The sequence below is a fragment of the Mustela erminea genome, chromosome 6 (genome assembly GCF_009829155.1).
Source record: "Mustela erminea isolate mMusErm1 chromosome 6, mMusErm1.Pri, whole genome shotgun sequence".
Taxonomy (NCBI): Eukaryota; Metazoa; Chordata; class Mammalia; order Carnivora; family Mustelidae; genus Mustela; species Mustela erminea.
In genome coordinates this window covers 30,317,858-30,389,946 of record NC_045619.1, presented here as the reverse complement: position 1 = coordinate 30,389,946, position 72,089 = coordinate 30,317,858, and the positions used below count along the sequence as shown (strand labels likewise).

General features: G+C 41.3%; 1 long non-coding RNA gene across 1 annotated transcript; it reads right to left on the bottom strand.

Moving 5' to 3' along the window:
• Positions 1-39,070: 39,070 nt before the first annotated feature.
• LOC116592556 lies at positions 39,071-51,844 on the bottom strand. Its single transcript, XR_004286519.1, has 3 exons — positions 51,756-51,844; positions 43,644-43,693; positions 39,071-39,386 (listed from the first exon to the last, which is right to left on the bottom strand). It is a non-coding gene; the product is annotated as an uncharacterized LOC116592556 (long non-coding RNA).
• Between the last annotated feature and the right edge of the window lie 20,245 nt (positions 51,845-72,089).

Below are 72,089 nucleotides of genomic sequence, written 5' to 3'. Positions count from 1 at the left end.
TACAGCCTCTTGCATATACTTCCTTCTGTCTGAACTAATGGTTTAGCTTTTTTCATGTGCTACTTGTAAAGGCACTGATCTTTAAGACACAAATACACACAGACAACCACAAACACACACACATACACACAGAGATATTTTTATGGAACTCTGAAGTTAATTCTGTTTAAAAATAAGTGTGTTTACCAAGTCAGTTCAGTCACAGATAAGCGTTTCCCTTAATCACTTACAACTATAATTTTTCTCAAACTGGGAGTCAGACCAGATTTGCTAAGCTGTGATAACATGATTTCTTTAGGCACATGGATATTCTAATACAGCAAGAATTCACAGGAGTATTTAAAAGTTCAAAACACCTGGAGTGCAATTTTGCATTTCCTTTACAGGAACATTACATTTTTGAAAACCGGTCCACAAGTTTGATGTGTAAAAGACAAAAAAGATTTGCATCTTTTAAAAGCTTCTATCAAGGGGCACCTGGGTGGCTCAGTGGGTTACGCCCCTGCCTTCGGCTCAGGTCATGGTCCCAGGGCCCTGGGATCGAGCCCTGAGTCGGGCTCTCTACTCAGCAGAGAGCCTGCTTCCCTTCCTCTCTCTCTGCCTGCCTCTCTGCCTACTTGTGATCTCTCTCTGTGTCAAATAAATAAATTCTTTAAAAAAAAAAAAAAAAAGCTTCTATCAAGCCTCTCAGAAGAACTTGTGAGATCCCTTTCAGAGTGATGGGGAGTGCTTCCTGGGGCAGACAAGATAGTCAACCTTCTGTGGTGTGGGGAACACTAAATTCTCATTCCCTGCAGAGAGCCACAGAGGAGAAAATATACAATGTCACCATCACACTCTTTAGCACACACACTAAGCAACTGCACAGGTCAACACTCTCTCCATCCCCGCTCTCTTACTCAGGGACTGTTTCTCAAGATGAAAGCACACACAGTCCTTCCAAAACCCCAGGTGAATAGAATCAGCTCTCCTGATAGGAACAAAGGAGAAGATTGACATTTATCAATCGACTTGACATTAGATGGCACCACGCAAAGCATGGCTTTCTAATTTAAGACAAATCTGTAAGGTGATTTTTATTGTTCTCCTACTAAAAATAAGTTACCTGAGGTTTACTGAAGTCCGCTGACTTGCCTAAGCCCAGCAGCTAGTGAGTGGTGAACCGGTGTTTTTCAAAGTGTAGTCCCCAGGACCCTCAGACTAGCTCACAGAGAGCATCTTCAAACAACAGATCCCTCCTACACCCAAACCTGCTAAATCAGAAAGAAGGCTGGCAAAGGAGCAGAAGCTGCATTTTATTTTTATTTTTTTTTTAAGATTTTATCTATTTATTTGAGAGAGAGACAGTGAGAGAGAGCATGAGCAAGGAGAAAGTCAGAGGGAGAAGCAGACTCCCCGGGGAGCTGGGAGCCCAATGCGGGACTCGATCCTGGGACTCGGGGATCATGACCTGAGCCGAAGGCAGTCGTCCAAACAACTGAGCCACCCAGGGGTCCCAGAAGCTGCATTTTAAAACAAGCACAAAAGGATCAATTCTGATCCTTTTTAGTCAATCACTGCGGTGGACAGGGTCTCTGAAAAACAAACGTAGGAAAAATGACCATTCTCAGATCCATAGGTAATTTTCTTTTCTTCTGTTGAAATAATTTGTTTTACTTTGCATTAAACATGAGCTTTAGCCCCATTTGTCAGATAGTCTCATACATGTCTTCATCTTAAAATCAAGGCTAATGCTATACCATTCCTAGGTATTTACCCGAAAGAATTAAAAGCGGAACCTAAACAAGTACATGGACACTCATGTTCACAGCAGCGAGATTCACAGTTGCCAAAAGGTGGAAACAGCCCAGATGTCCATCAACAGATGAATGGATAAACAAACAGTGGTATATATATATAGAAAGGAATAAAGTACTGAAAGACACCATGATGTTGATGAACCTCGAAAACATTAAGAAGCCAAACAAAAGAAGCCGAACACGAAATGTCACATGCTCGATGAGTCCATATGTTGGAAATAGCCAAAATAGACAAATTCATAAAGACAGAATTCAGGTTGGTGGCTTCCACGGGTTCTAAGGGAACGGGTAACAGGGGAAAACTGCTTAATGAGTAATGGGTTTTGCTTATGAGAGATGAAAATGTTTGGGGACTAAATAGAGGGGTGTTTGCACACCATGGAGAATGTACAAAATGCCCCTGAATTGCTCACTTTAAAATGGTTCATGTTATGTTATGTGAATTTCACCTCAAATTCTTTTTTTAAAAATCTTAGATAATCAGGTTAGCTCCTAATTTCCTCTCATATTGGTCCAAGTTTGCCGCTAAGAGCATTGTCTTTTTTGGAGAAAGCCATAGTGATGATAAACTTTATAATACTACTCCTGTTTTACATTCCTAGATCTCTACGGCCAACAGATGGCGCTCCAGCTTCAGTCATGACAAAAGTTCTCTCTGCAGCTCACACAAAAGGCCGGTTCCCTTAATGACAAGGAAATAAACACATGTGCTCAAACTCTAATGTAGCTAGAAAAACTGACTAATGTTTCCTAATTTCCTTTAGAAATTACTTTCAACCTAATCATAAAGTGCATATAACAAGAAAAGAAGAAGAAGAAGAAGAATATAAAACAACAACTTTGAGTACAGAATGAGAAATTTTTAAAACCAAAAGCAGTGATGGGTAGAAACCAGCAGTTTTCCAAGCAGATAGATCTAAATTCTAACTCAGATCTTGCCATTTGCCAATCATGTACCCTTGTTTAAACACATTGCTTAGTCTCTTAGAATCTCAGTTCTCTCCTGCAAAATATTGATAACTCATACTTCCAAAGTTAGTTGTAACAATTAGGAATAATGTATTTGTCAAGTGATTTGCAAAACATTTAGTATATAGTAGGTATTCAGTAAGATTTAGCTGTTCTGATTAGTGACAGATTTTGTGTGTGTGTGTGTGTGTGTGTGTGTGTGTGTGTACAGGATTTCTCTGCCTTGGATCATATGTATTTAAATTAAATGCAGTCCAATACTATTACTTTCATATTAAGAGCAGGGAGTTAGACACACCAGAGATCTATTTGTAAATTGTCAGAGTCCACTGAAAGTCTTAATTAAATACTTGTGCTTTCTCTAAATCAAACATGGAAGTGACATTATACTGATACAAACAGAAAGTTCTTCATATATTTTTAGGTGAAGAGAGAAAACAGATTGCAAAATGTTACTAGAGTGTAGTCTCAATTTTGTTTAAAAACTGTATATATCCAGGGCACCTGGGTGGCTCAGTTGTTAAGCATCTGCCTTTGGCTCAGGCCAAGATCCCAGGGTCCTGGGGTAGAACCTTGTGTCGAGCTCACTGCCCAGTGGGAAACCTGCTTCTCCCTCTCCCACTTCCTCCTGCTCCTGTTCCTTCTCTCGCTGTGTTTCTGTCAAATAAATAAGTAAAATCTTAAAAAACAAAACAAAACAAAAAAACACACTGTATATATCTGGTAAGATATACATCAACATATTAATGTTGGTTATCTCTGGGTCATAAAATTAGCTATTTCGATGTTCTTAATAACTTTATGTACATTTTTAATATTTTCTATAATGGGTATGTATTAATTTCTAGTTACAGAAAAAAAAAAACCTTTTCCACGTACTACTATCAAGCTAGAAATATATCAGATATGGACACTGCAAGGTTTCCTCCAAGAATCAGCTGGGTCCATAGAGGAGCCACTCTCAGAGCTCGGATATAGTGCCCTGGGACCTCCCTCCTACTCAGAATTCTCTGTAGGGGAAGAAAGAAATGGAAAAAAACAAACCCAGCTGTGTTTCTCTTTGCCAGTTTTTCAGCCAGCATACATAAACAGTATCTGTGAGATGTTCAAACAACTGATTGGAAAGTAGAAAATTCAGCTGGCCTCATAATTTGGAATAAGGTCAAACACCCTCGTAAATGTAAACAGATATACCAATGTCAAAATTTCTTACTAACCTTAACTCATAAGATAAAGTTTTTGTATTCATAATAATTTGGGAATATTCATCAAAAATTTTGAGTACACATATATTTTTGACTCGACATATGCCTTTTCTGGGATTCTGTCCTATAGAAAGGCATATACATGGACCAAGATTCATGGTCAAGGATTATACAGGAAAGTATTGCTTATCAGAACAAAAATTTCCACTAATGGAATGATTTTTACATTATGAGGCGTTCATACTACAGAATGCTATGCAGCTATTAAATAGAATGCTATAGATTTCTCAATATGGTCAGGAATGATCTCCCACACACATTAAGTGGAAGGAGAAAGAGTAAGAGAGCTATAACAAAAATAAGATATCATTTATGTTAAAAAAAAACACTCTGTGTGTGTATGTGCTTAATGTTTATGCATGCATATTTAAACATGTAAATACATAGAAATATTGAAAAGGCCTGAGAAGGTAAATACCTGATTACTAACAATGATTACGTCTAAGGACGGTGTTTTTTTTTTTTTAATTTTGTTTTTTCTAAGTTGTTTTAATTCTCTCTCTCTCTCTCTGCCATCCCCCCCACCACACACCCAGGCACCGTACATACACATGGGCTAGGTTCTGATAAATGTCAAGGATATAGTAGCAATGCACAGCAGAAAGAACCCATTCGTATGAGAGCTCTCAATGTAGAGGGTTATCCCTGGGGCTTTTCACAGACTACTGGTTCTATGGTCCAGTCAGACAATGAGTAATTGTTTCTGCAGGCCGATCAGACAACTTGTGCTCTAGGGCCCTCTCTCTCTCTTCTCAATAAGGGAAAAAGACAATGAAAAAACAAGCCCAGATTGAAATATAAGAAATAAAACTTCGAAATGTTTGGAAGAAAATATAAAAGATTATACTTGAGGTTTTCTTTTAAAAAAAATATACCCCAAATCATGAATCATAAAGGAAAGCATTGATTAATTTGACCATATTAAAATTCAAAATATATCAAAAGTATTGGGGGAAAAAAGGAAATGTCATAAACTTGAAGTAGGTATTTTAAATATACAGAATCAATGAGAGAATAGAAGCCAGAATGTGTTTTAAAACGCCTGTAAGAAATACGAAAAAAGACTATGAGGAAAAAAATGGGGAAAAGTCATAAAGACGTTGTTTATGGATAGGAATCACAAATCCCAAATACACATGAGAAAAGACATTCAACTTTATTAGTAATCACAGTAATGAAAACTAAGACCACAACGAGATGCATTTTATAACCACGAAGTGTACAAACATATAGCTCTGACATTGACAAATATAGGTAAGGATTTGAATCAAGGGATATTCATATACTGCTGGTAAAAATGTAAACTGATTTCATCACTTTGGAAACAGATTTGACACCTCCGTATTAAGTTAAATATTCTATCCTCCCAAACCAAGCACTTCCTCTTTTGTTTATTTATTTTTAAAGATTTTATTTATTTATTTGAAAGACAGAGATCACAAGTAGGCAGAGAGGCAGGCAGAGAGAGCGGAGGGGAAGCAGGCTCCCTGCTGAGCAGAGAGCCCGATGCGGGGCTCAATCCCAGGACCCTTGCATCATGACCCAAGCCGAAGGCAGAGGCTTTAACCCACTGAGCCATCCAGGCGCCCAAGCACTTCCTCTTTTAAATATCCTCCCTAGAAAAATTCTTATACATGTACACAAGAGAAAGGAGTAAGAATGTTTATGACATTATTATTCACATATGCAAAAACATGGGGGGAAAACCCTCAAAGTTGCAAGGACAAGAGTGACTAACTGATTATAGAAGTCACAGGATGGAATATGAAACGGACTAAAAGTGAATGAACTGTATGTAGCCCCTTGGAAACATATGAATACATTGTAGAAATGTAATGTGAAATGAAATAAGCAAGTCATAGGAGATTACCTGTAATTCATAATGTTCAAATTCAAGAAGTATCAAACCATGTATTGCTAGGGAAATTAAAAATTTTAAAAATTAGACTACTTTTTTAAAAAATGGAATGGAATGATTTCAGGAAAGTAGTAATCTCTAAGGAGGAGGATGTCTCTGCTATATGTGGTCTGCTACAAGCTTTAATCAAATTCTAGTTCTTAAGGTCAGTGGCAGATTCACAAGTATTCAGTTTATTACAATGCTATTACCTTATATAAATGTTACTGTGACATTTCATGTTTCAATTGTTACATCTTTTAAATAATTTAAACAGGGCGCCTGGGTGGCTCAGTCGGTTAAGCGTCTGCCTTCAGCTCAGGTCATGATCCCAGGGTCCTGGGATGAAGTGCCACATTGGGCACCCTGCTGGGTGGGGAGTCTGCTTCTCCCTCTCCCCCTGCCCCTCCACCTGTTCATGCTCTCTCCCTCTCACTCTCTTTCTCAGATAAATAAACAAAATCTTTTAAACAATTTTATTTATTTATTTTTAGATTTTATTTATTTGTTAGAGAGAGAGAGCAAGAGAGTGAGCACAAGCAGGGAGAACATCAGGCAGAGGGCAGAAGCAGGCTCCCTGCTGAGTGAGGAGTCTGATGTGGGACTCAAACCCAGGACCGTGGGATCATGACCTGAGCCAAAGGCAGATGCCCAACCAACTGAGCCACCCAGGTGTCCCTCTTCTAAACAATTTTTAAAATATCTTTTAAAAAATTTAGACAGCTCTAATTTTATTTAATAAAATCCAGGGTGCCTAGTTGGTGAAGTTGGTTAAGCACTGGCCACTTGGTAGAGCCCTGCATGGGGTTCTAGACTCAGCACAGACTCTGCTTAAGTTTCTACTTCCTGCTTCCTCTGCCCCTCCCCTCTTGTGCACAGGCACGTGTTTTCTCTCTCTTTCTCTCCTCCAAATAAATAAGAAAATTCAAAGATTAATTAGAGTATGTATTCAGGCATATTTCACAGTTTTTCACCTATATTCAATGTTCTTTGCTTAAGTACTTTTTTTTTTTTTAAAGGTTTTATTTATTTATTTGACAGAGAGAGAGAGCTCAAGTAGAAAGAGTGGCAGGCAGAGGGAGAGGAAAACAGACTTCCCTCTGAGCAGGGGAGCCCCATGAGGGACTGGACCCCAGGACCCTGGGATCATGACCTGAGCCAAAAACAGATGCTTAACCAACTGAACCACCCAGGCGCCCAGCACTGTCTTAAATATACGCATTTTAGACCTCATGCTCTTCAGATTATTTTTCGTAGAACAGCATTTTGTCAAGAAGGACAGGAGTAGAAGAGAAAAAGAAGAGAAAAACCAAAGAACACTTCCAGGAAGCATAATGGACCCGAAAGACAACTTTTAATCTGTTACTAGATGGTAAATTAATTTTACTTTGATTGGAAAACAGTCATAGGTTCTAGTGGTTCAATCTAGCCTGCTATTATGAGGTTAAGCTATCAGGTCCTGTCAGTTCTGAAATTTTAGGTTGAAACAGGAGATCTTGGCTAGCCTTCAGAAGATTATGGTAGATTTAAACATTATGAGGGAGTTTGCATCTGAATTTTCTACTCCTGGGGATTAACAACACTCACTTAAAATGATTAAAGATTCAAACAAAATATGTTTATATCTTTGCATAATACAAGGTTTAAATGCCAATTTTATTTTTGGTGCTTAGCAGAGTCACTTTTCATATCTGACACTTTGGGCTCTTCCAATTTATGCAAAGACCTCTGTAAATTTGGATCAAGAGCAATTCAGCTAACTCTGTGTTTCGGTATAATATCCTTCTCAGCCAGCCATATTTGATCTATTTCTTACATCACCTTTACCCTGCATGTCAGACATCTTCAGTAGATGCCGAAGACTAACAGTTTGGGAGAAAGAACACAGAATTTAGAGTATTAGTACATGAGTTCAAGTCTGATTTACTTAGTAACTAGGTCAAGTTACATAACTATTCTAAGCTTCACTTTACTCATCTGGACAATGGAGAAAATGACTGCATTTAGTCAGGCTGCTTTGTCCGCAATTCACATTTTCAAACTCAACTCAAGATAGCTCAAAGAGCAAATTCAGGCACTTCACATTCTGAAAATTCTGGATTCAACACAATGGGATTCAGAATGTCATAAGCCTCTTTCCCTATCCTTTTCTATTTCTTTCCAAAGACTCACTCTCTTACACAAACAAACCATCATTTGATAGGAAAAACTATTTCCGATTAACCCTGAGCCACATTTCTCTGGTTTAGCTAGCACAGAAGGCAAAAAAGGGGGAAGGAGACAAGTCTATCACCCAACACCAGATTTGTCGTTCTTAGGGCATATGCTCACTCCTAAGCCAATCACTGCTCCTGGAAGCACCGGCTGTTATCATTAGTCCACCTGGGGTCACGTGTTCACCCCCGAGAACAAAGGAGAAGATCTAGTGATTGGCAGACTCCCCAGGACCACTGTCACTGGATAATAGCAGTTTTCTGTGGCGCACGGGGCGGGGGTGTCTGGACAAAAATGACAACTCTCCACTGCCATAATAATTCTAGATAGGATCTTATGAAAACTGAAAATTGAGGACAGAGGGCTTTGTATATTGTAAAATACATTAACTCTTGGGTTAAAAGGATTTTTTTGTAAAAAAAAATTTTTTTGTAGAAAAAAAAATCACTTTGAAGAAGTTGAGAGTACCATAAGATTGGACTAGAATGAGGCATCTCTTCAAAAGAAGTTATTTCTTGTGTAGAACTGGGAAAATTGTTATATGTTTTTACAAAGCAAATTACCTACAAGGAAGGAAATAAATATTAGTTTTATGTTTAATATAGATTTTTTTGAGAAATGAAAGCCACAATAAAATCTCCAATGTCTTTATGTGCCCACAATAAATGTCTCATTTTCTAGCAAGAACTAAATGTGCTCAGGGGTGTGAACATGTCATGATCGCTTAGCTTAATGGGTGTGAAGTAAATGCACTCTTTTCTGGAGGGAAAATCTTTTCTAAAGATCATTGCAACATTTACAAAACTAAGCACATTTTTATAAAATTGGACAGTTGGAAGTGACCTGCAAAGTTCATCGAATCTCTGCTGTGGCTTTAGAATGACAATCAAAACACCCCAGGGAAATAACTATCCTGAAATAGATTTTTTAAATGTCTTCCAGGGAGAGTCTCTCTGGAGAAATGATGTTCCTCGCAATAAATCAACATCTACCTTCACCTCTTTCTTCAGGCTGCCAGAAAATAATTGGATTACACCCCAGCTCCCCCAGGCAGTGGTTCCCAAACCTGGTTATTCATCAGAACCTCCTAGGAAACCGTAAAATACAGATTTCTGGGCCCCACTCTAGATGTCACTGAATCAGGGCCCCAGAATCAGTTTTTTGTTTGCTTGTTTTGTTTTGTTTTAAAGCTTCTCAGCCACTTTGATCAATGCACTAGCTTTAGGAAATCACAGAGTTCAGGACTAAGATGATATTTAATCATGACTCGAATGCCATTGCCAAGAGAAATGTGTCTCGCTACTGTTATCAAGCCCCAGAGGAGAAACAGGCAAGGTGTTTTGAGCCTTTGAAGCTCTAACTGTGTGAAGGAAGTTTATGAATCTCTTCCTAATTCTCCTTCTCGAAAACTGATGCTTATCCTCTGAATATTGACAATTAGATCCACTTTGGGAAAACCTCTGGGCAGTAGGTTCCCTAGTGCTAGAAAAAGAAATGACATTATGATAAGGAGAAGAATGAATAAGTAGACAAGCTTCCATCATTTTGTATTAGAGAGTATTTTCTGAATTTATTAATCCATTTTTCCTGAAAAGGTTATCAGTTCACATCCAAATGATGAACTATCATGCAGTTATTAAGGCGTGCTTGTACAGAATTTTAATGAGATCAGACTGTAACAAAGATTTTGCATCCTGACCTTTTCTTTCTGCATTACATCAAACGCATTTTTTCATGCGGTTGTAATTCTTCACATATATGTTGGCAATCACGAGTTAAGTATGAACATGCATATACGTCATCTGTTTATAAATGCTTTCCAGTGGCCTTCACTAATTTTTTCAACAAATACGTTTTAAATGCTTCTGCTAGCACTTACTCGTTAACAGGGGAGAGAAAAGGGGACATCAGGATAAAGATGAGTAACCGTGACAGGCAGATTGGGATGAGAGAGTAGGCCAGCTCAGAGATAGCTCAGCTGTTTAGAAGAGGAAGTAATTAAATGAGGCATATGGATATCTGACAGGAATTTCTGTAGGAGAGGAAATTTAAATTCATCAAAAAGGGGTGGGATTCAGACAGGAACAAAAGGAAAAGAAACTTTCATGCAGGGGGAAGGATTAAGTTAAGATTTGAAATCAGAAATCTGCACACTGTGGTCAGAAAATGAGGAGCGAAGTATAAGGAGAAAAATTTGGAATCTCCAGGAGCGGTCAGACGGACTTCACTTTAATTCTCACTCCATTCTGTTTGTGTTTCATAAATATGAAAGATTTCACATTTATAAAAAAAAAAAAAAAAAAACAAAGAATGGACTGTTAACTAATAGACCTCTGTGTGTGCACCGCAAACCTTGAGCAGCTGTTAAATTTGAAATATGTGCTTGATTCTTGGGCATTTTTTAACGGCATGAGTTTAAGTTTGGTTGGCATAGGCTTACCTTGGGCACCGCAAGCTGGAGGTACTCAACAAGTCGAAGGGGACCAACATGTGATGTTTCTTTAACTCTTTAGAGATTGGGGAGGTAGGAAAAAGAGAAGTATAGTGATTTTCCCAGTAAATAATTTTAAACATTTTAACATTCCTTAATACTGGTATGTTCTGGAGGTAAATAAAAGACCGATGTAAATGTTTAATTAAAATTAAGAAATCAAAGAAAATTTCAGCTGCTGCGTGTACCCAAGGGCCACATCCCCATAGCCCATGCCATGGGTAAGATTCTACTCCCCATGGGGAGACCCATTTCCTCAGCTTTGGCTGTTAGGAATGCTTCTCTAATGAACGTGTCAGATGTTCTCTTCTAGATTATAGAGATCCACTGAAGTTTTGTCTATTATGGGGCTTGACATTCTAAATAATAAAATTATACTGTTTGTAACTTCAATGGACCATTGTCAATTAGCTCATTAAGTAAAAATGAACAGAAACCATGGGACCTTCTGGAGTTTTTATCCATAAGCAAGGAAAGATTGCTTCCATTGAATAAAGTCTAAAAGAATGGAGGAGGATAAAGATTCAAGTTTCTCATGAGTCCTACGTGGTCAGTTTACTAGTTCGTAAAATTTCAAGACAGCAATTGTGACCCCCAGTCTTCTCCCTCCCATAGGTGGGCCCAGTTCTGCAGGATGACATGAGGGACACAGACGGCAAGCTAAGCAAAAAATTGTCCGCATGACTCCAATACTGAGTTAGCTTGCTCCTGGCATCAGATAGATGAGCCTGAGTTTCTAACTTCCCCCTCTCCTGAATATCCTTCAGACCCTACTGTCAACCATGCAAAATAGATTATACAATGAGAAATTAAGTCACATAATTTATTAATGATGGTGCCCTGACCAGAATCAGCAGGAGAAGAATCCCAGAAGTTATCCAACTCTCATACTTTGATTTATAGGGATCATAATGTTATGCTTCGGATTATAGATCTGGAAACTGAGTTCAGGGACCATTTCTGCCACTTACTCTGTGCCTCAACATCTCCTTTGTTAAATGGAACTATTTCATCCTGTAAAGGATTGCTATGAGGATTAGATAACTAAATACACAGAATGTAGTTAGAACAGTGCTTGACATGATGTGCTTAATTCATGCTAATTTTATTATATATTTATATAAAACCAAGACCTCTTCCAGTCTGTCTTTGTTATTTTGAATCCTTTCGTATTCCTGCCCACTATCGCCACCCCCTGGGGTAGTCTTACTACATCGCCTTCTACCATACCCAAACTCGGTCTGTTCCTCCACCTTCCAGTACTCCCAAGTCTTTGTAACATGTTGGGGTGGTCCAATGGTCTAGGCTGTCTTGTTTGATGCCCTTGATTTTCCTTGGTGATAACTCTGACAGTAACTGGTTTTCTCCCAAGTGTGTATAAAATGTATGTGGAAGGTTTATACCTTGAAATATTAGCCTTGCTTCTCTGTGCCTTTTCTCTTACTCTAACACCCCTAGTCAACACTGAGACAGATTTAAATAAGATTTATATAAATTGCCAACCTCAGCACCAGATGCAGTGTTCCTTCTAAGACATGTTGTTTCAGGGCTGGATTTTTACCTGTGGGATGACATTAGGGAGAAGAGAGCAAAGGTGGAGAAGCAACTTTATTTTATTTTATATTTTGGATTTTATTTTATTATCTTTACATTTTTACTTACTTTTAATCCCAGTATACCTAATATACAGTGTTATGTTACTTACAGGTGTACAAAATAGTAATTCAACAATTCTATTCATTACTCAGTGCCCATCATGGTAAGTGTACTCTTAATCCCATTCATCTATTTCACCCATCTCCCCACCCACCTCCCCTCTGGCAACCACCAGTGTGTTCTCTGTATCTAAGACTCTGGTTTTTTGAGGCACCTGGGTGGCTCAGCTGGTTGAGCTCTGACTTCGGTTCAGGTCACGATCATGGAGTCCAGGGATGGAGCCCTGCACTGGGCTTCCGCTCAGTGGGGAGCCTGCTTGCCCCTCTCCCTCCACCCCTCCCCTGCTCATTCTCTCTTTCTCTCTCTCAAGTCAATAAAATCCCTTAAAAAAATAAAAGATTCTGTTTGTTTTTGTTTGTTTGTTTATCTCTTTTTTTTTTTCTTTCTTTCTTTGTTTTGCGGTTGTTTGGTTTCTCACATTCCACATAGAAGTGTTCATATGGTCTTTGTCTTTCTCTGACTGACTTATTTCACTTAGCATTGGGCCTTCTAGATCCATCCATGGTGTTGCAAATGGCGAGAGTTCATTCATTTTTATGGCTCATATATGGCCACATCTTCTTTACTCATTCATCTCCGGATGGACACTTGGGTTGCTTCCATATCTTGGCTATTACATATAACGCTGCAGCAAATGTAGGGTGCATATAGCTTTTCGAATTCGTGTTTTCATTTTCTTTGGGTAAATACCCAGTAGTGGAATTATTGGATCATATGGTAATTTTTTGAGGAACCTCCACACTGTTTTCTAGAGAAGGAGAGTGGCTTGGACAGATGAGGGGGAAAGACCCGCTGCTACGCTGTACAGGGAGCACAGAGGATGCCCTGTCTTATTAGAGCATGGCTCATACTCATGTCCTGTAGCTCTGTCATGTAACTGTCCTAAATACTTTATAAACACCTCCTGACCCTTAACAGAGTAAACCAAAGATAGGGGGGATAGCCTAAAGGGAAACTTTTGCCTCCTGGTAAAAGTAACACAAACCGTATTAGTGGGGATATTTGCTGTGAGAAGACACACTATGCTTCTGAGATTAAATGTATTTTATTTTATTTTCCTTTAAAGATTTTATTTATTTATTTGATAGACAGAGATCACAAGTAGGCAGGGAGGCAGGCAGAGGGAGAGGAGGAAGCAGGCTCTTCGCAGAGCAGAAAGCCTGATGCGGGGCTCGATCCCAGGACCCTGGGATCATGACTGGAGCCGAAGGCAGAGGCTTAACCCACTGAGCCACCCAGGCACCCCTCAAATGTATTTTAAAATGGAAAATCCCAGAGATTTATCTTCCAGTATATCTTAAGGAATCCAGTTAGTGTTGAACTGATCTCTTTGTAAATTTCATCATTGTGTCTATTTTAAAATAGAACAGTTTTTCCCAGAGATCAGGTCTTCTTGTTCAAATCTGAACATACCAATTCCATTGTATTTTACATATCATTATTTTGCTCCCAAATAGAAAGTTCCTATATGTGGCAGAAGGAACAGAAAAGTCAAGGCTGGTGATACAGATTTTGGAATCATCCACATAGAACAAACAACTTGAAGCCATGAAAATAATTGAAATCATGGAAGAAGTAGTAAAAGAGGAAAAGAGCAGGTGGTCAGGGACAGCCTTGGGTACTACCAAATTTACTTGCATGAGAACAAGAAAGAGGAGCTCCCCTGGAAGAGAGAGTAATTAACCGAAGATGTAAAGAACAAGAAAGCACTGAAAGAGGGATATCAAATAAGGAGATTCGTTGACGGAGTTAATTGTTTAAAGCAGGAGGAAAAGTGGGAACTGAGAAAAATCTTCTGGATTTGCCTATTAGGAATCTGCTAGTGATCGACAAAGAAGCATTTTCAACAAAGTACTGGCAGGAGATGCCGGAATGATGGAGAGAAGTTGAGGAGGGTGAACGTATTGCGGTTCCAGAGAGCAATGAGATCGCTCTGGGCCTGGACACATGGGCCCCACTCATGGAGCTTGCCTCCCCCGTTTGCCAAATGTGAGGTACTGAGGTCCTACACCCAGTTCTATTTAGTCCAGCTTTTCCCTTGAGGTAGGCTTCCCTGGGAAATAAGTAAATTGGGATTTTCTGGAGAGGACTTTGCCATTAGTTATGGGGCCGTAAAGCCAGGTATCTGGGCCTCGGCAGCATGTTTGCACCAAGCTACGGCCTCCCCAAACTCCCACCCTTTGGCTCTGAGTGTCCTTCGGCTTGAGCTTTGACTTTAGGATTGGTATCCCCATTGTTCCCACTGATGTTAAACCTGCACTGAGTGCCAGCGCCACCTGTCTGGGGATCTGGCCATCAGACTGACCATCGCAGCACCTTCCTCTGAGTCTGGCTTCTATTCCAAAACTGGTGGGAGTCATGATCCAGACACCATCATCATTAATCATCCTATTGTATACCATATATTAACATAAAAGAAACCTCTCTGCTCCCCCGCCCCACCCTTACTAACACGATCTCTCACCTGTTGTCTTGTTATTCTGATGGACTTCAACTGCTTGGCCTGTGTTCTAGGTTGGCACGTATGCTTCTGAAGGTTTTCCTTTTTTGGAGGTTATTTGGATACTCTGGCTTATAAACTTCACCTTACTTCTGAGGCACATAAAACATACAGACGCACAGATATACACATGTACACACACACAATCTCTGATTTCTGATGAGCCTTTCATTCCTGTGGTTCCTACAGCTTGGGACAGTCATGAATTTACCAAAATTCTGCCTACTATGCTAAACCAGTGATAATCTCCCAACCCTCCTGAAGTTGTGCAGAGGTAATCACACCTAGGTTTAGCCTCTACTAATAGAAATCTATGGTCCAGATAAAAGAAATTAAATATTTCACTGAAATTGGTACTGGGAAAAGACACAACTGAGCACTGAATTCAATTTGAGTACATTTTAACGTTGGTGTTCTCACAAAGTTTTGGTAAAAAAAAAAATTACTAAAGATGAAATAAGACAAGCCTGATGTCTTAATTAGAAAAAAAATCACAAATATCTGTTCCATAATAAGATTATTTTTTTAACTGTGAAGTCTGATTGAGAAGGGGTCGTGGCTAGACATCTTTAAATAGCAATTAGAAAAACCACACTTGAGTAAATTGATCTCTAATGTTCCTTTAAGGTCTTAAATTCTGAGACACGGAAAACATCAAATACTCCTTCCACATCTCTCAAGACTTAATCTTGTTTTAAATCTCCCATATACATTTATTTTTAAAAATATGTAAACCATTCCATTTTCCAAACTCAGGAGTTCGGGATCTAATATTTGGCCTTGCTTCTCCAGAACACTCTGTACCAACTTGATAGTTGTTTATTAAATTTATTCAGATCTCACTTTTGAGAATCAAGAGCTTTGGATTCTGGCAAGTCTTTCCTCAAATCATTGCTCTGTCTTTTACTGACTGTGTACTCTGGGCAAATTAATAAACCTTTCTGAGTCTCAACTTCCTCATCTATAAAACAAACATGCTAACATCAACCTACCTTCATTCATCCAACAAGTATCTTTGTTTGGAAAAAGACTGAAGGAAGTAAGATATTTTATAAAATAATAAAAAAGGTATGGAGGAGACTCCCTTTTTGGTTTTCCAAAGGGTAGCAGGAGGACCAAACAGAAATGTTTGGAAGACTGATTCCAGGGCAAGGAAACTGTGCACCATCTAAAGCCACCTTGCGGTGAGCATGATGTCCTGTCCTAGAAAATATTCCAAAAAGAATCATTGGACCTCAGGTGAGAATATGTGCCAGACAGATTCCTCCACTAGCAACTATTGGAAGAAAAGGAAACTTCCAACTCCTGGGTGATTGCATAAGGTATAAATCTACCCAAAATACATAATAAATAAAAAAATAAAAAACTAAAATAGTTTCGATAATTGAGAATGGAGATTGCTCTCATATTATTTAGAATATGAATTATTTAGAATAGTGACTCTGAGAATCTCCTTCCTACAGGAGAGAAATATCTTTTGAAAGGCAGCAAATGACTAAATTAGTAAAATGATAGGTTAACGAGCTGAGAGTCTTATACAAACAATTTCTGAGTCAGATTAAACATGATGGGGACTTAACAATATTATCATTCCAATCAGGAATCAAATGCTGGGTAATTTAGCAAAAAAAAAAAAAATCATTTTAAGTCAGTCTATTGTTAGTGCTTCCATTATGCTACACATTGTGGTAGGCAGAATAACAGTCCAAGTGTGGTTTTTATCACATCACGTTGGTATATGATGTTAATTTCATGACTCTTTTGGGTGATCTTCGTAAACTAATAGATTCCAGATTTTTCAATATGTCAAAATCACTGAACTTTGGTTCTAGTCGAACTAATAAATCCAATTTAGAAAGAATTAAGGGGGGTAAACATGATGTTCCTTTCCCTACCATGGATGAGGACATTTGTAATGGTTTCTTTGCCTTCCTGAGCCCAAAGAGAAAACTCGTATGAATGCAAAAATTGGATTTAGTCTTCTAAAGTTCCATCTATTACAGAAAGAAGAAAAGATGAACCCCAACCACAATGAATTTCCCCCCCCAAAATGCAGTCATTTCAAATCTATTCCATTTGTATGTGTCTCATCAGATTGCTTGAAATGGAACAGAGAGCCCCCAAAATGCTTGGCAAATTCATTTTTACAGTCATTTTAAAGTACAGTAGAGATTGACCTAAGTCTAGAAGGAACTTCTGTGATTCAGCGCAAACCTGTTCTCTCTAAGTACATGCAATATTATATAAATAAAAGATTTTTTTAAAAGAAAATGACTACTTAACTAGAAATGGGACCATAGATTGTGTTCTTCTTGCAGTGTAAAGATCTGATTATTTGGGGTATCTTTTGCATTCTTATAGTGAAAAATGGTAATAATACATTACTTAAAGTAATGGTGAAGAAAAAGTATATTTTTTACCAAAAATAATTTCTCACACAGATTGTCCCTTCAGATGAGGAGTGCAGAAAGCATTTTATGATGAATCATCAAAACGACTTCTTTCTTAGTCCATGATTTTCTTGTGATGAATTAAAGGAAAACTAGGAATACATGAGTTATTTTAGTTCCTTTAGTGTATGAATCATAACATACAGCTTGTCTGTTCCCCCTAAACATTGGAAATGGTCTATTAAGACAAACACACCGATTATATCTACCAAGCACTTCTCAAGTCCGTGTATTCTCCTGATATATATCCTTACATCCTCATAAGTAGATAAGAAAAGCTCAAAAAGCTACATGACTGAAATGAACATCAAATCAAGGCCTCTCAGAGTTAAATAAAACCTTCGGTCTTCATGGACTGCTCCCCATGGGCATCCTGAAAGCTGTTTTAACTCAGCATGTTCCAAAAGGAACTCAACACCCACCACCTCTTCCCAACTTCCTCCCCCGGTTTTTCCAGTTCCGAATGGTCACAGCCCCACCTCTTCATCTTGGTTGTGAATCTGGAAACTGGCATTTTCTCTTCCCCTCTCTCTTCACAATCAGCAAAGCAGTGCACCTTGACAAGTGACCTCCTAGTTACCCCCAACTCCAGACAGAATAGAAGGCCAGTTCGCAAGTCCAGGATCGCAGCCTGTGTCACCTGGATACTAGAAATGATTTCCCGACCCATCTCCTGCTCTAATTCACTTCTTTCTTCCTCAAGGACACCTTATTTTTTAAATATCACTCATGAGACTTTTGTGTTCAAAACCATGCCATAGAGCCTCACTCCCAGCCAGATGATGGCCACCCTCCTTAGCCCGGCAGAGAATACCCTTCTTGCTTGAATTCTCAGCAGAGAACTTCTCTTTTGTTAGTTGTCCACAGGGCCCTGCACTTAGCAATCCTGAAAACTTGAAGTTGGCCTTCAAGGTAAAAGGAAGATGTTGTGGCATCTTCCCACAGCTCTGCACCTTTACATTGAGTCTCCTCACTAAGTGAGCTCCCTCAAACTATCTGCCAAAAAAAACAAAACAAAACAAAACAAAACAAAAAAAGCCAAAACCAAACCAAACCTAAACAAAAACCCCTTACTTGTCCTTTAAAACGCTTTCATAAAATAATTAAATAAAATAAAAGGTTTTTTTCAGATGTTCTTCCCTCAGAAGCTCCCCCACCACACCCTGCCCTAGACAGGTGTTTTCTCTCCCTGTCCTGAATACATTATATGTATTGTAATTTTACTGTCTGTCTCCGTCATTAGATGATAAGCTCCATAAGGGCTTCCTGTTCATCACAGGGTATGACATATGGTTAAATATTTGATCATTGCTTTCTGAATGAACTTATGAATCTAGGCAAACTTTTTTCCTTGTCAAAGGAGGTAATTTACCTCCAGAAAGATTGAGCAACCTGCCCAAGACCACACAGCTAGATGACATAGATCGTAAACATAGGTACCATGTGCTTTCAGACTGCAACCCAGCAATTACTCCAAATGTCCACCTGCTTTCCTACCTGATGCAATCATGTCCTGTGGCAACACCTTTCCCTGAGTTTCTGTCTGTGTTAAGGAACTTTGGCTTGGGGCTTCGTTTCCTTTTTTAGTACCAATACCTTGCTTTTCTCTTGGAGAACCACCACTTCTATATTCCCAGTGCCTGTAGTTAGAATGAGTATGACCCCAGACCCTGATACCAGAAGAAGGCAAGTGACCCAGGGCTGCCCAGTGAGAGTACTATGTTCCCCTGGGTTAATCAGAGACAACAAGTGACAACCCAGGACTTGATAAAACTATTAAGAAAGACAAGCTCTTTTTCCACCAGGCTTATAAAGCTAAAGTGAGAGAAGCAGCACTTTGAGAAGAAAGTCAGAAGAGAGAAACAGGGCTGAGAGATTTCTGAGGCGTCGTTTGGACCCCTGTGGCCAGCTACTCCTCCTGCCAGTACGGGCATTGGTTGGAGACTGTCAGCTTGGCTGTGTTGTGCTACATCCCCCCGAATCCCCTTCACTATATGTTTTCGGTTAGAGTGGAACATAAAGACATTTGCATGAGTTTCAGACAGTAGGAGTGAAGGCGGCCATATTGGTTTTATGCCTAAAAGTTTCAAGAGGCACCGAATGCTTCTGCAACACAGTACCTATGAGCTCGCCTTTGGTTTTTGTGGGGCACTAGCTGGGCTTACATCTGTTCCCCTTTCCCCCATATTCTCCTACAGCTGCACCAACCGTGGGACCATGTGCAGATTTAACTTCGTAACAAAGGGCACCAGCTTTCCTCCTGCTGGACCATCACAGAAATTCAGCATGGCCTGGAGGTCATGAGAGTCTGACATGGGTCCCTGCCCATTCTCACAGGTTCTGGCTCACGTCCACTGGTGCGGGTTTGGCCTTGCCCTTTCCCACTTGGTGTTTAGCTTCCCCACCTGCCAGCTAGCCCTGAGGTCTTTAAGCACCAGCATCAGAAAGGAAGACAACAGCCTGACAGAAACTGGCTCATCACGCTCTACAATTGCATTGCTCAAATTCTTGCAGTAAGTCCTTTGGTGTGAGGTTCTCTGTGTGTGTGTGTGTGTGTGTGCGCGCACACTTTTCATTGATTGAATTCTTCTGTTTGGACTCTGGCTGATACACAGTACTATCCCTGGATTTTTCATTACATAAATCAAAATGTTCTCTTTCATATTTAAGTCAATGCGAATTTGGTTCCTATCAGTTGCTGCTGAGTAAAACCTAAAATGGGAAATTATTATATTTTAACTCAACAGTGGATTCCTGAGGGCAGGACTTATACTCCTCTCATTCTCGTGTCCCCAGCCTCCAGCAAACTGGCATGTATACAGTAGGCACTTGACAAACATGTGTTGAATGAACCAGCAATGAACAGCTCCAGAATAAAAATGCTCTCCTGGGGACCCAGAGTTAAAGGCTTTCACAATGTGAATCATGTGGAAGATGAAAAGCAGGATGAGAGGGAACTCCCGGACTCTGGATAAAGCCATGAAGATCCCAGGTCTCAGGGACAGCTGAGTCTTCCACCTGGCAGCTGGGGGGAAGGGCAGCACCTGTTAGACAGCTCATGTTCGCTCTCACACAGCAGGTGTTCCAGGGCCAGCCAGCCCTCGCAAGGAAGTGAGCTTCCTGACACTCCTGACCAGGATTCACAACATGAACATAACAGAAGCGGTGCAGGAAGGTATTTTTTAAATAGAAAACTAGAATACATATCAGCTTCCTAGAAAAAAAAGCTTCCAAGAAAGGTGATTTTACAGTAAGAAAACCCATGAATCATCTAAAGAATTTATAACTGAGGTAAAACATAAATTCTAACTATTCCTTGTGCCTGCCTAGGATGCTTTGACAGATCCTACATAAGTAAAGGGTTCATGGGAACTATGGAGACAGAAATTTTTGAGCAGGCGTTTTCTGAATGGTTTGGCTGCTAGTCACCATAAATGAATCAGGCAATGAACCAGTTTATTTCCAAGTACGAAATTTCACAGGCAAAATCTTATGACACATATGGAATTAAAATGGTGGAGGGATAGGAAAGGCTCATAATGGCCCCCCCCCCAAAGATACCTCTATTCTCATCCCGAAACCTGTGACTATTATCTTGTATGGAGAGAATGTCTTTCTAGATATAATCGAGTTAAGGATCTTGAGATGAGAAGAGATTATCCATTTGTGATTTTGCCATCACCAATGTCTTTGTAAGAGGGGGGCAGAAGCAAATTTAACCACAACAGAGAAGTTGATGTGAAGAAGCAGAGAGAAATTTAAAGGTTCCAGCCCTGAAGATAGAGCAAAGGGCCATGAGTCAAGGAATGCAACAGGTACAAGATGAAAGAGATAAGGAAAGGGAATCTCCCCAGAGCCTCCACGGAGAGAACCTCAGTTTTAATCTCATAAAACTGGTTTTGGATTTCTGAGCCCCATAACTCTAAGAGAGTAAATGTGTGCTGTCTTAAGCAATCAGGTTTTTGGTAATTTTACCTCACCTAAGGTAGTCTCCACTTGGGCATCTTGAGTGAAACCCTTTTCCTCAGCTAGCAGAAGCTCAAGCAATATACCAATGAATCATAACAGATGAAAACATTCCAACTTGTGTTCCTTGTCTGACGATCTGAGGGATTAAGAGAGTAGACTTTGATGTCAGATGTCCTGGATTCAAATACAGCTTTGTGTCTATTTTCTACATAGGGCACCATGGAAAAAATTATCTTTCCTCTCTGTGCTTCAGACTGTCAAGTGGGGATCATACTAGTAACAAACTGCCAAGTAGAAAATTGTGGGAAAGAACTGAACACACACTTCACAAGAGAACGTACCCAAATGGTGAAAAAAAAAAGGTGAAAAGTAAAGAATAAATGCTTGACTTATTGATCGTCAATTCAAGCCACAAGAGATGCCACCACACACCCAGAAGAATGGCTAAAATAAAGAGGACTAACAATACCAAGGCTTGATGCAGAAGTGGAAATCCTGGGACACCCAGGCAAGAGGGATCCACTCTTGGAGTTGCATCCCATGAACCCAAGAACATACTCTACCAGAACCCATGTCCTTCCTTTCCTCCCCTGGACAATAGTCCAGACACCCAGGACTTCAGAGTTTCCTGCCTGAATGGGTTTCTTCCTTAAGTCCATTTTTCAGGCAGCTCGCATTCCGGATATGTGCAAGTATTGATCCTAGGGTGGCCCAGGAGAGGCTGTGTTGACAAAGCCTACATATGCGTATTAGGCTTGTTGCAATACAGGACAGAACCAAGGGTGGGTAAGAACAGCAGACTTTGGGCCAAGGGCTAAGGGATAGCTCTCCCCATGCTAAGGATAATCGGCACAATCTGTATGGACGATGGTTTGCCAGTATCTGCTAAAGCTGAACACAAACACACTTTACAACTTAACAATTTCACTCCTAGGGACGTAAGCCAACAGAAAACAACATACTTGTTTATATAGATGAGTTAGATATATAATCTCACATATATACATTGTTAGACAGAAGTGGCATCACCATTCACTAAACCCCAAACGAGAAACAGCTTGATTTTTTTTAATGTTAAGAAGTATGTAAATAAATTGCAGTAAAATCATACAGTGGATTACTGACAACAATGGAAACTAATAAATTACGGCTACATGCATCAATGTGACGCACTCATCAATACGACACTGAGCCACAGAAGCCAGACACAAAGGGCTACAGATTCCTTTATATATAAGAGTATATGATTCTACTTACATAAAGTTTGAAAACAGGAAGAACTGCTTGATGATAACAAGTGAACATAGTGATTAGCTTTGGGGAGGAGGAGGAGAATGACTGGAGATAAGGGTGCCTCTTGAAGGCTACCAATGTTCTACTTCTTTATCTGAGTTACAATTACACAAGCATGTGTAATCAATGAAAATTCATTGAAATGTATACTTGGGATTTATGCCCCTTTCTGTCATATATACATGTATGTTTTTTCTTCAGTTAAAAAAAAAAAAAGTATTTAAAAAAAGAAAAACTGTCACTTACCTCATAGTCTTGTTGTGGAGATGAAATAATTCAATATTCGCCACGCTCCAAGGACAGACTACGTCATGGCAAGTGCCACGTTGTTGCTGTCATCATGACCTAAGATGGCAGTGTTCTCTTTGTGAAACCAACCCCGATTCTTTCACCGAGTGGTTTCAGGCACCTGCCAGTGATCCCCACGTGGTACAGTGGCTGGGCAGATAACTAGCAGGAGCAGTTGATGTGTCCCAACTAGTTGTCAACTACTGTGTTCAGCTTCATGATTGCAATGGTAGTCACATACTCCCATCTCCATAGGAAGGGAGCTCAGGACCTCCAACCCAACTCAACACAGGACATTCACCCTAGAACAACTACCCAGAATCTCTAAGAGTCTTAGAACCTTTCTATGTGCTCCTGTTGCTTTGAACATTCTCTCATAGTGAGTGTTGCCTTTTATAGGTGTCTCCCCAGTAAACCATAGGCTCTGTGAGGGTAAGGACTGCCTCTCTTACTTCTGTCTCCCCAGTGCTTGGCATTGTGTCTGCTACATGAATGATCCTCAACAGCTCTGAATCAAAGAATCCCTGACTTGTGGCAGGCACGTAGTAAGTCTTAATCCCACCTCTCCCCATCCCTTTCTCTCCACCTCTTTTTAAACTCCTTCGATCTTCCGCCAGCTTCTTCCTTCTAGCCAGAGGAACCTCTGAGACAGAGATCTCCGAGTCCTTTCAGACGAGACCCTTTATTAACAGTCCAAACTGAAAAGTCTGAACAATCTACACGGAACCAGGGACCGAGCCTACCTGAAAGTGACTGTGTGCCCCAAGGGTGTACCACGATTTCATTCCGTAATGGGACAGTGTGTCCATAAAAGAAATTCATCACCAACCTGTTGTTTAAGCAACAAAAGCCTGCAGTACACGGAGTCTTTTAAGATGCTGGGGAAAGCTTCCGAAGACTTCCACGCTATGTGAAGTGGAAGATCAAGAAATCAACAGCTGGTAGCAACACCACCTGCTTTATCTGGGGACAAATAGCTACAGCTAATGCGCTTCACAGGCGGCCCCAGATGCCTTACAAAATATTTCCAACAAGGGAAGGAGGATCCGGAAAGAGGACCCAGTATTTGAGGAACACTCGAGAAGGGTGCACAAGTAACTGGTCTACTTTTTTTTTTTTTTTTTGAACACAGTATTTCACTTAAGTAACACAATTATTAAACACCAATGTGCAACTGGCTGTGAACTAAATTAATTTCTAGGGCTCTTTCTGTATAAATACATGTGTGCACCATGATATATGAAAAGAAAGTTCATGGACTAGTTTCGAATATGAAAAATGAGAATCCGTTGAAGTGTTTATTGCTAAGAGTAAACTCAAATTCTGATACCGCCATTGCAGCTGTGAGAATAGGAAGTGCCTCTGTGTGCATTGGCGTGAAAGGATGTCCAAGTTATCCCAGGAGAAGACTGCAGAACAATAGCTAATCTCCATTTACATGGAATTTTAATGCAGAAATATGTTATAAAATGCACAGAAAATCATCCAGAGGGATTCATGCCAGAAGAGTAATAGTGATAACCTCAGAGAGGGAGAATTAGGGAAATCAGAAAGTCGGGGGGTGGGGAGAGCAGAGGATGGCATTTCGCTTTTTCTTATTTATATCTCTGATTTGCTTAAATCTTACACAGTGAGCTTGTATTAGCTGACTATTTTTTAAAACTTCAGGGTATTGGGTTATGTTGGAAACAGGTTTGGAATGGCGCACTGTGTACCTTGGGCACTCATTCCGTCTTTCTCTAGGTCATTTTCCCCAGCTGTAAAAGGATAACAATTGCTGCTTCCTGGCATGGAAGTAGGAGCTGATCTATGTAAAACTTTGAACCCATTGCCTGATACTAATAAAACTGGACTGTAGAAGTCAATCACTGCTGTGCAATAAAGCATGACACGTATCAATGATTTAAAATAAGAACGATTTATTATCACTCATGTAAATACAGCATTGCTATGATAAACCAGGCATGGTGGGGCTGCTCTGCTGAGGTTGGCTCTGCCCCACACATGCCTCATCCTCCTTGGACCAACGGGATAATCAGGACATGTCCTGCTCATGATGATGGCAGAGACACAGACAGCACAAATATGCAATTTCTTAATACCTTAGGCTCAGAACAGACACACTGCCATTTCTACTTCATTCTGTTGGCCAAGCAGTCCCATGACCAAGCTCAAAGTAAAAGGATGAAAATATATACTGGATGAGTAATATCCCAGGTTGCCCAAAACAAAGGGGCTTCCCAAGACATTTTAATGCTGGGACCAGGATAAGTCCTAGGTTAACCAGGACCAACAGGTCACTCAATGTCTCTCTACTCTTCTAGTAGGATGAACTTCAAAGTCATCCAATGAAGGATATGGTATAAGGACGAGGTGAAGACTTGGGACCATTTATGCAGTTTACCAACTCTTAAAAATGTAATCTTACTCAAATACTAGGCAACAGTAGGTGGTCAAAATTATACTTGGTCAATTGGTTTAGGTTGGTTAAACAGAATCAGATCCTCCCAAAGTCTCCATCAACAGAATATTTTCCAGAATATTCTTGTCAGACAAAATTGAAGATGTTTCAGTAGCAACGGGTTATAGCATCAGTGAGGTGATTAGGCTCGATTCTCAAAAAGGCTTAATTCTCTTCCAATTCCGATTCTAATTTCATTTGACAGAGAATAAGATAAGTCTACCTAAGACCAATGAGAATCTCTAACCCAAGCTTCTTTCCTTTTGGAGAGAATGCTTTGCTTCGAACAGACTGTTAGCAGGAACAGTGTGTTTGCATGTGATCATTAATATTTGTGTAACTCCTCAGCTTTACTAATCCTTTTTGAATGTCAAGACCCGTAGTACTGTGGTTGTCTAGAGGAGAAATTCACAGAGACATAGGGAGCTCTGCTCTGCCCGTTGTTTCCTGACACCTGCCACTTCCCTGTTCCCGTCAAGACTGTGTAGTTCTCATCTGAAGTCAGGCCCTTACTGAATAAGATCAATGAGCAGACACAAGCCATAAAGAACGATTTCTCTCTCCTCACAACCCTTTTCATCATCTGAGACACACCAAAGAGGGAAGCCTATTAAAGCCTGCAGGGGTTTAGGTTTTTACATCTTAGAAAAAAAAATTTTTTTAAGGGAAAGCAGGACTCCCGACATTCCTAATAGGAAAGAGCTCTTAAAATGCCTCAGGGTTCATTTTCACATGAACTTGGAGAATAAAACAAGGAAATATTAATATGCGAACTAAAACATGTTCAACTGAGAAGGGCGTCTGGGAGCTGGGAGCTGACTGTCAAAGCATTGGAGGGCCAACACATCAGGCTGTTTTACAACTGCAGGCAAATCAGTTAGGGTCTCAGGGACTCTGGGGCAAGTATTTGGGCCCTAAATGCTTCAGGAATTCAAATCCAGGTGCCAATGCAAGTGAAATCAAATGCTTAGACCACTTTTAATGATCAAGGATGTGCTTCTTTTTTTTTTTTTTTAAGATTTTATTTATTTATTTGAGAGAGAGAGAGAGAGAGAGAGCATAAGGGGGCAGGGATGGAGGGAGAAGCAGAGTCCCCACTGAGCAGGAATCCCCAATGTGGGGCTCCATCCCAGGACCCCGGTTTCATGACCTGAGCCTAAGGCAGACGCTTAAATGACTAAGGCCACCCAGGTGCTCCAAGAATGTATCTCGATAGTTTAGATATAGTGCCTTAAATTATGGTCAATAATTTTAAAACGAGCCAAGCATCCGCTTTATTACACTCTACCGAGATTAAGCAGGGTCAGCTCAAGAATAAAGGGCTTTTAAGCTGCCCACCCTCCTTCAGACACGGGCACTTTCCTCTCCCTGACTCTGACACGAGCCTCTAGCTCTGAACAGACTGCCGGCTCTGAAAGACCCAGAAACAACTGAAAGATTCCAGAGTTTGTTAATCACCGGGGGCTGATAGACACCGACACATCTTTGCCTTGCCTAGATTCCAGCAGAATGGCCAGGCCGTTCCCAGTTTACAAATAGTGAGGGCAAAGAGCACGATGATCCCCGAGATGAGTTTCCGTCTGCTTCTTCTGCTTGTCTGTTGGCCTCAGACGCCATCTATTTTCATTCTTGTTTTAATTTGATGAGGCAGGTGGTCAAGAAGTACATCATTCCAGGGGCGCCTTGGTGGCTCAGTGGGTTAAAGCCTCTGCCTTCGGCTCAGGTCATGATCTCAGGGTCCTGGGATTGAGCCCCACATGGGGTTCTCTGCTCAGCGGGGAGCCTGCTTCCCCCTCTCTCTCTGCCTGCTGCTCTGCCTACTCGTGATCTCTGTCTGTCAAATAAATAAATAAAATCTTTAAAAAAAAAAAAAAGAAGAAGTATATCATTCCAGGAAGATATAAAAAAGCACAGGATAAGTAATAATCGGCAGTGTTGTTACCTTCAGGCTTTTTAAAAATGAGCTCATATGGCATTATGACTATAACCATTAACCAGGATACCGAGCTTGGGGGACAGCTTATCAGTTAAACCCATGACAGTATCGGAGAAGGGTTGAACAACTAATATTTTATTAACGCACACTGGATCATAAACAGGGAAGAGATAAGATGAAGTGATAATGTTCCTTCAGCTTTTTAAATCATGAAAGGAATAAAAAAAAATTGCAAGACAAATATCTACCTTGAACGAAAAGCCACCCAGAGGACAGGAAATAAGAGAGAATCTATTATGCCTTACAACAGGTCTCCAGAGACCCGGGGCAATTTTTTTTTTTTTTCCTACCCTGAGCTGTTGATTAATGACTTGGGAAAAGGAATGTTTAGGGAGTTAGAGACTTGTAATTTTATTTCCTTCTGGGAGGAGAAAGGGCAGAAGGAGGGAGAGCCACCGGAGTAATTAGAATTGGAAGATTTGTGAGTTCAGGGAAAAACAGAGGAAATGAAATTAATTTAAGCAATCATATAGAAAGAGATGGCGGCATGTAAAATAAACTCTTCCCAGAGATGAGAATGCTAACTAGCAGTTACTGAGGGCTTACTCCGTGCCGGAGACTTCTTGTGCTGATTCGACTCTAGAGGGCAGGCACCACCATATATTCCAACAATTCTAAAATGAATACATACACAGATAGATTTCATATATTTAAATTTAGTACACACACATACGCGTATATGTACTATCATAATATCAGTTCTCTCTCTCTCACACACACACACACACATATACACAACATTTTAATACAGGATTGATGTCTCCTTACAATCACCACGAACCAAAGGGCAGACATGGTAGAATTCTCTTACTGTCCACGCATGTGGAAGCTCCTATCACCGTCACATCGCTTGACTGAAGCTCATCATGGGCACTGCGTATGGTTTAATTGCTATTTAAAAATCTTTAATGCTGTGACCTGGTATTTGAGCTAAAGATTATTATACAAGCAGAATGGCATAAAAACCAGGCAAAGAAGTAGCCTAAATGTGCTATTAGTAAAGCAAATGTTCATCTCAGGAAGGAAAGACACTGATTCCAGGGTTCTTTAGAGGACCCTAACAAGTGAAACTACCAACAGATAGGTGAACTTGTGCTTTGTTCCATCACTGAAACATGTGTAAAATAATTGCCTATTACATGTCAAGCAATACAGATGAAGCCAGAACAAATGACCGAATTCTCAAGAATATCTTAGAGACATTTCCAGACTTGGAAAGCCTGGTTTGATGGACTCATGCATGATTAGTAGGGTTGTTTTGTATTTTCTTAGTGGTACGTATAATTATGGTGCACCTCATGCCTTGTCACACTTAGAGTCAATTAACTAGGATATTACCACCTCTTTTCTACAGATAAGAATACAGATACTCGGGCGCCTGGGTGGCTCAGTGGGTTAAGCCGCTGCCTTCGGCTCAGGTCATGATCTCAGGGTCCTGGGATTGAGTCCTGCATCGGGCTCTCTGCTCAGCAGGGAGCCTGCTTCCCTCTATCTCTCTCTCTGCCTGCCTCTCCATCTACTTGTGATCTCTCTCTGTCAAATAAATAAATAAAATCTTTAAAAAAAAAAAAAAGAATACAGATACTTATTCTGTATATATTCTGTATATATCTGTATATATTCTACAGATAAGACTCAGGGAGACAGAGATCCTTTAAAATGAGGTCAGTCTTATTCCAGAATTGATGGTCTTAACCATTACGATAAAGCACTTCTCAAAACAGGGGGAGAAGATTGGCATAGTCTTTGGAAAAGTTAAGTCAGATCAGGGCACTTCTCTTTTTAATACATTCTCATTTCAAAGCAAAGACCAAGAAGGCCTTTTAGAAAGGCCTTCTAGATTTTTGACCATCTATAGTCCTCTCCCTCCCCCACCATTATCTCTCTCTCTCTCTCTTTCACCCTCTCCTACTCCTTAGCTCCAGTTCCACTGACTCTGCTTTTTCCCTACTACACCAGTAAGCTTGCCCCTGCTTCAAATATACTTCTACCTCAGGGCCTTTACACTTGCTGTTCTATCTGGAACACTTTCCCACCAGATCTCCACTTGACTTTCTCTCTTGTTCTTTCCTTGTCTGCTCAGATGTCACCTTATCAGGGAGACTCTAGTTGACCACCCTACATAGAATAGCAGCACCCTCTACTCCATCTGAGATCTTCTCTATAACCTGCAACCTCTTTTACTTTCTTTACAGCATGTTCCTTTGTGAAGTATTAGACATGCTTTTGTTCATTTGCTTATTGCTTGCAACAATGTAAGTAAGCTTCAGTAGGCGGGGGCTTTGTTATATACATGTCTGTATCTGTAGAAAGAATGGGCACTTGATGAATAAAAACACAAATAAATCTCCTTCTGACACTGTCAGTATTCTCTCTTTCCCTTCTGTTTTCTCAAGTCAGAAAATTATCACAAATTACCAGCTGTGGACTGTGATTACTTAGAGCTCAGTAATTCCATTTTGCACTCCACTTGGGGCTTAAGAAGGAGTTATACTTTTGTAGCAAAGGGTTTTCAAATGCAGATTCCAGAGCCAGACTACCTGGATTTTAATGCTGGCTCTACCACTTACCTGTGTGATGTCGCGAAAGCTACTCAGCTCTCCGAGTCTTAGTTTCCTCATCAGTAGAATGAAGAGAATAACAGGACTTACTTCTGAAGAGTCTTACAAGGATGAAATTAAATAATACAGGTGTATGACTGTCTCCTACTAAGTCATAGTCAATGAAATATTTATTTTGATGGGAAAAACTATTTTCAACTTAACCTAAGAGGAATTGTTAAGATATTCTCGTCAGTGGAAATGATTCCCCCCAGAGGACATTGGGCAATGCTGGAGATGTTTTTGGTTATCGCAAGTGGGGATGCTACTAGAATCTAGTAGGTGAGAAGCCACAGATGCTGCTTAATATCCTATAGGGCAGGGAGGGGGAGGGCAGGGGAGGCAGGGTGGGCTGCAACAGGAATTATTGAACTCAAAGTGTTGACAAAGTCACTGATGAAAAACCCTGAGAGAGAACGTTTGTCTCAACATATTATAAACTCCAACATGCCAGAAGTTAAATTAAAAGGGGAAATTTTCTTTTTTTTTTCAAAGCCAACACCACTCCCTCTGTCATGCCTGTAAAATCAGCTTGGAGATCAAAATCCACGCTTGCGTTGCCTGCCTTCTAGACCCCTGGCCTTTGATTGATTCTTTATGTTGCCTTTTAATAATTTAATAATACTTGTTGCCAGGTAGAAGCAAGGGCTGCTGTCCAGACCTCAGAACTGCCGGACAGTTTTCCTTGGATATTCTTGGGTTGACCATTTTAGTTCTGCATCAGACCACTAGAGGGGATAGAAACACTATCAATTATTCAGCTGTTGGCTACCATGAGATTTTCAGTCAAGAAAATCTTCATAAAATGCTAAATTATTTCTGAACCCTAAATTAAAAACCCAAAATATATTTATGAGGCACCTCTGTAGGTACACAGTTTAAAAGGCTGATTCAAGTAATTACTCTAATTGTCCTCACCCCCAAACTGTAAAGTATGGTAGTAACTTAATGTCGTATGTTAAACAGAAATCTAATAAACAACTGTTAGTGCTGTGATTAAAGGGCTGAGGCCGTTACAATGATGCTATTATGATAACATTCAATGACCATATTGACAAAACTCTTTGATGAAGATTTGGTTATGCTGTGAGTTAAATCATATCAAATAGTTACATATGGTCTCGCCCACCAGGAATTAAGCAAAAATTAAGCAGGAACTGGAACCTAAACATGAACTCCAAGTTGGAAGAAATCGTGTTATTTTGCTGAATCCTGAACTAAACGCAAACCAAAATATAAATGATCACTGTCCTAAAATTATTGCCTTAGGATAAACCTGAATGGGAAAAAAATACGAAGGCATCAATAAATATTTAGATACATCTCAATTTCACATTTTCAGGTTTGGAATAGAAACACTGAGGAAAACCTAGAGGGAATTTTGTAGGGGAAGAACTAAAGAATTATTTTAAAGAGCAGAATGTCCAGCTGTTTCTCCTTTCAACTAAAAACAAAATTGTGACTAGAAGCATCGTTCAAGTGATACAACTGGTTCTGGTGGCATCCCCAGTTGTCCCTAATTATCTCTAAAACGATTGCAAAATTCCGTTCAAAAATGATATTCATTTTCTTTAACTTTCATATGCTCACACACATACATATAAACAAAAATGCTGTGTATTTTGACACAGAGCTAAAGAGCTACACGATGCTGTCAAATCTAATAAACGAGGGTAAAGGTTGATGATTCAGAAATGTTTAGATACCACACTAAACGAGATCAGATTTTAGGATTCTACATAGAATAGGGTTAATTGCATAGCTCAGGCCACTTGGTTTGAAAACTGCCTCACCAGGTAATAGTTTTGAAGTTCTGGAAATACTGTTTTAGATGTCAATGCTTCAACTGTAAAATGGCTGGAAATATCATAGCATAGTTTACCTCATTGGGTTGAAGGGGGGATTACACGAGTGAATAAAAGTACAGCACTTAGAATAGTACCTGGCACAAATTCACTCTGTATATGTGTTTTCTATTATAATCATCATTTCCTTTACTAGCTAGACCAACCCAAGCAATATCTATACCTATTCTATTTTCGACTGGACATGTCCCCTCTTCCTAAAGTAGCACTGAAACTTTTCTTTGAAAAAACAAAACAAAACAAAAAAAAACAAAAGAAAAACCAAAACCAAAACCAACGGACTGCACATATTGGGGCTTCATAGGCCTTGAGAAATAGGGAACGTTGGCTCAGTTTCGGAGGCTTCCCACCACAATCATCATAATAGAGGCAGCCCCTCATTCTTTGCTTTTCCTTTCCTCTCTGTCTCCCTCATTATATTCTCACATCACCTTTTTTTTTTTTTTATCAGCCCCGACCTAAGCAAACTGTGCAAATGAGGGAGAGATGTTATTATTTTTTCAAATTTTTATTTTTCCATTTAGTTACCAACCCTCAAGCCAGGCCTGAGGATAATCATACTCTATAACAGAATGAGCCTCTTAAAACCTTTGTGAGGCACCCTTTGAAAAGGTCAAGTGAATTAATGGGAACAACATTTTTTCCTTTTATCGGGTTCTATAAAGTTCCACCCGATGCTGACCTTGTTTCGTCCTCCTGTAACGACTGGTTAACATTAGCTTGTGATAGGACCAGACGCAAGAGGAAGTATATTCAGGAAGTTGAGAACAGAAGGAAGGGAAGAATGAAAGGCAAATCCAGAACCCGAATCTTGCCATCATGTCAGCCCTGCAGCAATCAAGTCCCTGACCTGTTGTCATGGAAACAAGACCTCTGTGTCAGACTCCCGAGGGTTCCAGGGGAAAACGCAGGCATACCTCATTCCGCATTTCATTCAGCTTCAATCAATTTCATTTCATTCAGAAAAATCCTCATTTGGGGAGGTCAGTCCCAAAACCAAAATTGTCAAACTGTCAGATGCTCAATACATGGGGGCATAATGCCATTAAGAAAACGCACTAACCCTATGTTATAATCGGCCTTCTATCATATCAGCGTACCATCAAAGTGAGACCGAGGTGCCCCCACATAAAAATTTTACACATATATAAAACTGAAAATAGGTACCACGATGTATATTTGTTTATTTTTGAAGATTTTATTTATTTATTTGAGAGAGAGAGAACCAGCAGGGTGTGGGTGCGGGGAGTAGCAGAGGGAGAGGGAGAAGCTGGCTCCTGGCTGAGGAGAGATTCCAGACCAGGGCTCGATCCTAGGACCCTGGGATCATGACCTGAGCCACAGGCAGATGCTTAACCGACTGAGCCACCCAGGCCCCCCAGTACCACAATGTTCATATTAATGTCGTTTATTCCCTTTAGATTTCCTTGTCTTGATATCCAGCTCAACAGGACCTCTCTAGTTGAAAATGATTTTAAATACTTCTTTACATGTTCTTTACATCTGCTTTTAGAGCACAGTTGTGAAGTGACTAGACTCTAGGCACAGATGGACTGGGTTTGGATCTCAGCCTTGTCACTTACTACATTACTTTAATCTAACTTCCTAACTCTCTGTGCCTCAGTTTCCTCATGTGTAAAATAAAGACGATAGTAGTTCCTATGTCATAGGGTTCCTTGTGAGAATTAAATGAGTTAATACAAAGAACTGAGTGTCTGGCACATTACTAAAACTATAGAGGTGTTTGTTACAATAAAAATTATTATTTTGTTGTAATTATAATGATCTGATGAAAGTCTTAAATGCTCAGTTTTAATTTTAATTAATTTTCAAAAATCCTTTAATTTATTTAACTAATTTAATTAATTTTCAAAAACTACTTTTCAAAAATTTTCAGGGCTTTAAGCACTAAAACATTACACTTTCATTATATGCAATGGTCAAATGAGTAATCAGAATATTAAAAGAAGGAAATGGTGAATCTACTTGGGAGGATTTTCTATTTTCCTTCATTTCTTGTTTTTGGGGCATTTTCTCACATCCAATCACAGCCTAGGACAACCCCAAATGAATGAATGAATGAATGAATGAATGATGAACAGAACAGTATCCTGCCCACCGAGCAGCCAGGCCCATTCATTCTAATTATGGGACTAGATCGGAAATGACTTTGCAACCCCTTCAATAGTGGTGAATGGTGGGGAAGACGCTGCAGAGCAGTTTCCATCAAGCAGTTTGTAATCAAGCAAACATCATTAAAGACTTTCTCCTGGCCATATTTCCTGAGCTCTGCTTATCTGCAAGTCATCAGAACAAACAGGTCCAATGAAAGAAAACAGGGACGTACTCCTCAGATCATGGATGCTGAGAGACATGTGATCTTAAGGCCCTTGGGAGAATGTTGCACACGTCCTTTGACTCATATGAAGACAGATACAGTATGACATAGTGGAATCCTTCAGGTTGTAAATCTTTACCGGGACATGGGGTTCGTGTCACGTACAAGCGTATTTAATTCCTGGGGAGGGCTGTCACTTGAATATTTCTTTCCTATGCCACCCCGTGACATAGTTCTGACTCAGTTTTACCACCTACGTCTGACCTTCTAAGAGCCTAGGGTCAGAAAGATCTGAGCAAATGAACAAATGAGTTCAGGCTCCCAGTGGCTTTTCTTCGAGATGGTCACAGGTCCACCAGTAAATTTCAACTCCCCTTGAGGCAGGTCATTTCCTCCACACACATTGTAGAGCAACGACTCGGTTTTGGGTAAGGAATACAAAATTAAATACAATGAATTCCATGTTTCTCAGAAGCCTGTTCTCTGCTGAAAAGAAAGCCGTGAGAAAACACGATGACAAAACAGCATGAAATATTTCTAGGGAAGAAGTAGGACATGCTACGTGAGTGTATAATGATAATGGTTGGAATAGTTCACACTTATTTCTAATCAAGCACTGTTCTCCAGCACTGTATGAAAGCTTCCATCCTTACGGCAGTCTTTGCCGTAAGCTGAGGTGCTGAGAGACCAAATCACCTCCTCAGTCACATAGTTAGTGTTACAAGTTGAGGAGAAACGTGCGACCCACCCTGGGACAATTAAGAAGAGAGATTGGAGATGGGAGGTGGAATATGAGATGATCCTTGAGAGATGAATATGAATTCATTAGATAACTGTCTCAGGATGAGTATCCTAGGAGGATGAGGAAAATGTGTGCTAGTCGCCCCTTTCGACCCAAAAAGAGGACCTCTGCTCTGGTGCAACTCCTGACGTGCCGCCCTCTGGAGTCTGTAGCCCCAAGAGGTCACACCCACCCAGAGCCCATTCCCACTCCTTCCAGGTCAAACCATGTGCTAGAAACTACTACCCCAGAAGTCCCTGCCCCAGCGGTTCCTGGTTCCCTTGCAGAACCTACATGGCTTCTTCCAACCCCCCCAGGTGGGTCAACCTGCCTGTGCACTTGCTGCCAGGGAATGGCCATTTGCAGGTGGTGTGGGCACACCTGGAGTTGCAGTCTAGGATGTCCGCATACCCACACGCCAAGCGTGGTGTGGGACAGACCGATCAAGGGGTGTGAAGAGAAGGTGGGTGGGCTGCGATGTTCTGCTGTGGAATTCTGAAGGGTCTGAGCTTTCAAAATCAAATTACTAGCTTTCCAGGTAGTGATGAAGGTATTTTTGTCCAAGATAGGGGATAGAGCGGTTCCTGGTTGGCTCGGTCAGAAGAGCATGTGACTCTTAATCTCAGGATCGTGAGTTCAAACTCCAAGTTGGGTGTAGGGACTCAAAAACAGATTAAATAAATAAATGAATGAATAAATAAATGAGATGGAATATATAATGTATTTCATATAACAGTGTGTTATCTTACATGTTAAAAATTCAGAAATACGGCCTGTACCCTCCATTTGTACTCAAGTCCTGGGCCCTACAAATGATAGAGGCAGATCCACCATGTGTGAGGGATGAAGATGTGAGAAAGCACAGCTTGCTCCGGAGAAGCTTTAAGTAGCTTGGCAAAGCCTGAGCCTAGATTGCGAAGTAAAGGGTTCAGGAAAACATTTGCCTGCCTGGCAGTTTGAACTTAACTCTGAAGGCAGCAGAGATCATTGAGGGTTTTGAGCTGGGGAGTAAGCTGGCAGCGGGTTCGGAGCCCTCATAGGACAGGAACCAGTCTTCTCTGTCCCCCAAAAGAGTATGTGAGGCTTTTTCTATTCTTTCTTCTTCCCTTTGCTCCTATCCAGAAGCAGGAAAGAAAAAGAATGGTGTTATCTGTTATAGCCATAGGCATCCAGAAAGCAAAGCCTGGCACAGTTAGAAAAGCAAACATCTGGGAGAAAAAAATAGCAACCCAACATTCTTATCTGGCCTGCTCAGCTGGACAGAGCCTGAAGTCACAGACCTAGAGAAGCCAGGTGGCCAAGTGCAAGAGCCCACAGACATCAAGGACAGGACATCTGGGAATGGGACAAGAAAATGGGTCAGCCCTAGGTAGGCGATCAAAGAGCTACTGTAAAACAAGAGACACATGGTGTCCTTGGAATGAGCCTTGCTTCTTCATCTCCAAGCCTTGTAACTCTCTCAGGTGCTGCAGAAGCCTCTTGGTGATTGGTTATTTCCCCAAGCAGGACCGGCTGGGCAGGGGGCTCGGATCTACAGGACAGGGCTCTCGTAACATCGATCACGCATGACTGCGTGTAGCCGTAAATCATGGACACTGGACAAGCAGAATCAACCCCCTCCCCCCCCCAGTAGGTCTCTGTAGTAGATACTTATCAAACTTTATTTTGGAATAAACTCAGAAATAACCCCACTTCCTTGTGGGAAGTTAACCTTCCACTACTGTCTGTGATTTGGGGGAAGACAACACAACTCCAACTGAACCTCCCACCAACAGGGCAAATCTCTGGATTACGGTACCCATGGCACTTACAGGCGGGTGGGAGTGATGTGACCTAAGCTCAACCTATCAAACACTCGCCCCCAAGGCCTTCAGCTGTGAGCTGTGGACGGGAGAATGTGAGAACAGTAGGGGTGCCGCAGCAGCCTCTGGGGCACCAAGAAGCAGGGATGGCAGCCACTGCCCCAAGAGAATGACCTTGGAGGAGGGAGGTGCTGCCCACCTTTGCCAAGACCCCTGTGCACTCCCTTCAATCCTGTCAATAAATCCCTAAGCGCTCCCATGTAATCAGTCATGAGTGAGAAGTTCTTGCCCCCTCAGACCGGCAAGTCAGTTTGAAACCCTGGAACTGTTGCCCAGAAGCACTCATGACAACACAGATATTCACATAATCGTGGTTTGAACTGGCGAACCAGTGGCTCCCCCATTTTTGGTTAAGTGTGCTTAGCACAATGCTGCATTCTGTTTCTATGCTCCTTCCACATTTCAGGGTGTGCTAATGGTAACAGAGCCACTTGGCGGATGGCTAACTCTGGGACAGTGGTCTCTAAAGAAAGAGGAGTTATTTTTTATTTCCCTGGGGCCCTATGATTCTGGCTACTATGGTGAAAAGTGAGGGGATGTTGACAGAAAGTCATTTTGCTGAGGCAGAGAGGGAATGCTCCACGGACTGTTCTCTCTGTCCTCGGAAACACTCTGGAGCTTGAGCAGGGAGAGAAGTCAACGCGTTGGGCGGGTGGCCGGGGTGGGTGGTGCTGGGCTGTAGCTACTGGCTACTGATCACATTTGGGCAGATAGATTGCCATTAAAAATGTCATTTTGAAAGTTAGGAAAGCATACACACATATGCAACTCAACAGATGTTCATAACCCTCCTCCTCTTCCTTCTACAGCACTCACAGGAAACACATGTCTGTGTTGTCCTAAGTCCAGTTACTAATTAGCACGTTTCAGTAGCACATTTCACGGAGGATAGGGAGGATTTCAAAGGGATTCCTTCCTTTTAAGTTGAGACAGCTGGTGCTAATTACCAAGCAGGAAAAGAATGTGCAAACAGAACATTGAGAAGCCCTCGGTGGAACAGAAGGCTGAGGGGTCTTTTGGTCCTATTGTAGAACTTTCCTCCAGTGGTTGGAAGGAGCTGCAGATTACCTACATCTTCACCTGACCTCCCCAGGAAACAGCGGTCCGGTTTCATCACCCTGCCAGCAGGTGGGAAACACAGCCCAAGAACATGGACTGGAAGGTCATTTCACAGGGTGCATGTAAATTTCACAGAGATCTAGTGGGAGCTCTTGTAGTAAAGCAGCTTTCTCTCACTCAGAAAAACACAGCAAAATAAAAGTGAAGCATGGCCTCTTCCTTTCTCAGTAACCCAGGGGATCATCGATTGAAAGTTTATCTTTATAATTAAGTGTTGCTATGAAAAGAGAGCAATCCAGACACTCCAGACGATGTGTGGCAGGGAAAAAAGGAATCTTGATTCTAATTCAGTCGTACCTGTAATGGAAAGAACACTAAAGCAAAAATCAAAAGATTTCTGATGCACACTAATTACAAGACTTGGGGAAAGTTATTTAACTTTTCTGAGCCTCAGACTTTCATCTATAAAATGAGAATAATGGGGCCTACCCCCACAGACTTTTTGTGGGAGTTTTAGAGTATGATGGACGTACAAGGCGTATTTATGTGACTCTCTAGATAAAGGTATAATGCGTGTAGATCTTTGGAATGTGATTTCCAACAGAACCCAACCAAAGTACTCTTAGTCCTTTGGAAGTGTATGAGTACCCCATCGTGGGAGTTGTTGTCCTGGGTTTTGAGGCTATCCACAGACTACAGAAAGCTTGCTGGATGACTCGCTGGGTATTAGCAGCTAACTTCACCCTCAGAAACAATTAAACAAAGACAGAGATGCAGAGCAGCTCAAGGTCCACTCTCCACAAGTTCTGAAATTCCACTGCCTCATTTCAAACGCTGCACCACCACTTCCCACCTGTGTGAAGTGGGCAAATCACTTGACCCCAGCCATAAAAGAAGAATAACAGGAATGACACCAACTCCTGGATGGCTTCATGGTGAGGACACGTGGCAGGTAACATAGGTGCGATGGTTGGCAGATTATAATTTTTGTCTCAAAAAATAATAGTTCTGCCATTGCAAAGACCAGGTTAGTATTATTGTGATTACAGAGCCCGAGTGACAAGTTCTTTTTGCTTTATTTATCTCTTAATGATTACTATTGGCCAACACGTATACAAGGCTTACATTATACAACTCTCACGCACGTTCATTCAAGCAACCCTATGAGGTATGCTAGTGAGGAACAGGGTGGGATATAACCCAGGCGGAAGGCTCACTCCTTAATCACTGCACAAATTCATGTGGGCTGGTGATCAAGGCTGGGCAGGGACGGGGCGGGGGTGGGGGGTGGTAAGCGAGGACTGCTTGCTGTAGTGGTAGTTTGTACAGCTGGATTTGAATCTGGAAATATTCCACGTCGTTGCTGGGCTGAGTGTCGCCCCTGCACACCACGAAGGCAAGTGTATTTCGCTGCTTCCGCATGACAGTCCTCGTGCCCCGCCTCCTCAAAGCACCACCATTCCACCATTTGTTGTTCTTCTATCTCCTCTGTTACTTCTACTTTCAGAGACTGAAAACAGTCTGAAAGATCCAGGAGGTGTTCCCCCCGACCCCCGTTCCAAATAGTCTACTCCTAAAGACAAAAATAATAACTCAGAATAATGGCAAGATAAATTCGATGCTTCGAATACCACTGAAAACCCTTTAACACCCACATTCACTGCCTGTCTGAAAAGTTGCAAGTTCTAGCGTTTTCAACCAAGCCCAAAGAGGTCAGTTGGCTCTTTTTGTATCAAAGAGAAAGAAATTTCTGAATCATTATGAGTGCTTTTCATTACACTTAATTTTTAGGAATAGTGCCTAGACTCGTGCCCTCCGGATCAAGGAACTCACTGAAGGGTTGTGGATTGCTCAAGTGCTGATGAACAGTGTCTGGTTGATATTACACGGTACTGCCGTAAGGTGAAAATGTACCAGTTCTTGTGCAGAGACACCTTTGAACCTGGGAAAGCACACTTGGAAGATAATTAGGTAGTGGCTGACCATGCAGCAGTGGATTAAACATAAGCCAGTTGTGTGACACCAGAGGAGAAAACTGTTTCGTGTTCCAGAGGACATACAGAAAGCCTGAGAAGTGACACAAAGAGAGACGGTGACAAACAAGATGACCAAACAATGCCTTCGGTCATTTACAGAACAGAGCCCTCCCTGAGAACTCCAAGGTCATGCCGGTTTGTCCCAAACCTTCCTCTCTCCCCTTCCCTGGCTCTCTGTCAGACATTCCAGTTCTCGTCATTCATGCCCATCGCTTGCCAACCAAGTTGCTACATCCTGCTTCTGGGCTCTTGGTGACGCTTGGCTTCCTCTCCAACTTTCCTTCCGTTCTCTAATAATCGGCATCTTATGATTTGCAGACACCTGACCAAAACTCATGGGCCAACTCCAAGAGTATATAGTTTCAGGGGGTGTTTTATTTATTTATTTTTCTGGCACTCAGTAGACGTCTATACATTGAACCAGTACTCTGTGTGTGTGTGCGTGTGTGTGTATTCCTTGAAATTAAGTTCTTGCTAGTTAATTATTCACCAGGTCTTCCACACTGACAATATTTTTCCACTGAACTGCTTGAGGATAGGAGGGATGATTTCCACATCTTTTCTGTTTGCCAATCAGCGGCTTCTCGTGCCATGTGTCCCCCTCAATAGAGGGTAAATTGTAATCCCACTACCCTCAAGTAGTCTGCCATTGAGATGGCTATAGGAAAGAGGTATAGTTCTTGGTTTTGTGACAACAAAAGGTAGAACCATCAGTAAGTACTGACTCAGCCGAGATCTTCAGAGAACATCCACTTAAATTCTAGAAGCAGGTATAAAGCTTCAGGATCCCAGTTGATGTGCGTAAGGCCAGCTAATGTGGTGGTTATAAGCACGATTTGGGGATTCCAACTCTCCATCCTCTGCCATTTAATAGCTGGTACAGCTAATTAACCTCTTAAACCTCAGCTTTCACTTCTAGGGGATAAAGATAATCATAGTATTCAACTCATAGAGTTTTTTTTTTATAAAGAAGATAATATAGATAGTATAGCACCTGGGACAGAGAAAGCCCTCAATAAATGCATGCTATGAATAGCATGATGGAAATAATTAACCAAGAAGTCAAATACATTTGAAAGACACAACAGACTATTGCTAACGATAATCAGTGTACCCAGTTTTGAAGTTTAACTTTTACAAATACATATATTGAGTAGTTAAGGTATTTATTCATAATTAACAGCCCTAAATGTTAAAAGCTGTGTGGCAGGGGTGCCTGTGTGGCTCAGTGGGTTAAGCCTCTGCCTTCGGCTCAGGTCATGATCTCAGGGTCCTGGGATCCAGTCCCGCATCGGGCTCTCTGCTCAGCAGGGAGCCTGCTTCCTCCTCTCTCTCTCTCTGCCTGCCTCTCTGCCTACTTGTGATCTCTCTCTGTCAAATAAATCAATAAAATCTTTAAAAAAAAAAAAAAAGCTGTGTGGCATCCGGGTATCACTAGGGCTTTATAGTCATACAGATATGGGTAAAAATTCTAATTTTCCACTTACAAGTGAAATGGCACAAGACAAGTTGGATAATGTCTTGAAATTTGTTTCTTCATCTGATATGAGGGAAAAAAGGCAATTCTGACTTTGCAAGATGGTTATAATCTCATATAAATCATCTAGCAGTCAGTGAGTGACCGCTGTCATCATTTCTGAGCTCTTTATATTCCTGATTATTGAAAGGGGCAGAGCTAAGCAATTTTCAGATAAATCTGTAGCAGAACATTTCACAGAGCTCTGCCTCTTCATCTCCCTAGTAGCATTCTCTCAGGATTAAGAGGCGAGTATTTCTTTGGGAATAGACCCATGTGGGAGAGCTTGGAGTAGGCAATTTGCGGACTCATTTTCTATCGTGTTGGCAGAATGTGGGCTGTCATCACAGGCTGGGCATTGTCTTGCTTCCTGCAGTCTTACACTTGCCACACTGTGGCATGGTGTTATTTTCATCTCCACGATGGGCTGATTATAAGGTAAAGCTGTGCTGCCGGACCAGCATGCCAGGTGCCTGCTCTAATAACTCCAAGTGTTATTACTTAAAAAAAAAGAGAGAGGGAGAGAGAGAGAGATGTGGAGGGAAAACAAGGAGGCAACAACCAGCAAGAACCTCAAACCTCACCACAAAGAGACCAGATGTTGCTAGAGGGCATTTTGTTTGGATGAGTTCTGCCTCATCTTCCCTGGGATCAGGTGAGGAATTCCACCAATGCCTTCCCAAGGCAGTAAAACTGACAAGTGTTTAGAAACATCTGGAACCTGGAACCAAGGAGCGTCCCCTTTCCTTTTCTCCACTGAGAAGGCAGTGAAATGGCACAGAGGAGATAGACGCAAAGCTATGAAGGGGCCAAACTAAAGTTATAGGTAATTCAATGCATGCTTTCCCTATATAAGGTATAGGATTGGGGCCATTCACTCATTATTCCAAATCTCACTAGGAACTAAAAATTTCAGGGGATATAATTATGACAAGGACAAACCTACACACAGTGTCCTTGACCTCAGGAGGCTTCTAGTCTAGGGATTTAAAAAACAAAAAAGCAAAAGGCAAGCAAACAAACCACACATAATTACCAACTAAAATAAGCTTTAAAAGGAAAGATGAGAGAGAATCACAAGGGAAGGATACTTACGGCAGGAAAGTCACCTGAAGGAGCAGTCATTTAAGCAGAGATAGAGGGCTTGGATAAGCTGAGGGAAGAGGTTGTGATAGACCCAGAGGCCATTGGGAACTGAATGGGATATCGGGCCTCAAGAAGAGTTAAGTCACGGGGAGAGACACAAAGATGAATGTGGAAAAATAGCTAAGGGCCTGCTCATGGTGACCTTTGAGTCATGATTCATACTGTCAGAACAGAAACCGTTGAATAGCTTTTATTTTATTTTATTTTGTTTTTAAGGTTTTATTTACTTGAGAGAGAGAGAGAGAGGTCATGAGTGAGGGGAAGGACAGAGGAAGAAGGAGAAGCTGACTCCCTCCTGAGTGGGAAGCCTGATATGGCGCTTGATCCCAGGACCCTGAGACCATGACCTGAGCTGAAGGCAGATGCTTAACTGACTGAGCCACCTAGGTACTTCCACTGAATAGCTTTAAGGAGAAAGACATGATGTGATTTAAACCATCTATCATAACAATCAGAGGATAGGCTCATGAGACAGATTACTGAGGTTCAGGTCCTGGCTCGATCATGGATTAACTGGGTGACCTTAAGCAAATTATTTTGTTTCCTTATCTATAGTAAATAATAATAATAATAATAATAATAATAATAATAATAATAATAATGATAATAGTGTTTATTCCCTTGTTTTGAGGCTTAAATGAACAATTTCCTGGGAAACCCACAGCACAGTAGCTAAGACATACTAAGTACTCAAAAAAATTTACATATATAACACTATTTTATACATACAAAATTCCAAATTTTGTATGTTGAAATCTTAACCCCCAATATGATGGTATGAAGTGATGGGACCTTTGGGAAGTAGTTAGGTCATGATGGTGGGCCCCTCACTCATCGGATCAGCACCCGTATCAAAAAGCAGGCTTTCGGCTCAGCAGGGAGTCTGCTTGAGATTTTCTCTCCTCGCTCTGATCTTCCCCCCATTCACATGCATGTTCTCTCTCTCTCTCTCTCTCTCTCAGATAAATAAATATTAAAAAATGTGAGGGGATAGTAGATCAAGGATAGATCGATCTTAGGCTGGTTGCACAAGCTGAAAGGTGGCAACAGTTCTCTCCCCTTTCTACCGTGTGAGCATACAAGGAGAATACAAGGAGAAGGGGGCACTATCAAACCAGAGGAGGATCCTTACCAGAACTTCACCATGTTGGCAGCCGGATCTTGAACTTCCAATCTTCAGAGCTGAAATAAATTTGTGTTGTTTATAAGACACTCATCTATGGTCATTTGTGATAGCAGCCCCAAACTAACTAAGACAATCTACAAAATAATTTTCAGTTTTTAAAGGTCATTGCTTTTGCTGCTGTGTGGACAAAGGATGAAACACAAGAAAAAGTAGAAGCAGGAAGACACACTGAGAGGGTGTGTTTGGTAATACAGGCTGGAAGTACTGAAGGCTGAAATAGGAGAACATAAGTGGAGATGATGAGAGGGAGATGGATATCAAGATATTAGTTTGGGCATGAATAAAGTGGACTTTCTAATACATTGGGTATAAAAATGAGGGGAGGGGCATCTGGGTGGCTCAGTTGGTTAAGTAACTGACTCTTGATTTGGGCTCAGATCAAGGTCTCAGGGTCATGAGATAGAGCCCGGCCTCGGGCTGCAGGCTCAGCAGAGAGTCTGCTTGAAATGTTCTTTCCTCCTCCCTCTGACCTTCCCCCCATGCACACACATGCTTCTCACTCTCTTTCTCTCAAATAAATAAATCTTAACAAAATGTGAGGGGAAAGTAGATCAAGGATATAGCTTAGGCTAGTTACACTAGCTGAAGGGTGGCAACAATTCAAACATCCATCAATGGTTGAATAGACAAATTGTGGTATATACATATGATGGGATATTATCTAGCCATGAAAGGAATGATACACTGAAACACTCTACAATGTCGATGAACCTCCAAACACTATACTAAGTGAAAGAAGGCAGACACAAGAGATCACCTATCGTATGATTACATTTATGTGAAATACCTAGAGTAAGAAAATCCATAAAGACAGAGAACTTATTGTTGACATCCAGAAGCTAGAAGGAGGTGAGGATTGGTAATAACTACTTAATGGGTGCAAGTTTTTCTTTCGGGATGAGGGCAATGTTTTAGAACTAGATAGAGAAACATCACGATTATACTAAATGTTGGCAAGCTGTTTACTTGAAAATGATTAATTTTATGTTATGTGCATTTCACCTCAACCTCTTTCTTTGAAAAGAAAGAATAAATCTTGGGGATCCTGTCTGTCTCAGTCAGAAGAGTATATGACTATTGATCTCAGGGTTCTGAGTTCAAGCCCCATGACAGGTGCAGAGATTATTAAAATAAATAAATAAATACACTTATGAAAAAGAGAAAAATAACACTCTTTAAAGGTCACCTGAGTGGCTCTGTCAGGAAACATCTGACTCTTTGGCTCAGGTCATGATCTCAGGGTTGTGAGATTGAGCCCCGCATCAGGCTATGTGCTGGGGGGAAAGCCTGCTTAAGATTTTCTCTCTCTCCTTCTGCCCCCACCTCTTAAAAACAAACAAACAAATAAATAAATCTTAGATCTTGTCTCATCAACTGGATGAAGAGTTGCTCGAGATCAAGGAGCTCAGTGTTCTGCTCTGGGACATTTGAATATGCAATGTTCATAACTCATATAAAGGTATAAGAAATAAGTTAGCTATTCAGTTCTGGGAATCAGAGGAGATGTCAGAACTCAATGCATAAATTTAAAACAGTGGAAATAGAGGAGATAAGTAAGGAGAGAATTCAGGCAAAAGACAAGATAATAGGATAAGCACTGAGAAATGCCAACACTTCAGAAGAGAACCCAACAAAGGAGATTGAGAATTAGAATAAAATTAAGAAAACAATCCTGAAAGCCGAGAGATGAGCATACTTAAAGAAACTCTAAAAAAAAAAAAAAAAAAAAATAGAGTGTCAGCTTGAACAAATACTGCTAAAAAGCCCAGTTAAGATGAGCAAGGAAGAAGTCCATTGGATTTGAAAACCTGAAGAATGTTGTTGACCTTACCAAAAAGGGTTACAGATAGAAGAAGTATAGACGCACTTGTACTGGGTTGAAGAGTGGAAGAAAGATGAGGGGGTAGAAGCAGTGTGTCTGGATACTCAGGAATAGGGTTATGAAGGGGAACAGAAAAATAGGAAGGGAACTGAAACAGTAAGGTGTGGTTATGTGAAAAAAAAAAGTCTTAGAAGGTGGGGAATACTAGGCTATGTTTATATGATGATGGGAATGATTAAATAATCAAATGTGAATGTCCAGAGAAAGCATGAATGAGTCAAGGAGCAGGTTAGACCTTCGATAACCCAAGAGATAATGGGATCCAAAGTAAAAGTGGAGAAATATCCCTTCTTGGAGGAGGAAGAACACTTCCCTCAATGTGGAGGAAGAAGTATTGGGACACAGATGTACCAAACTGACAGGTTTTGTGGTGGGAAGACGAGTGAGTTCATTTCCAATGACTTCTATTTTCTCAATGAAGTATGAGTCTGGGTCATCAGTAGGAGGAGGATGTGTGGGAGGTTTAAGGGAAAAGGAGATGATATGGCACAGTCATCTCATACAGATGAAGAAATTTAATAGAATTTCTGAGCTGTCCTGCTTGAGGTTTCTGAATTCTGAATCAGTCATCTTGGCTTTGTGATTTGGGTCTTGGGTTTGAGCAAGGGTCAAGCAGGGAAGAGTCCTGCAACCTTAGAATAGCCTTTATGATTCAACCCAGACCCATCATCTTCCATTTCCTGCACATTGGCTAGTGACCACTGAAGGAAGCTCAATAAGCCCATCTGTTAAATATAGAATGAGAGAAGCATCAGCATCAATGCATTTTGTGCCTGGACAGCTGCCAGCAGTATTAATAAGGTTATGTCCAAATCCTTAGTCCAATTAGCCAACACATCCAGTAAGAAACAGACTTTTAGCCATGCGTGCGCTGCTGATTGGGAAGGGTTGCCATGAATATCACCATATTAAAAAGACCAAAGTTGTCTCAGGAGCTAAAGTGAAGGCTCATTAGTTCAGTGTAGCATACGTCTGGGTTAAAGACAAATGACAGAACAAATGTAAGAATGGCAGGTGTGTTTCTTTCCAAATAGACTGTGATCCATCTATGTGAGCCTAAGTTGTGTCAAAATAATTTCCAAATAAGTGGGGTCCAAGTTAATTATCTGTTAAAGGAAAGTGAGAAAAGAAAAAAAGAGCCTATAGAGTCTAGTGAAATCACTAAAATAGAAAGTAGGATAAGAAGAAAGGATGGGTGGGTGCCTGGGTGGCTCAGTGGGTTAAAGCCTCTGCTTTCAGCTCTGGTCATGATCCCAGGGTCCTGGGATCGAGTCCCCCATCAGGCTCTCTGCTCAGCGGGGAGCCTGCCTCCCCCTCTCTCTGCCTGCCTCTCTGCCTACTTGTGATCTCTCTGTCAAATAAATAAATAAAATCTTTTTTTAAAAAAAAGAAGAAAGGATGGGTTTTAATGTCAGAAAAGACTTTTACATGGATTGATTGAACAAGAAAAATTGCAGCAACTGATGCTCTTATTATGGACCAGAGGACTCGTCTGCTCCTCCTTTGGGAGTTTACCTGCCTCTGACTTTCATCACATCATTTAGCAAGGCTCATATGTTGTCCCCTGCTCCTCACCATCTGTCCACACCTACTCCTTCAGGAATCCATTCTATCCTCTCCTCGTGATGCTTCAGGTGTTGATTTAACAAAGTCTCCAGGAAGACCTTCCTATATGCCACTCAGCCTTATTTATGTCCTGCCTTCTATGGAGTATGCTTTCTTGAGAACGCTTATTACTAGTAGAATTATATTTGGGGGAGTGGGTAATTGTTTAATTGCTGCCTAGGTCTGCTAACCGCTGTATTCCCAGTTCTTGGCATACATCCTAATCCACAGAGACCAGGACATAATTGTGGGAGAAAAGAAAGAGAAGAAGGAATTTTTAAAGGGAAGGAAGGAAGAACAACAGAAAGGAATAGACATCCCTCAACCTACAAAGATTTTCTCCTGCCTTTAAATTCATAGGAAATTGTTTCTATGTAATACCTCGATATAGACTATTCTGATACTTCTACTTAGTACCTCCATATATACTACTCCGATACTTCTTCTCATGTATTTTCTAACATGCAAATACTGCATCCACAGAAAATATGTAAATGAATAAGACTTTTACCATTTACAAGTAAGGATGTAAGAAATACCGTTTGCTAAAAGTGGCATCAAACAGAGCCTCAAACGTGCTGATTATTTGTCATGAATCCTTTAGGGTTTTATCTGAAATATTCTTGAACATGGACCTTTCTATGGAATAATGTAATTCTTATATGGTCTGATTCCACATAAAAGTAGCAAGGGCTTCCTTCTTGTAGCAAGGGCTTCCTTCTTAGTTTTCCTCCCTCTGCCATTCCCTCTCTTCATGATTTTAGCTCCAGCAATTCTGAACAACCCATAGTTCTTCAGAGGCTTTTCCGTTCTTCTGACTGCCATGTTTCTTGCTCAGGACCAGTTTTTAGTCACTCTGTCCTACCAGAATCATGGTGTGAGGCCCCCAATCACCGCAAGACTATGTTTTCTGTCATCTCTGTATTCCCAGGGTTTAGTTCACGGATTGAAATCTAGCAGCTACTCAGTAAACACGAATGAGTTATTGTTCATAATGAAGCTATAGCTTTTGGGATTTCACAGGCTTCACTCAGCCTTCCTGAAGGTTCTTTCCAGGTCAATTAATGTAATCTATAAGATGCCCACATTACAAGGGACATAATACCTACCAGAAATAGACTTCACATTAAACCGTTTTTTACTGTAAGTTTTTCTTGATTAAAGGTGACAGAAGGTAGCTAATATACCTGCGGTGAGCACAGCAGTAACATACGGACTCGTCAAATCACTATGTGTACACCTGAAACTAATGTAACATTAGGGGTCAAGTATACTTCAACCAAAAAATAAAATTAATTAAAAAATAAATAACTTTATCTTGATTATACAAGCCTGTGTCAGATATTTTACAGAATCATCCATTCCTACAAAAAACTACATTCAAGAATAGCATGCCAATTTTATTCACAGAAAATGGAATCAGCTTCAACCACCCAGTAAGAAAAAAAAAAAGACATTATCTTGAAGATATCGCATGCTTTAATACAAGGAAGGGTTGACATATTTTATTTCTCACCGCTGTTCTTTCTCTTCCTCACCCCCTTCCTCATGTCCTACCATTTTTCCTTCCTTTGTTCTTTCCCCTTCCTCTTGTGTTCTCTAACTGCCTGAGACACATAGGACTTGCTTAGATCTCCTTAGAGCAACCTCGGGGATGATGTTTACTAAATCCTTTCCTAACATGAGGGCTTAGGCTGCTGGTGCTATAGATTGGAAATGTAAGTTTGTGTTCTTAGGTCCTACATGACCCCAAATCAGAAAAGAACTGCCTTTGTAAGACTGGAGACTTTCTTTATCTTTCAATAACCCCCATACCATTCTTAATATCAAATGCAAAGAACAAAAACAAAAAAAACAAAACAAAACAAAAAACAGACGGAGGAAGAAAGGAAAGGACAAGCTAAACTATAGAATCAAGAGGATTTTCTTCAGGGACGTTATAAATAGCATGGAGGAGTGAATAAAACTTCAGTTGACAACAAAAACCTACAGAGCGAAGGATGGGAAAAGGCAGTTAAGAGCTGTGATAATGTCGACTGAAGACCTAGCAAAAGGGCAGGATGTCCTCCATCCATAGGGAAGGTGCACGCTGAGCCATTGCTAGGGGGAGCCATCCTCGGGGAAACTGACTCAGTGATGCCAGCAATGGTGTGTGGGCTAAGCAAAGAGTTACGGTAAAGAAAATGACTACTCAAACTGTTGTGGTGACAACAGCACTTGCTGGCACCTGTAGTCAGAAAAACTCGCTCATTCACCTTTTCAAGTGTTATTTATGAGGCATCTATTCTACCTAGTCCCTAAATAAGCACTTTTTCCCCAGATTCTCATAACCTTATATTTAGAGTGTTCCCAAATGGTTTTTTCCCCTCTAATCTCTCCCTGTTCCAGTCTGTCCTGCTCATGAAGTCCAGGAAATTCCTCCTCCTACACAAGAGTGGCTATAAGCACAGGCTCTAGAATTAGACTTCTCAGGTTCAGATCCTCACTCCAGAACTTATTATCCTTCAATCTTGGGCAAAGTAGCTCAACTCTCAGAGCCCTCATGCATCAATCAGCCTAGACTAAGGAACAGAAACAAATGTCCCCAAATCTCCATTGATTTAGCAATCACAGCTTGCTTCAGGCTCATGTTCATGTCCATCGTAGGTTTGAGGCTATGCTTTGCAATCATCTTATTCTGTGACTCAGGCTAAAGGTGCAGCTTCATCTAGATCATGTTGGTGGCGGCCAAGGAAAGCCATGCGGTGTTCTGAAAGCTTTTGCAGATTCCTTGCTATGAAATAACTTCATTCTTTCCTCCCTAATGCCATACTCACCATCCCTCACTCATCTACAAACGTTTAGCCCTGCAAAACCAAAGTACCACTTGCTGTCTTCCAACAGTAATTGTTTGAGATTTCAGATACAGTTGGTTTAATTAATATAGAGTATTGAATCTACCCAAGGAAAACAGGGCTTTCTACAAAAAGATGTCTTGCTTGTAAAATAGAACTAAGATACCAAGACCCTATTGTTACCTTAACTTGAACAAGTTACCTCCCACACAGGAATGACATGGAAGAAAAACCACCTAAGCGCCTTCATATTCTCAATGAATATACCCACACATCTTCACAAATCCTCACATTTCCAAATGCCTTTTTTAAAAAAAGACTTTATTTATTCATTTGACAGAGAGAGACACAGTGAGAGAGGGAACACAAGCAGGAGGAGTGGGAGAGGGAGAAGTAGGCTTCCCGCAGAGCGGGGAGCCCAATGTGGGATTTGATCCCAGGACCCTGGGACCATAACCTGAGCTGAAGGCAGACACTTAACGACTGAGCCACCCAGGCGCCCTCCAAACATCTTTGTAGCATATCAGCTATTTCATAAAATCCATCTAAGTATAATGTCATGAAAGGAACAGCACTTGTGACGGTGAATAAAAAACCAGCAACATCTCATAGAAGAATGACAGTCAGTACAGACATTAAGCCCCAAACCCCAAAAGTTCACACAATAAATGTTTATTTCCTGTTCTCATCACCATCTAGTGTGGGTCGGTGGTGGCAAGGGGTGAGAGGGGACTAGGAAATTCTGCTCAACACACTCATTCAGGAGCCCAGACTCCTTCCATTTTGCCACATTATTCTCTCTCTCTCTCTCTCTTTTTTTTTTTTTTTTACAAAGTTGTTTTTTTTTTTTCAGCATAATGGTATTCATTGTTTTTGCACCCCACCCAGTGCCCCAAGCAATCCATGCCCTCCCCAATACCCACCACTTGGTTCCCCCAACCTCCCACCCCCCACCCCTTCAAAACCCTCAGGTTGTTTTTCAGAGTCCATAGTCTCTCATGGTTCACCTCCCCTTCCAATGTCCCTCAACTCCCTTCTCCTCTCCATCTCCCCATGTCCTCCATGCTGTTTGTTATGCTCCACAACATTATTCTCTTGTATCCTTAGAGATCTCTCCATTTAGCTTTGAAAGAGAAGGTGCTTAAGGGACCACATTTGGGACATGTTAAGACCTAGGCTTAAAGGGGTGCTGGGTGGCTCTGTGGGTTAAACATCTGCCTTTGGCTCAGGTCATGATCCAGAGTCCTGGGATCGAGCCCCACATCAGGCTCCTTGCTCAGCAGGGAGCCTGCTTCTCCTTCTCCCAGCTCCTGCACTCTCTGGCTATCTCTGTCTCTCAAATAAATAAATAAAATCTTTAAAAAAAAAAAAAAAAGTCCTAGGCCTGGAAAGAATGTTTTTATCACTTCCCCCACATTCACTGAGCACAACTCTGACACAGAGCTGCGTCCAACTGCAAAGGAGCCTGGGAAACGTTGTCTAGCTGAGTGCCAAAAGGAAGGCAAGGAGGGAAAATAACCAGCCAGACGTATCACAGTGACCTAGGTCTTTCCAGCTAGGTGACCCGAGTCGGTCCACAAGTTTTAAAGTCCATGATTCAAATACATGAATTTACAGAATCAGAAATTACAGCAAGTTCTGTATATTTGTCTTCAAGGGCCATGTAGCTTTGGAAATGGCAAATGTCTGTTTTGCTATTATAAAGCACCATTCTGATACAAATTGCTGAATCATTACCTGAAGCCGAGGAGTCTGATCACCGAATCAAGCTACTTGTAAGGTAACAAGTAGAAGAGAATAGACATTCAAACACTCTCTTGCAGAACAAACACACAGAGACAGAGCACCATCATGCTATACTTTGTGCAAACACAAAAACTCCTCCCACAGAGGTTGACATAATGGAGAAAGGAGGAAAGAAGTGAAAGGATGTGTACACACGGAATTGAACCAAATCAAATATTTTGGGATACGCTTGACTACCAGCCCTGATAAGGAATAAGATGAATTCATGAGATTTTCTTGGCCTCACAGTCAATAATTGCCAGAAAATTGTCAGACCCAAGATGGATGACATCATGCAGGGCAAATGAAGATCATTTCCTTCTACATTGATTGGTGCTTGGGTTTTGTTTATACCCTCGCTGCCTGGGCCATGTAAGTAACCAGATATTGTAGATTTGAAACAGGCTTTCCATTTGCATCACTGGGCAATGAGTGCAGCCAACAGGAAGCCCAGTGATTCAGATAACTTGCTTTAATTGAAATCAATACCAACACAAGCAAAACTGCCTGCAATGGCAGTGCTCTGATGGGATATTTTCATGGCCCCTGCCAATAACAACTGTTATCAAGAATGAACTATTAACTTCAACAGTGACTCATAGTGCTTTCCAGGAGGAAAATTTAAAAAAAAAAAAAAAAAAGTTTTGGGCCAGTGAAAGTTTTCAGTTAGGGGGAAAAAAAAGTGAAATTTTACTTCTTCAGGTCTCTGTTAAGTTTCAGTCATAAACTCAAATTCAATCCCAGCTTGGGCTTCTGTTAAATGGAAAGGGACCATTAGCCACTCTAGTCCCTCTCCGGCCAGCTTTTCTTCATTCTTTCTTTTCCACGCTCACTCTGGTCTGGTGAGAAACAGAATAATTATGATAATATTTATCAATTCTAGGTGCAGGGTGATGTTGTAGTTCAGGGGTCAGCAAAATTTGTCTTTCAAGGGCCAGATAGTAAGTATTTTGGGCTTTGTGAGCCCTACTATCTTGATCGTGACTATCTAGTTCTGCTGAGGTAGTGCAGATACATAGACAGTACATCATGAATGGGTGTCCTTGTGCCCTAATAAAACTTTATTTATAAAACAAGCAATAGGCCAGATTTGGCTTAGAGGCCATAGTTTGTGGACCCTGGTCTAGACTTTATATGCATCTTCACTGAGGAAGGTATTACTATTCTTATTTTAGAGATGAAGTTGACACACCTCAAATCTTCCCCTCTAGTTACGGGCAAGGTTATGCCTCGCACCAAAGCAGCCTACACTTTCCCCACTTTGCCACTCTAGTGCCTGACTACAGAAGGCAGCCAGATAACCTGTGAATGAGCAAAAACTACACTCCTGGGCCTGATTATTTACAAATGCAGCTGCCAGTTTGCAGAGATGTCCAGTTCTTGCCTCTTGGTGATCCAGTGTTGATCTGACCAAATTTTCATGATACAAAATCCATAAGGAGTCAGATGCGACATAAAATAAGCTCTGTAATGTAAACTCCTGAAATAAACTCCTAAAATAAGTTTTCCCTCTGTGGCCCCTGGAAGTTCCCATTCAATATTAAAAAAAAAAAAATCAAGAATTGGGTCAGATTTGAAGGGTACTTGAGAATTAATTGGATATATCACAAGTAACGTATTTAGAACATTCGTGTGTTGAACGCCTATATTCCCAGGACCTTGCCCAGCACCTGACACATGGATGGGAAGTCCTTAAGAAATACTTGTGCCGTGTCTTCATGGAATATTGGTGTAATGAAAGTAAATATTATTCCTGCTCTCTGAAAGCTGATGTTCCAATAGAAAAGACACACACACACACACACACAAACACATCCTGTAGTCTGCCCTGCATTCTTGCTTAGAATGAAGAGAATTTAAAACTGCTATTGTTGTCCAGAAGAGTAAACAGAGTTTAACTCTTATCCACAAGCGTATCATCATCAAAGCTGGCTTTTGAAACTTGAGTAGGATTAGGTAGGTGGAGAGGTTGGAGGAAAGGCATCTCAGGCAAAGGAGACGTCGTGAGCAAAGACAGGGTGAGGGGAAAAGGTGGCACATTGAAGTAGAATAAAAGTTGTGTGCTTTGACTGAAGCATTGAACAGGAGAGGGGGATAGTGAAAGAAAAAGTAGGTTGAGAGAAAGTAGGACTTGAATAATGACAGAAAGATTTTGAGATAAAACCTAATGATGGGTCAAAGTTATTTCCTAACTCAAAAAGAAATCACTAGGAAAAAATGATGCTGAAATTGTAGTAGGACAGAGAACACTGTAGTCTTGTGGTGGAAGAAATGATGTCACTAAACAATTAACTGTAAAATTAGAATATTCGTTATTTCGAATATTCTCGATGTACGAATTTACATCTCTTCTAATTTAACTTATATCTCAGGAGGTAGTATAACCTCAAGAGATGGGAAGTGACTCTGTTTTTCTCACTGTTGTGTTCTCACCACCTAGCACAGTGCCTGGTATGAGCAAATGTTCAATAAATATTTCAGGAAGAAATGTAGGAAGTAATACTGTCCTTCATTTTGATAAAAATAAGGGTTTTTTGTTTGTTTGTTTGTTTATTTCTTCGTGTGGGTAAATATATGTCAACACTTTGAAAGCCAATTAGGAAATTCACTAATACACGTTCTATTTAAACACAAACTGAGACAATAAACATCCCTTAGGTTGAGATCCTTGCCTTGATTTTAGTATTGATTGATAAAAGAATCATTTAAGCCTGGGTTCTTATTTTAAAGCCAAAACCCTTTGAATTTAGCCATTTGTGAGAGGGCCGTATAGTTCATTATTTTCTGATAGCTACAAATAATTTTAACACAGAGAGAATCCTCTGCTTAAATCAAAATAATGATTATCAGCCTTCTAATCATTCTTCCGTCCCCTCCATCACTGCCTGCTCCTGTCTGACCTAACTCTAGAGTCTTCTCCTTCAAGTATGATTGTATTTTAGCACTTTGTAATTCCAGACTAATTGGTCATTTTAAATTAAAATATTTGCCAAATCTTCCTTAGCCATATGCTAGCAAAAATATGACAACAACATAAGGTAAATTATGGTCTGCAGTCTAGAAGGTTTTTGTGGGAATTCCTATGTCTGTCTGAGCTGGTCTTTGGGGTCTAGACTGAGGGAAATCACTGCCTACATTTCCTAATCACTGAAGCTAAAGCAGGATTTCCGTGCCAAGTAGGCAAAGCATAATCCTTAGAGACACTCCTGCTGCAGAGTAAGATGATGAAAGCCCCAGATGGCGGCTTGTTATTTCCATACAGCATCGGCAAGTGTCCAAGGTCGACCAGGAATGAAACCAAGGCATGACAATGGTAAAGAGCAGTACATATTTCGTGATAAATTCAGGAAACTTTTTCTTTTTCTTTTCCTCTTCCTCCTCCTTCTTCTTCCCCTTCTTTCTCTCCTTCCTCTCCTCCTCCTCCTCCTCCTTCTTTCTTCTTCCTCTTCTTCTCCTTTCTCTTACTTGAATCACCTATTGTGTACTTAAGCAAACATTTCTTGGTGGTAATGGTTGCGATGGTGGTGGATGTCATCCCACAGCCCTATAAGCAGGGCTGAGATTATTAAAGTGGCTGTCTGAGCAGTGTGGCTTCCAAACCTGGAGGTGGAAATTAAATGGCATTTATGTAGCAGAGCTGTAGGGATAATTAGTAATTCAACACACAGCCATTCAGGGCAAGGTCAACAGGAGGAGTAACATAGCATCATATGATAACCGTTTAATGGGTGTGTGAAATGAGTGGGTGGTCTAGGCTTGGCTCTGACCAGGTACTGGTTCCCACAGTCCCGGGCTCAGGAGAGGGTCTAGAGTTCAACTGCATACAAAGAGTCACACAGACAGCTCTGGCTGAATACAGTTAGTTGCAAAAGTCCCATTAGACCAGAGGCTGGAGCTCCTTCTGGATAAATAAAGTCATTCAGTGAAGCTACAAATGTGTGACATTTTAAGCACACTGACCTAACTAAATTATACCAGTTAGTATAATTTTTCAACTTGAGTAGTTTTTCCATTTCTATGCCACAATATTGTGAAAAAGGCTGGACAAGTGTTATTCCTAAGGAAAATGAGATGTTTGGCTAGAGGAAGGACAGAAAGTCTTCGTGTTGAAGTTCTGCTAGCAGGAAAAAATAAAAAACAACTGGTAGTTCACGAGAAATGCTCTGGAGTGGCCCGACACCCCAGGAGTTCATGAGACTGTTAGGCAGACCTTGGTCATTTCTAGCTGTGATGTTTTCACCCATCCTTTGCCCCAACTAAATTCATGAAGGTATCCATTTGGTACCCAGGTTAAAATGGGCTGTGCAAAGCTTGAGCAAACAAAGCCAGAAAAGAGAGAAATTACTAAATGCCAATCATGGCATTAAGCATCTTTAAATGGGCTATGCATTCCATCTTTTCAGTGTTTCAAAGCAGATATCGTTAGCCACATATTACAGAAAAGAAAAAAAAAAAAGAAAGAAAACATTTTCCCCAAATTTACACAACTAGTAGCTCTTGGAGTTAGAAGTTGAACCCAGTTTCCTCTAGTACCAAAGCGTGTGGTTTCCTATTACACAATACTGTCCCTTGAGCACAAAAGACCAACATGTTGCTCATCTCAACTCAAGAATTCTCTTACTTCCTCCTAATTTCTTGTATCAATGACATGATCTTATCCTCTGCTCATGGTTCAATCAAATCTTAATCAATATGACCTTGAACAAAACCCAATCCTATGACTGTAATATGCTTCCTCAGGTTCAAGGATACTTGGCCACGGGTAATCCAAGAATAGGGCATATGTCAAAAACATCTCCCTGTCCTTGCTTACTCAATCAAAAAGGCCTAGCTTCCAAATAGTCCATAACTCTCATGTGTTTAACTATAAATCAGGACTGATAGTATAATAATAACAAGCAAAATGGGTAACATTAACTGCAAGTATGCATGCACCAGTGACATCATTCAGAATCCTGTGATAATCTTATGAGAAGGGTACTATTAGATCCTCATTGTATGCAAACTTTCTCTTAAAAAAGCTTAGAACAATTTGCTTTGGATAACCCAATTAGTAGGTAGCTGAGCTGGGATTCAAATTCACATCTTAAATGATTTCTAAATTCAGATCTTAGAAAAAAATCACAAGAATATTTTTCCTGTCGATCAGTGACAAGATGTCCCAATGGGGTAGGTACTATCCTTCCTGTCACAACTCAAGTGCACCCTTGAGCCCCAGGAAAGGACTCTGAGGAAGAGTAAACAGCTGTCTTATTCCAGTCTGCTCACCCTTTCTGCTAGAAGAAATCTTACAGAAATTGGGAGCCAAAAGTAATACCCAAGAAAAGGAGAGGGGACAGGCATTTTTGAGGAAGAAAGAGCTTAGTAACAAAATCCTTTCAAAAATGTTCTCCGAAGGATTTACATGCATGTATACAGTGATCCGAAGTGATCACAAGTAAAATTCAAATATTGTGCTTGTCAGAACCTTTTACTTACATAGAGATAGAATTTGTACAAAACATAACAGATACAAAACCAGAGTTCTTTCCCTCTGTTTTATTTTCCAACAGCCAGCTCTCCAGAGCACCCCATCACAGGTTTACCAATGGTACTAACCCATGACTTTTTACTGAATTTCAGCAAGCCCACAATCTCTACACATTCACCTAAGGCTATGAGGCAAATGACAAACTACATTTTACTTCCAAGTACGAGCATTCCAGTTTCTCTGACATTGTTTAACATGCATTGTCCTTTGAGCCTTTCGTTACAACAGAATACAATGATAATCTCTTTGCCTATGTGGAATCAAGATATAATTCTTAAACAACAAAGACTGTAATTGTATTAGCGGCACAATGAGTCACCCTATCACTTATATCCTGAATAAATGTGAGATGCATCTGTTGAAATGGAATCCGTGGGCTCCCTTTAATGGGCCAAATGTCTCCAAGGACCGAATAGTGGGAGGAAGTGATCCAGCTGCTTAGGCTACAGAGCTTTTGTCCTTGAAAGAAAAAAAATCAGGAAAACATTATATAAAAAATAGATGTACACGCTTTACCTTGGGAAAAGATGAACAAAGCTTAATTAAAACACTGATCATTTGACTGTTTATGTTTCTATTTATTCCTCACAGGGGGTCTGGCAAGAGTGGATTTTCCTCCTTGGAATGTTCCTCAAAACTATGATTTTCAAACTTTTTCACGGTCCCTTCAGGGAGGCAAGAGATATATCATTTACCTGTCCTAACTTTTCTGATTGCTACTGGAAAAAATTACAAAACAGAGCAAAAGTAACCTCATCAAGTGAATGGAAAAAAGAGTATTGTTGCTGATAAGGCACCAAGGGAAGAGATGAACAAAATGCCCCATAGAGTAAAACACTAAAATATAGCATAAAAATTATTGTACGCAGGGGAAACAACTCAGCTACCTAAAACCGCTCAGGGCACACACGAATGGCCTTGGGTGGTCTTACAAATGCCCAAGGACCATGACGGGACTACTTTGCAAAAGGAAAGAGAATTCTCCTCATAAAAAGAAGTTGTCTTAGAAGTTGAGGAAGGGGGGCGGGGGAGTATGTGTTCTAGAAAGGAAATAGTCATTCCAAGTCTCCCGCCGTTGACCACTTCTCTCTACCACGCTCCTTGCCCGCCGGCTCACCGACACAGGGTGAAATGGTCACCATCCATATCTGTGGGAATACCACAGCATTGCTTGCCCTCATCCTCCCACAAATGCCCTGGAGAGAGGGAACCTCAAAGCACAAAGGACACATTAGAAAAGCTCTGCCTCACGGATCACTCACCCTCTCACTCTGAGGGGAGTCAGACTTCATTTTTTTTTTTTTCCATTCTGCCAGAGGCAGTAAAGAAAAGGAAGGTCCCAACCCTGCTGGGGACAGGAGGTGCCGGGCCAGCGCGGAAGAGGACAGAGTAACTCTGGCAAAGGCGGAGGCAACTGATGGGTGGGCTTCGGCGCGGAAAACAACAGCGGGCTTGCTAGCTGCTCGGACAGCAGACATCAGACTGCCAGAGGAGGCAAAGGGGGTGGAGGGAACTCTGACCGACGTGTGTAGCCAACATCTGAGACAGCTCGTTCTCCTTGCTGAGAGGAAAAGACGGGGTGGGACACGACTGCACGGTGAAGTTAGCCACTGAGAAGACTGGGGACCTCTAGGGAGTTTTGTTACCAGGAGGTATCATCAACATCTCGATGAAGATGTCGTAGGTATTTGCTTTGGCCCAGGCATTGTGCTAAACTTTCCGTGTGCATTATCTCTTTAATCCCCGCAACAACAGTGTATGCTAGATCCTACACTTCCCATAATAGCTAGCATGGCTCAATTCCAGATGGGGAAAAGGAGCACCTTGGAAAGTTAAGAATCTTGCTCAAGATGCCACAGCTGGCACGTGGTAGAATGAAGACCGGTCCTTGAGTCTGTTTTCCTTCAAAGTTGGATGCTTTAAATAACGCTCAAGTGTGCCCAGAAACCCTGCAGTGTCTCTCTGCTGAGGTTTTTCATGTGTATTCGTGTTTGTTCATCATTAGTGCAACAAAGACTATGTGCCAGGCCCAGTGCTCAGCGCTGGAGAAACCCTTGGGGACCAAATAAATAAACAAATAAATAAATAAAAATCAGCAGTCTAGTGGATGAGACAGGCATTCATGAAAGAGTTGTACAGATAAATGTAAAATTACAACTGTGATAAATGCCGGTCAGGATTTTAAAGTGGGTAATAGGGGCATTTGCTTGGCCTGAAGCTTCCCTACCAAAGGGACCAGGGGGTTGACAATAGAAAAATGACTAAAAAATAACTAGGCTAAAGCGTGCTGTTGAGCAAAGCACTGCATCTTGTACCGAAGCCAGGGAGGGGAAAGGGAACAGGACCAGTTAAAGAAAAGAATAGAAAAAGGAAGAGGATGTTTTTGCAACTCCAGAAAGAGAGAGATAAAGGGTCTACAGAGGATATTTTTTAAATAGGATAGTCTTGCATGTGTTTCAAGGTTGTTGGAAGAATTCAGTAATAATAATAGTCAATACATATGTTGTTGGTCATATGCAAGACAATGGTCTAAACGCTTTACGTATATTTACTCATTTAATCTTCCTTATAAACCTCTGGGGATGAGCCATTTTTATTATTCTCATTTTAAGTATAAGCAGTGGAAGCACAAAGTTTAAGTTGCCACCCAGCTAGGAAATGCCGGAGTCCTTGATCTTGACCAATATGGAATTGTACTTCTATCTCTTTCTTGGGGGAGGTTATCAAGAGGCCATAATTGCCCCTTGAACTGTGAGCTGGACCCTGGCAATGGGAGGCTTCTCACCCCTGCCCCTGTCCTTGGAACGTGTGTTCTACTTGCCTTGCCTTGCCTGCTCCCAAAAGGGTGTAGCCTTGAGATAGTGAGTGGTATTAAGACCATCTGGATGAACCCAGTTAAGACCTCTGTATAAACTTTCAAAATTTGGTGAATGGGTGCAGGAATGGGCTTATTTTCCCATCTCCCAAGACAAGTGTCATACATAAGTTCTCTTGTTTATTAAACCTGCTGCCCGCCAATCTGGAAGGGCCTGCCTCTTTCTTCAGCCTCTGCCCTCCGTGTTCGGGGGAGCCAGATTCAGAATATTCCGATTAGGTTTCGGGAAGCTCCTGAGGAGCTTACAAATGAACATTCATAGAGAAGGGGATGACTGTATTTGAGAAAGTAGACCCTATAGTGAAGATGGTCGTTCTTAAGTATCAGGAGGACATACGTGAGGATCCGCAGGTATGCTCGTTGAAGTTCAGATTCCCATCTACCTGCCAGGTTTCTGAATTAATAAGTTTGGCTTTTTTCGGCACCCAGTTCTAATGATTCCAAGGCAGGTGATCCAGGGACACAAATTCTAAGGAATACTGCTTTGCTGTAACAACTTGGAAAAATAAGCATAGATGTAATTAGGTCAGTATGATAGAGGAGCTCAGGGGAGGACCCCTTTACCGGCTTCTGTGAAGTATGATACAGCACACGCAGATACAGCAAGGCACACCTGGGTCACCTGAGAGCTCCTCATCAGCTATAAAACAATGGAGAGCAACCCACCCTTGACTTTGAGAACCACCATCCCAGTGGACCACTGTGATTTGTCCATGTCCCCAAAGTGGTTAAAGAACACTCTATGTCTATTCCGCAAGCCATTGCAGGAAGAAACACATATCCTAAGAGAGAAAAGGAAAGCCAGGTGATTGAAGAAAGACTAGATGAAGCATGGAAATAAACCAAGCCTACCAAGGTTGCTATAGATTACAAGTCCTAGATGAGGGAACCAATAAGATCCCAAAGAAGGAAAGATGTCTTTTTGGCTGAAAGGGAAGCAAATGGGAGACTTGGTTTATTTACAGTGTCCTTGTGTTTGCAATGAGCATTGTTTGAAACTTAAATTTATTCCAGGATTATTTCCCAGAACTTCCTACCAGGCCTCTTGGAACACTGAATTTCACATAAGAAAAATCAACTGGGACAACAGGGGACATCTGTGGTCCTCAGCTTGCATAGCTAGTGGCCTTTCCCCAATTCTTACACCACCAGAGGACACCAGCCAACACATGCTGTAAGGATGTGATCAGCTGGGGGGAAAACATTCATTATCAAGGAGAATTGCCCAACTGAGGTCTTCTGCAATGGAGGGGGAAAAAAATCGACAAAGGAAATATCAAAAGTTGACTTCTCTTAGTTCTTTCATGGGTCCTTGTCATTGCCTATTTCAGTCACCCACAAGAAACAAAGCCACAGGTTTGGAGTCATTTTCAACTGTCTACTATCCGTGTATTTCACAATTTACAATCCACATATAACCTGAAGGCTTCACTTAGCCAACAATTTCCACAGTTCCCTCCTCCTCACCCATAAATAACTTTCCCATTACCTTTAACTAGAGGAAAATGCCTAGCTTAACTTTAACCTTGTCTCTCCACCCCACTGCACCCCCGCGTGCCCAGCTCAGCCTGCTACCGTGAACTGGAACAGTCACCATTCATGCGCGTAGCAATAAGACTTCTGGCTTCCGATTCTCCATGGAAGGAGCTGGCACCATTTTATCCTCACAACTAGAAAGCTAACCAGACTGAAAAATCTCATCTTGTACCTGGAAGAGAGGAGAGACACAGGGCAGACCACTCCTCTCAACACGGGAGAGACACAGGGCCACGGCCTATAGGAGAGAGAGATTCTGGTGTGAAGCCCCCTGCGGAGAGAGTCCGGGGCTGGGAATACCTGAATTGCTTTTGACAAACTGCTGGAGGCTCCGTCTCGACAGCTCTGAGAAAAACTCCAGAGAGACCCAGTCACGGGGTCTCACAATATCCACAGCGTAGCGTAAGAAGTCAAAGGAACACCTCCTGTCCAAAGGAGCCGGGTACAGAACGTACCATCCTTATTTCCAATGCCTCACAAGTTTGGAGGAGGAGGGCATAGTTCATTCACTAAGTTGAACTGGAAGAGGCGCCTGGGTGGCTCAGTGGATTAAGCCTCTGCCTTCGGCTCAGGTCATGATCTCAGGGTTCTGGGATCAAGCCCCACATCAGGCTCTCTGCTCGTTTCCCCCTCTCTGCCTACTTGTGATGTCTCTCTCTCTCTCTCTCTCTCTCTGTCAAATAAATAAATAAATAAAAATTAAAAAAATAAAAAATTGAAAAAAATTTTTTTTAAAAATAATAAAATAAATTGAACTGGAAGCAGAACTTCCCTAGGTAACCAGGGAAAAAATGTCCATGAACTCAGGCCAAGCCAAAGTGGCTGGTCCCGGCCTTGTGGGCAGCCAGCCTACCCTTTCGGAAGTGCCTCAGACAGGACTGTGCTGTGTTTCTCCTGCAAGGAAGCTTCCTGTAGGTCACAGTGGCTCCTGGCCTGATGCTGGGAGAGGAGCCAGAGCTCGGTCATCTGTGCCCCTCATCCTGTCAAGGGGAGCAGTCGGAGGTTCCCTGTTTAAATAACCTCCGTGGAGCTCCTGGAAAAACATGAGGAGAAAGAGGAAAACTGCAAGGCCATCCAAAGGGTTATGGAGAATCGTTTAGCTGCACGTGTACATAACATATCATTACGTAGACCCAAAGCAGAGATATGTGCGTAACATATCACATACGTAATGTATGCTGGGTACGTATGCATGTGTACTTGTAGGTACATGTGTGTATCAGGGTGTGTATATTTTATATATTATATATATTTTCTATATAGGCATACATATGCAAAAATACATATGTACACACCCATAGAGGCATATAAAATATTGCCCTATCTTTTACCAGCACATATGGGCTCTGATTTCAGGGCTCCAGAGCATAACAAAAAGGCTCAAGAGAATTAAAATTAAAAACACAGCGCAGGTTTCTAGCAGGAGGGACGCTTGTTGTCGAAGCTTGATTTGCAAGGCCAGGCTGAAAAGCTGATCCGGCCCACGGCAGACGGGTGCCTGAGGAAAAGAAATGCTTTGGCAGCCGCTTCCAACATCCTTCCATCTCCAAACATACAAGTTCAACAACCCACGCTGTTCCCTCATTCTTCCTCCAAATAGGAAGAAACACTTCTGGTAAGACATCTGTTTTAGCTCCCAAATGCCCTCAAAGCACACTGAACAGCCTAGGACCTGCTTGCGGGGAGGAGGGTCCCAGTGCGAGCTCCGGACTGCTTGGGTGGCGGCCAGTTCCTTCCGTGCCCCAGGGCACCAGGCCTCGGAAGTTTGATTGTTGAAGTTTGATTGTTCGGGACATTAAGAGATGTGAAGAGGATAAACTTGCCTCCCCAAAGGAAAAAGGAGAGCAGAGGAAGGAGTTATGGATGTGCACATTTTCCTGTTGCCGCAAATAATCCCGTAATGATCAGAGCAGTCTGTACTCAGGCAGGCCTACGGCTGCAGAGAGAAAATGGGCTTCCTTGAGGATAATGACATTCCTAAGGGCTGTGGGTCTGTGAAGCCTAAATCTCCTTAGACCGCCGAAAAGATCCTTGTTCAAACCACAGAACCGCATGGCCTGTCCCAAAGCAAACAGGACGAGCACACTGCGCTTCTCCTCCTAGCTGTTTTTCTTGTTTTCTGTCTCAGAGGAGCCCAACCTGGCTGCCGCCTCTCCGGGCTGGACTGTTCTCCTACTGTTAGAACGCAGATTTCACTGAGGGTAAAAATCACCAATGCAAACCATGGGTATGTGAGCAATTTCGGAGAGAAGGCTCGTCCCGTGGGATCGCATGTTGGAAGCTCAGTGTGGCATGACGGAAGCCAGCTGAAACAGAGAATTGGGGGGGGGGGGGTGCTTCTTGCTACAAGGATGCTCGTAATTGCCTCTGTCAGCATGGGAGGCTCCCGGCGACCTGTCTCCTTCTCCCCGTCTAGGAGTTACACTGTCTTCTCCAGTTCTAGGAAGCTGCTTCTTGCCTCTTATTATCCATGAATTTATTGCCTCCCTGGCTCTTCTTAAACTCTCTCCCTACACTCCCGGTTGCAATTCTAACCAGCCTGAAGAGCCTGGCTCCTTGTGCACGTGAGACTTTAGACCACTGGATTTTCCCTCCTCTGAGGTCTGCCGTATTCTCTCTTTTGTGCAATTAACGGATGCTTCACCCTATCCTGTTTCCTAGTTATCAGCACGATACCAGCAATTGTTTCCCCAAATACATGTCAACAAATATGTCAATGAACAAAAAATATTATATGTGGTCCAAAAAAACAGGACAGGTTAGGGGCGCCTAGGTGCCTCAGTCGGTTAAGCATCTGCCTTTGGCTCAGGGCATGATCCCAAGCTCCCGGTGGGACCCAGCAGGGAGCCAGCTTCTCCCTCTGACTGCCACTCCCCCTGCTTGTGCCTGCTCGCTCGCCCTGACAAATAAACAAATAAAATCTTTAGGAAAAAAAAAAAAAAAGAAAGAAATGTTAACGGGTAAACGGAAGACAAGGGTCGGAGTGAAATTTTAGATGGGCAATCAGAGAAGACACCACAGAGGAGGATACGTCTGAAATGAACAAAGGAGGCAGCCATACATTAGGTGTATGGGGAGGGTGGGGATGGGCAGAATTCCAGGGTGGCAAATCAAAAAGGCCTAAGAGAGGGCGCCTGGGTGGCTCAGTGGGTTAAAGCCTCTACCTTTGGCTCAGGTCATGGTCCCAGGGTCCTGGGATCGAGCCCCACATTGGGCTCTCTGCTCAGTGGGGTGCCTGCTTCCTCCTTTCTCTTTCTCTGCCTGCCTCTCTGCCTACTTTTGATTTCTATCTGTCAAATAAATAATAAATGAAATCTTAAAAAAAAAAAAAAAAAGGCCTAAGAGGAAACTCGCTAGTGATCCTGGGAGGAACCAAAAGAAAGCTGGTTCATAATGGAGAAAGTAATAATGACAAGAGCAGAAAAGAAGGCAGCAGGACCTTGTGTGGGGCTGTGTTGACTGGATAAGCAGCTTGGATTTCATGCTAAGAGCAATGGAAAACCCCTAGAGGACTTTAATCAAGGACACAGTTGAAGCTGGTTTATGTTTTTAACAGGTCTCTCAGTCTGCAGTGTGGTGAACAGACCAGAGCCTAGACACTGACCAGTTGAAATTCCAGGCTAAACGTGAGAGAAGATAGCCCTAGGGCGGTAGTCAGGAAACTGAGAAATGGTCCAGCTGGGGATGTATTCTGAAGATATGGCTGGCCAGATTTGGTAATGGATCAAATACAGGTTATGAGGGAAAGAAAGCAGTGAGGAATAGTTGCTAGAAAAAATAATAACAATTGCTAGATTTTTGGTCACATGACCCTGGTGGGCTGCTATTTCTATTACATCTCAGTCAATAAATATTATTATATCTACCAATCATTGACTATCTACTATGTATTATATATGCTTTAGCCATTAATCACAGGCGCTACATAAGCTTAAGAGATAGGCATTGTGACCAGCATTTAACAGATGAGGAAAGTGAGCCTCAAGGGGTTCATTTGCCCAAAATCACACAGCTGAGGCAGGTTTCAAACAACACCCGATGTGACTTCAAAAATCTATCCTGCTTCCATTTTGTTACAACTCCCTTTACTTTCCCACTGAGTTCATTAGCCCAGAAAGGAGACCGGACAGAAAGACAGGAGAAGTGAACTTCACTTCTCTCTGGATAGTGAGATTACATAATACTTTTATTTTTCTGTACACATTCCTCAGAAGTATTTTTTCTTTGGTTGGTTATTGGTTTTTTTTGGTTTTGTTTTAATTTTCCGTAAGGAAAGTTGAGGAATCTAAAGCCCGGTTTGAAGACACCAGATTCAAATTCCTGCCCTACAAAGTTACACATCCTGCCCACAATGTGTCAGCTGCTAAAAGTGTTAATTTCCTTGACTATAAAGTAGGTGTGATAATATTTACCTTGGGGGAGTGTAAGGGTTAAGTAGAAAATGTAGGGAACATTTAACGGAATATCCAGCAAATAGCAAATCCTCAGTAAACAAATGGTATTTATTTTAGTGGTAGCTTCCCGAAGTGAAAATAGCAGCACAATTATGCAAGTCAGTATTTTATTCTCTGTGATTTATTTCTATCTCACTAGGTGAGGCAAATCTGACAAAAGACAAAGTGACTTGCCTAATAATTAGGATAAGTTAGAGCTAGGACAAGAATTCTCATTTCTCAGTTCCTGAACATGTCCACTAAATCACCCAGTGTCTTGGATACCATCTATTTTTTAAACTACTACCCAAATTAATTGCTTGTGGCTTCTGTAGGCATCCAAACCATAGCTTCTACAGATTAGCCATTCAAATAAATAAACTATAAAGTCATGTAATCATGTTCAAGGAAGACTCTTACATCAAATTTCTACCAAGAAGACACACTGCTGAAAAATCTATGCTAGCAGGGAAATTACCCATGGTGTTCTCATTTGGGAGATCTATGATCTTTTATTTATTTCTTTTTAAAGATTTCATTTATTTATTTGACAGACAGAGATCACAAGTAGGCAGAGAAGCAGGCAGAGAGGGAGGGGGAAGCAGGCTCCCCACTGAGCAGAGAGCCCGATGTGGGGCTCCATTCCAGGACCCTGAGACTATGACCTCAGCCAAAGGCAGAGGCTTTAACCCACTGAGCCACCCAGGCACCCCTATGATCTTTTAAATACGTGTCATACGAGAAATACATCTTCTCATCTACTTTATCAAACATGTGACACAGAGAATTCTGAAATCTGAAACGCAGAGATCACTTCCTTATAAGGCTAAGATAATTCATTGGAAGTAATTACTAAAATGGGAAGCAGTTCTGATAGCTAGCTAATTATCAAAATCAACAGAAGAATTTAGTAAAAATTACAGATTTCTCTAGATCCAAATTCCGAGAGATTCTTATCTAGCGTACCAGGAATGGAGTCTAAGAATAAATGTATTTTAAGAGCTGATAATTGGTAACCAGGGAAATGCAAATCAAAGTTGCAATGAGATACCACAGCTATTAGGAGAGCTACAGTCAAAAAGACAGGTGTTGGAGCGCCTGGGTGGGTCAGTGGGTTAAGCCTCTGCCTTCGGCTCAGGTCATGATCTCAGGGTCCTGGGATAGAGCCCCACATTGGGCTCTCTGCTCAGCAGGGAGTCTGCTTCCCCCCTCTTTCTGCCTGCCTCTCTGCCTACTTGTGATCTCTCTCTGTGTGTGTCAAATAAATAAATTTAACCTTTAAAAAAAAAAAAAGACAAGTGTTGGTGAGGACATGGAGAAACTGAAATCCTCTTACACTGCTGATAGAGATGTAAAAGTGTACAGCAGATTTGGAAAACAGTCTGACATTTCCTCATAAATTTAAACATAGAGTCACCATATGACCCAGTAATTCTGCTCCTAGGTACATACACAAGGAAACTGGAAACACATGCCCAGACAAAAGCTTGTGTATGAATATTCATAGCCACTTATTCATAACAGCGGGAAAGTGGAAACAACACAAATGTCCATCGATCAATTAAATGATTAATAAAATGTGGTCTATTTATACAATGGAATATCATTTATCCATAAAAAGTAAGAAAATACAGATACGCGCAGCAACATGCATGAATCTTGTGCCAAATTCAAAAAGCCAGTCACAAAAGACCACCTATTGCCCGACTCCTTTGATATAAAATGGCCAGAAAAGGCAAATACATAGACGTAGAAAGTAGATTGACATTTGCCTTAAATTTGGGGATGCGAGCGTGGGAATGCCCTTCTAGTGGATATAAAGATTTGGGGGAGGGTGATTAGAATATTCTACAGTTGCTTGTGATGATGGTTGTACTGCTCTGTGAATGTACCAAAGTCACTGAATTGTACAATTTAAATGATCAAAGTGTACATATATTAATTATATCTCACTAAAGGTGCTATATTAAAAAAAAAATGTTGCCCAGATGATTTCGATGTGTAGACTCTTCTAAATCCTGGCTACTCTAAGTATGGACCATGAATTAACAGTATCTACACCACCTGGGAATTTGCTAGAACTGCAGAATCTCCGTGTTGGGGTGAAACCTGAGATTCTGCATTTGAACAAGAACTCAGTGACGGAAGCACATGTTGACTTTGAGAAGCTCTGCTCTGAGGTACTATTTTGAACCCTCTTAGATATGTCTCCTCAGTCTAAATAACAGACCAAAGTCTTTGACCTCCTTAGTGCCTAAACTAGATGAGCATGAAAGCATCAATGGTTCCTTCAATTATTGGAAAATTGACCAAAATATCCTTGGGGAAGTGAAGATCTTCATAACTAAGTCTTCTTATGTCATAGGAATCTTCAGTGTCAATATCCCATGGGAAAACATAATGGTGTCTCTGATTTCAGTGGAAGGGAGAAGAGGATTCTGTTAACGTGATGGCCAATCAGAGCCGAGGTAGAGAGGTTTATGTTAACTTGATGGCCAATCAGAGCCGAGGTAGAAAGGTACACGCAGTGGGAGTTGAGAAAGTTGATGTTTGCATGATTCGACCTACAACATCAGTCTCTCCCTCGTTGTTTTTCGTTTGCTTTCACTTACTGTAATGAACAATTTGGAACTTTTTTTTTTTTTTTTACACTGTCACAAAACAGCTGTGATTTTCTTTCACAATTGATGTAGCCATCACGTGTTGCATTCGATCTCCACCAGTTGGGGGCCTTTTTCTTTTTTTCTTCTTTTATTTTTTATAGCCTTGTTGAGGACATTATGCTAAGAGATACAAGCCAGACACAGAAAGACAAATACTAGATGATCTCCCTTTTATGTGGAACCTTAAAAAGTCTAACTCCTGGAATCGGAGAGTTGGGTGCCTTTTTCAGCATTTCATTCTGCATCCCCGAGATGTTATGTTGGACCCGAGGGGCGGGCATTGTCAAGCAGACAGGCATAGCACATGCACTTGACATTCCAATTAACACGATGGGGTCAGTTTGCATTCAAATGCAGGTCATGATGTACTCACACTGAATTGTAAAAGCCACAAAACATCACCGTAAGGGACCGTTTTTATGTCCATGTTCTTTTCACAGCCACTGTATTGCACTTATTGGACGAACCGTTGGTAGATCAAACTCGTTTGAATCTCAGGCATACTGTTTACTAGCTGTGTGATCTGTAATTGATATTTAATCATTTTAAGCCTCGGTGTCCTCTTTTCTAAATTGATATAATAGCTTCATAAAATTGTTGTAAGGAAAAGATGGCATAGAAAGCACTTAATACACTTTGGGGAACATAGTAAGCCCACGATAATATCTAGCTCATATTATTATCACCATCATCAAGATTCTAAACAGAGATATCAGCAAAGTATGACAGTATATTTGCTTTTAAACCATTTTCTAATCTGACTATAATTTAGTTTGAAAAGATGAAATGTATCTGTGGTAATATTTGACAGTCTATAAGGCAAAATGAGCTCAGATGTAGGCTGTAGGACATCAGGTAAGATGTCTGAAGGCCTGAGTGAAAGAAGCTTACCAGAGAATAGTCAGCCTGTGTCCACCTTCTGTGTCAATCAGTTGGTTATCAGTAACACTGCCTGTTATGGGTTGATTGGTTGGACTGTGTCCCTGTCAATATTCATATGTTGAGGTCCCAACCCTAGTACCCCAGAAAGTGACCTTATTTGAATATGGGGTCATTTCGGATGTCATTAGTTACATTAAAACGAGGTCATACTGGAGTCAAGTGGGACCCTTATCCGAGATACTTAGTGTCCTCATAGAAAAGGGAAATTTAGACACAGACACAAGGGAGAGCACTATGTAAAGATGAAGATAGAGATTTGGGTGATGCTTCTACAGGCCAAAGAATGCCAAAGGTTGCTCATAAACCTTAGGGTCTAGGAGAGAGGTGTGGAACAGACTCTCTCACAGCCCAGAAGGAACGAACCTTGCCACACCTCCATCTAGAACTTCTAGCCTCCAGAACTGTAGGACAATACAGTTCTGCTGTTTGAGGCATCTGATTTGCGTGCTGTGTTATGGTGGCCCTAGGAAACTAATCAAGTGTCAAATGAGTGGCTTGGTAGTAAATAATGCAGGCCAATGGTTCCACATGTTCAGCCTGATTCAAATCCCTTGGCAGGCTCCTTAAGCCACATATAGCCATGCCTCCCCTCCAGAGCTGCTAAATCAGTATATCTGGGGTGGGGATGGAGAGTTTATATTTCCTATAAGTTCCTAGGTGATACCCAGGCTGCTAACTTAATCTCTTTATGAGTCAGTTTTTTCTTTTATAACATGATAGTGGTGGAAACTACAATCCCAAAGATGCCAGATATATTAAATGAGTTCATATATGTAATGTCATGATAAAATGATAATGTAATGACTTGCTTTATTATTATTATTATTATTATTATTGTTAAGCTTGTAGGTGTTAAGGGGATGCTAATAAGAAGTTGGTGTTGAGAGATGCTTTTTTTTTTAAGATTTTATTTATTTATTTGACAGACAGAGATCACAAGTAGGTAGAGAGGCAGGCAGAGAGAGATGGGGAAGCAGGCTCCCTGCTGAGCAGAGAGCCCCACGTGGGGCTCAATCTCAGGACCCTGAGATCATACCTGAGCCAAAGGCAAAGGCTTAACCCACTGAGCCACCCAAGCACCTGAGAAAAACTTTTTTTTTTAAAAAGATTTTGTTTATTTATTTCTTTGAGAGAGAGAGAGAGCCATCACAAGCAGCTTCCCAATGAGCAGGGAGCCCAATGCAGAACTCCATCCCAGAACCCCAGGATGGCATCATGACCTGAGCTGAAGGCAAATATTTAACCAACTGAGCCACCCAGGCACCCTGAGAAATAGAAAAAGCTTTGTAGAGAAAAGTGAGTTTTGAACTGTTCTCATATGAAGAAATGAAAATCAACTGTTCTGAACCACACACTAGAAACTTTTCAAAGTCATTATAGCAACTGGTAGGAAAAGTGATTAGGAAATCAAATCCTCTAAGAAGTCTAAATGATCAACACTGGTGACATGTGCCCTAAGCCTGCATTTTAAAATAAATTAACATAATACAGATCAGGAAGCAAGAAAAACTGAGACTGTCTTTCTTGGCCAAGTGACCACCATGTTCTTCAATATTCATTGGCATATGAGCTGGGTCTGTGTGACATATGGGTAAATACTTACTTACAAGTTACCTCAATATCCTCAAACACAGAAGAGCCCTCCCTGGGCTAATACTGTTCATTACAGTATTTGTATGATCTGGAAATATCATTTGGCCTAGTTGGACTCTCTTGGATTAAATAAGAAAATATACGGACAACATTTCTTACTGCAATAAGCTCATGAAAAATGTCCACTAAGAGTTAAGAGATCCTAAAGAAAACCATGTAACCTAGCAAATAAATGGAGCCCAGGTAGGAAATGAGTAAGAAGAACACAGAAAGAAGGTTCCCGGATGCTGTCATTGATTTTCTAGCTTCGCCTACAATACCTTCTGTAGGGCAGATGAGTTAGTTATGGAGAAATCCCAGATCTTGCTCAATTCTGCCTTTTCTCCAGAAGAACCAAGAAGAGCTCTGAGCTTGAGCTGAGTAAATCTATAATCTCAAGGAAGGTGTGTGGGCTTCTCTTTGTTCTCTAGCTGACAATGAAAGTCCTGTTGAGCACAAGGGACCTGGGTTTGGTTTCTGCCTCTGTCTTCCCTCCGTGTCATCTTGAGCAACCTGACCTCTCAAAATCCCGTCTCCCTATTACTAATCTGGGGTTCATAAAAGTAGATAGCTGAATGGATGTTCATTCACTCAACACGTACTTTTGGGGTGCTGACTTTAGGCTGGGGGATGTTTGCAGCCAGGAGGATACAGTGGTGAACAAAGAAGACAACG